This window comes from Haliotis cracherodii, unplaced genomic scaffold (assembly GCF_022045235.1).
Source record: "Haliotis cracherodii isolate W230 unplaced genomic scaffold, xgHalCrac1.p SCAF_6, whole genome shotgun sequence".
Classification (NCBI taxonomy): Eukaryota; Metazoa; Mollusca; class Gastropoda; order Lepetellida; family Haliotidae; genus Haliotis; species Haliotis cracherodii.
Genome location: NW_027266319.1, coordinates 56,383,762 through 56,455,850, shown reverse-complemented (window position 1 = coordinate 56,455,850; position 72,089 = coordinate 56,383,762). Strand labels below are relative to the sequence as shown.

The 72,089-nt window shown below is 40.4% G+C and overlaps 3 protein-coding genes across 4 annotated transcripts; 2 read left to right on the top strand and 1 right to left on the bottom strand.

Moving 5' to 3' along the window:
• Nucleotides 1-32,147: 32,147 nt before the first annotated feature.
• LOC139445780 (kelch-like protein 12) lies at nucleotides 32,148-48,957 on the top strand. Its single transcript, XM_071226995.1, has 10 exons — nucleotides 32,148-32,248; nucleotides 32,756-32,888; nucleotides 33,440-33,617; nucleotides 35,017-35,133; nucleotides 37,344-37,505; nucleotides 39,519-39,689; nucleotides 41,093-41,204; nucleotides 43,614-44,239; nucleotides 47,352-47,513; nucleotides 48,337-48,957. The coding sequence occupies exons 1-10, from the start codon at nucleotides 32,238-32,240 to the stop codon at nucleotides 48,474-48,476; spliced, it is 1,812 nt and encodes a 603-aa protein (XP_071083096.1). The 5' UTR covers nucleotides 32,148-32,237; the 3' UTR covers nucleotides 48,477-48,957.
• On the top strand, nucleotides 41,801-43,455 carry LOC139445312 (splicing factor 3A subunit 2-like; the record flags this gene model as incomplete). The annotated part of the gene is made up of 3 exons (XM_071226435.1): nucleotides 41,801-42,088; nucleotides 42,439-42,651; nucleotides 43,441-43,455. Coding segments are annotated over 3 exons (516 nt in total), but the record flags the coding sequence as incomplete, so codon positions are not given.
• A 7,916-nt stretch (nucleotides 48,958-56,873) lies between the features above and the next one.
• On the bottom strand, nucleotides 56,874-71,764 carry LOC139445628 (monoacylglycerol lipase abhd6-A-like). Of its 2 annotated transcripts, none has more exons than XM_071226799.1 (9): nucleotides 71,657-71,764; nucleotides 66,765-66,967; nucleotides 63,560-63,722; nucleotides 62,491-62,604; nucleotides 61,368-61,500; nucleotides 60,786-60,949; nucleotides 60,138-60,192; nucleotides 58,743-58,837; nucleotides 56,874-57,843 (listed from the first exon to the last, which is right to left on the bottom strand). In XM_071226799.1, exons 2-9 carry the CDS (start codon nucleotides 66,950-66,952, stop codon nucleotides 57,679-57,681), a joined length of 1,077 nt encoding a protein of 358 aa, XP_071082900.1. In that variant the 5' UTR covers nucleotides 66,953-66,967; nucleotides 71,657-71,764; the 3' UTR covers nucleotides 56,874-57,678. The 2 variants fall into 2 exon arrangements, with proteins under 2 accessions (XP_071082900.1, XP_071082901.1); XM_071226800.1 differs by lacking the exon at nucleotides 71,657-71,764 and adding an exon at nucleotides 71,210-71,295.
• Nucleotides 71,765-72,089: the final 325 nt, after the last annotated feature.

Here is a 72,089-nt window from a genome sequence, read left to right as displayed (position 1 = left end):
GTACTGTAAGTAAATGCTTACTAACAAACCACAAGGCTCTCGTGGGATTGTATTTCTGGCCATGCTCGGTTAGATGCGCAGGTGCTTGAGAATGGAGTAAATTCTGTAAACCCGTGGGATTCTGTCCTTAAGTTTAAGCCAGTAGAGATGATTCAAACCGTAGTGATATGTTCTGATTTCCAAGTTCTCTTTATTATTCTGGGATCCGAATTTGTTACTTTTTGGAGTTAGTAAATCAAGTGTTGTGGAAGACCGAGAAGACGAGAATTAAAGTTGTCGGGATGAGTAATATACGGAAGCCTTTAAGGGCCGTTTGTTTTTTACTTTTTTTCATATTAAGATGAAATTTCAACTTAGTATCTAGAAATTTCAACTTAGTATCTTGAAATCTCAACTTAGTTTCTTGAAATTTCAAGATAGTATCTTGAGGTTTCAACTTCTGTATCTTGAAATTTCAAGATATTGTCGTAAAAAAATGGCCCTAAAAGGTTTCCGTAGTAATACCACAGCCTTGCACAAGAATAGATGGACCTTTGGCTTTGATGAATTGTCCAACCTGAGTGATCATGGTGTTCCGTAAGTTCATATAGGCACTTTCGCAGACCCTGCTTCATATAAGATCGGGGACATTGATGGCACATTCGTCTCAGGTGCCGCAATGCGCTGTGCAGATTTGCGTCCACTGGGCATGCCAGAAACCTATGATCTTGTGTTAGAATCCCCGTACGCCTTGATTATTTTTGTAGGTTTGTCAGCACCATACCCGTGCTCATGGGTTTCCCTAGAGGGGTAACGTCTAAAACCTGCATCATTTCGGGCTTTCCTCCCACATCAAGCTGACAAGCGATGTTAACCCCAACTCACTAACTCATGTAAGAGCCGGTTTTAATTGCAATCATTGGCGACAATGACTACTGAGTATGCAACGACAAAGGAGATGCATGTACCCTTGTATGCTCACTGCAGATGTAACAGCTCCAAATTATTGTTAAACGGGTTGTCGGGGGGTACGGGTGGCCCAGTCGTCTAAGGCGCCGCGATTCGCTGTGCAGAGTTGCGTCCACTGGACACGCCAGAAACCTATGATTGTGGGTTCGAATCCCGGTTCGCCCCAATTATGTTTCTAGGTTTGTCAGCACCATACCCGTGCTCGTGGGTTTCACCGAAGTGGTAAACGTCTGAGACCTGCAACATTTCGGGCTTTCCTCCCACATCAAGCTGACAAGCGATGTTAACCCCAACTCACTAACTCATGTAAGAGCCGGTTTTAATTGCAATCATTGGCGACACTGACTACTGAGTATGCAACGACAAAGGAGATGCATGTACCCTTGTATGCTCACTGCAGATGTAACAGCTCCAAATTATTGTTAAACGGGTTGTCAAATGTGGTTGTGGTATGTTTTAACAATGATTGCAGTTGTCTGTATTCCTAAAATCGCTTATCTAAAGGTAACATGTTGTGCCATCCGGACATCTACCACTAAATATATTGTATTAGCTGGAATAGAATCTCTTTGAGACAAGAAAGCTAAAACATAAATTGCGTGAGATAGTTCGTCTGTTGCTCAACGCTGCACTCAACATATGACGGCAGCCTGACTAATGAACCTGACTACCCCGCTGGCGGCTCTGCAGTGGTACGCACAACCACCTACAAACCACTTTTTTCAGACACCGCACCTGTAAAATGCGCCCTTGGACAAATCATTTTTGTGACTACGGTATTATGTGCACCCTCTTCTAACAAAATCACGTATGTCCCCAAACCATTGAGTAGCATTTTAAGAATAAACATAGGTAGCTGGAAAGAACAACAACTCTAACCTGGTAACGACAGACACGTTGTAGTGGGATTGGCGGTGCTTAACCCCATCATCGTCGCTCACATTGACAAACTTCATTCACTTTACTCGTAATTAGGAATTACAGTGATGCTTTCATATAATTGGTATTACTAGTTTGCCTTTTTCGCCCTACAGAAAGTATGTCGGTCCACATTCGAGGCTGATAATTCTTCCGGCGCGGATGTTTGATTTTTTTCACTCTATAATTTGCAAATACGTGGTGAATTGCAGAATACAGACTTTATAGACGGACCACTCCTCTCAATCACGAGAAATCTCATCATACTCAGGGCAGATTAATATTGAAGTGGTCTAATCAGCTGTTATAACCAGAGATGAAATCATTTTCAAATGTGTCTTCTCGCGTTCGCACCCTGAAGATGCTAATAACGCTGTTGATTGTATGTTATTTGGTGTTTAACGCCACATGAAGCAATAATCCAGCTTTACGGCGGCCGTCTGAAAATAATCGAGTCTAAGACAAGACACTCCAGTGATTGATATCGTGAGCATCGATCCACGCAATTGGGATACGATGAGTGAGTGAGTGTGTTGGGTTTAACGCCGCTTTTAACAGTATTCCAGTTATATCACGGCGTGTCAGCTTAATGAGGGAGGAAAGCCCGAAGTGATGCAGGTCTCAGACGTTTACCATTTCGGTGAAACCCACGAGCACGGGTATGGTGCTGACAAACCTAGAAACGTAATTGGGGCGAACCGGGATTCGAACCCACAATCATAGGTTTCTGGCATGTTCACGTGATGCAACTCTGCACAGCAAATCGCGGCGCCTTAGACGACTGGGCCACCCGTGCCCCCGGGGTACGATGAGATGCATTATACTGCAATGCTGTGTAACGTTAAAATACCATTGCAAATGTTTTCAATTAATAAAATGTCTAAACCTTAAATGTACATCACCTCCACCTGGTCAAAAGTCTGGAGGCTGTAGCCGTGTGTGATTCGTATTTGTATCGCTGCAATACATTGTTTGTTTGTGTTTGTTTGTTTGTTTTTTTGTGGATGTTTTTGTTTGTTTGTTAAACGCCTCAATCAGCAATATTCCAGTTATCTGACAGCTGCCTGTAGATTATCCAGTATGAACCAGAGAAGCCAGTGGTTGTAACGTGGTGGTGTTTGTGGTGGTAACGACCACGCCGTCGGGGTATGATGACACGCCACCAGCCACGTCACAGAGCCTGACCACCTAATCCATTAAGACGCCTGTTACGACCACGTCGTCGGGGTATGATGACACGCCATCAGCTACGTCACAGAGCCTGACCACCCAGTCCATTAAGACGCCTGTTACGACCACGCCGTCGGGGTATGACGCCACGCCACCAGCCACGTCACAGAGCCTGACCACCCAATCCATTAAGACGCCTGTTACGACCACGCCGTCGGGGTATGACGACATGCCACCAGCCACGTCACAGAGCCTGACCACCCAATCCATTAAGACGCCTGTTACGACCACGCCGTCGGGGCATGACGACATGCCACCAGCCACGTCACAGAGCCTGACCACCCAAACCATTAAGACGCCTGTTACGACCAGCAACGTTTGCTGGGAAACTACTCTAATCCAGATTATCCATTTGTGATTGCATTTCCCCTCGTCTCTGACTATCTATCATCAAACGTGTGTCCATGTTGCCTCGCAAAGTGTTCTCCTTTAGCCTTGTGATCGTGGGTTTAAACCCCATGTTCACCTGATATTGATCATGAATTCCGAATAAGCTGGTCGTCCTGGGTTTACATGAAAGGCGATTTTGCGAGTCTTTGTACCCGACGACGTGGCTCTTGTCTCATTGCTCATGACACCAATCACTGTTCAGACACGAATATGCACAGACTGGCATCGTATAGGTTGAACATTGCCAAGTGCAGCTTTGCACAACACAATGTGTTTAAACACATACGTCTTTTATGCAAATTGTGTGACGGGTGCTACGACAGAACATGCTTATTCTTCCCGAGAACACCTGTTGTCATCACTGATTTACAGTGATCCATTCATATATGGTGTCACCGCTATTTTGCCGGTTAATCGAGACTGGTTATTCTCTGGCATTGAATCTTTTTTACCACAGGGCTTGTAACTGAAACATTAGCAGCAATATTAGCAGCTACATCAGCAGCTATATATTGTCACTACCATTGTCATTGTGCTATAAAAATGGTACGAGGTCAACGCATAAAGTTGGTTGGGGGACGAATTCAACAATGATATTGAAAAGGTTTAAACCGAACTCAGATATTGTCGTGATCGAGCTTCAAATAGTTTCAACAGTCCCCTTGTAATTCCATCTCTTCTCTGAGTTAATTATCCCTGTTTTCGTAGGGTGAGTGAGTGAGTTGGGTTTACGCCTGTTTCAACAGTATTCCAGTTATATCGAGGTATGCCAGCTAAATATGGGAGTTTCCGAAAGCCCGATATGATGCAGGTCTCAGACGTTTACCACTTAAGTAAAACCCACGAGCACGGTTTTGGTGCTGACAAACCTTGAAACATAATCGGGGCGAACCGGGATTAGAACCCGCAATCATAGGTTTCTGGCGTGCGCAAGGGACGCAACTCGGTAGAGCGACTCGCGGCGCCTTAGACGACTGGGCCACCCGTGCCCCCTGTTCTCGTAGAAGTGTCTTTTTCACAAATTTAAAGACATGTGACAAACACAAGAGGGCCAGACAAGAAAATAAGGTGAAAGTTTATGCCCACATTCCCGTACAGCAGCGTGATGTGAAGTGGAGCACTGTCCTCATGAAGAACACTACTTCGAAGTTTGTCTCGACGTTCCTCTTTGTGGTAAATCTTTCAATCATTTGGCACAATATTCACAATTCATAGCTGTTCACCGTGGTAAATCGTCCACGTGTATTATGCCTGTGTTGCCCCAAAACAAGGTGACCAATATCTTTCAACGTGGGTTAGGTTGCTTTAAACCAGTATTTTTACTCGGTGGATTATTGTTTTTGGGACATATTGATTGATCATGGTGTCCTCGCCTGTCACAAGCCTGAAATTAAAATCTGTTGGATTGTGATCATATCTGGTTGACAAGGCATTCGAGGTGTTTAGCGGGTAGCATTTTGTAGCCATCCCATAGCATTCTGGGAACACATCGTGTATAAATCTTTTTATTAGACCCGTGAAGATTCCGGGGTAGAATAGGTCTTCAGCAACCCATGTTTGCCGTTTGACTCTATTATTTACAGGCCGCCGTCATATAGCTGGAATACTGCTGAGTGTGGCCTTAAACAACAAACCAACCAACCAACTAATCATGACAGATTACAGAACCATACGAGAAGTCTGTGGTCCCCTCTAGAGCATGGAGTTTAATGTACCTGTTGTTCAGTACATGGTTGTGGACAGCAATGTCTTCTGTCATAGGTGGGTCGACCAGTGGGTCGACAAGGTAGGGCAGCACCAACTTTCACCCATGAAGATCCGGGGTAGAATAAGTCTTCAGCAACCCTTGCTTGCCGTAAAAGGCGACTATGCTTGTCATTAGAGGCGACTAACGGGATCGGGTGATCAGGCTCGCTGACTTGGTTGATGCATGTCATCGTATCCCAATTGCGTGGATCGATGCTCATGGTGTCAATCACTGGATTGTCTGGTCAGACTCGATTATTTACAGACCGCCGTCATATAGCTGGGATATTGCTAGTGCGGCGTTAAACAACAACAAAAACAAAACAAACAAAGCACTTATTTCCACACAAGTCTCCCAAACAGCGGCTACACAATGCCGCCATTCACAGTCAATCTTTGATTTTGTTTGGGTTTTGTTTAACGCCATGGTAACCAAACGTCCAGCTATATGACGGTTAATTGAGTCAATAATAAAAATAATCGAGTCTGTACAAGAAAATCTATTGATTGTCATCATGAACATCGCTCTACGCAGTTGGAGACGGTAACATGCATCAACTAAGTCAGCGAGCCTGATCACCAAAACCCGTTGGACTAACGGGTTTCAATGGATCGTCAATGGTAGATTTTGTGCCTTGGTTTGTCAGTACCATATCCGTGCTCGTGGATTTCACTAAGGTGGTAAAACGTCTAAGACCTGCATCACTCCGGATACCCCCACCCCACCCCCAATCACACACACACACTCACACTCTCTCACACACACACACACACACACACACACACACACACACACACACACACACACACACACACACACACACACACACACACACACGCACCACCAAGCTGACACGCCGTGATATGACTTAAGTAAAGTTTAAATCGGCGCTACACAAAATTTGTAGTTGCTGCGTAAACTCGACCAATAATATCTCGTTAATTTCGAATGAAGAGGCCGAGGTCGTCGTCTATGGCGAACAGGACCCGACAAAGGGCCAGTTGAGATGAAGGTAAACTGATTATACAATGTACCATTAAGTTTACGTGTCGCGAACAGAATGATGACGAGTGAGCTGATGATTGCCATCGATTTTGCGCGGCGTTTATGTAAACTATTCTATGTACAATAAAGTGGGTAATTGAGCGGTACACATTCTTGGCATGGGTTTTAGCTCGGAATCGGAAAATCATGATATTTAGAGTTTCGGAAGACGCCAGCTCCCAGAGTAGGAATTCGCTTTTTTTCATCTATGTGTCATTATGTAGTTAACTGTATTGGCTTGAGATGAGTGTATAGTGTTATTGGACCCGTGAAGATTCCAGGGTAGAATAGGTCTTCAGCAACCTATGCTTGCCGTAAAAGGTGACTATGCTTGTCCGAAAAGGCGGCTAACGGGATCGGGTGGTCAGGTTCGCTGACTTGGTTAATGCATATCATCGATCCCAGTTGCGTGGATCGATGATCATGATACTAATCACTGGATTGTCTGGTCCAGACTCGATTATTTACAGACCGCCGTCATATAGCTGGAATATTGCTGAGTGTGGCGTTAAACAACAAACTTAACCAAACCAAACTATTGCACTTTTTAACAATGAATGTTTTTAAATTTGTCTTGGAAAGAACTTTGTGTGTTGGCAGCGTAATATGCCTTCCTATCATATTGTACATTGGTCCTGGTAGTGGCCAAACACCTTGTTGTAGCTGCTAATATTTGACTCACATCGACAATATTTCTGCCATATCCTGTCTGGAACAAGTTATGCATTAATATTATATGTTTAAAAAAACTGTCGGCGAAGGGTTGTATAACAAATAGTAATATACATGTATCAGACTTTTTACTTAGTTTTAGAACATTAAAAAGACCAAACTATTTCAGACGAATAAATATAAAAACGGGCTGGAGAGTAGTAGATTGCTAATGCCTCGTCAATCAAATGTCTGTTAATTTAGATCATTTCCCCATAGCACGACCCTCATTCTGATGCAGTACATCAACCAAGCAAGGCCGCCATTTGTAAATGAACTATCAGCTTACTCGGTCAATCGAAATAGAGTATGTATCTACATACGACGTCACTAATGATTTGATTTAGGTGTTTATTTGACCCGGTGTTTCCAGATAGATATAAATATTGACAGTGGCATTTCAATCTAATCGCATTATTTAGGAGAAACTGACTAATGTGGATGCATGTGTATATATTATAATCCTGACAAAACAGAAATCCTGTAATAATTAGGCATTTGCAATTGATAAGGGGATCCACAACGTATGAATGTAGTTAAAGAAAATATAGCACAATGTTTTAGCGCACCTGAGTGATTGACGTAAAATCTAAGGTCGCATCGGCATTATTTCAGCCATATAGCTTACTTGAATGTCGTTGAAAAGGTACAATAGTATATAAAACCGTGATGCGAGAACTGATAAAGTACTGTAACTACGTTTATAACGAACACGCTTATAACGAACTGACTTATATAGCGAACTTACTTTTTGGGCCCGACTATTTGCTGTAGTTATGCTGTATATAGGCTTATAACTACGGTTATAACGAACTAAACATAGTGGTCCCTTTGAGTTCGTCATATCCGTAGTTTACTCTAGAAAAGGAGATACTTTGACAAACAATATCCTGTATCAGCCAAATGCATTCATAAGCTGTTTCTGAGAGTGGACATTAACTTTATGAAACTTTAAAATATACAAATATATACAGGGCAACTCCATATTGAGGCATGATAGTCTACACAGTACATCAATTACGTCTAGATAATAGAGAGTCTGCCTGGAGAACTGAAGAGCTGGGGTTCGATCCCCAGCCGTGTCATACAAAAGACGTTTAAAGATGATACTTTATGTTACCCTGCCTGGCGCTCGGCGTTAAGGGACAAGGACTGGTCGTCTCGGAGTCAGTATACTGTTTTGGGGGCATTCACGTTAAACTGCGGCATGGTATCTCAGTGGGCTAGCACTATAAAATCGGCATTAGTCCGGACTAATAGAAGCGCGTCCGGACTAATAGAAGCGCGCGCGCACACACACACGCACGCGCGCCCACACACACACACACACACACACACACACAGGTGCATGCACGTCGCTTTATAAATTCAATAATCTAAATAATCTAGAACGCGACGTTAAACCCCTTTTCACCTTTCGAATCCTACTACAACTTTTATCTTCCTCCAAAATCCTCTACTATCACTCTCAGACAGTTTTTCCAGTATCTGGCAAGACTTACAGACATGTTACTTTTGCGCTTTCATTTGTCTGTCAATCTGGTTACGTTTCTTGTCATATATCTGCCCTTTCAACCTTTCTCTGGATATAAACACTTATCCGACCGACCATTTGACCCTGTTGAGGGTAGGAAATTGCTTCAATAAAATAAATATGCTTCAGATTGTTGAAACAAGATGAAATTATCTGCCACATAACTTGAAAATGATAATTGAGCAACGTTTCCCATGGCGCCAGGTGAACATGTGAAGACAAGACCTTGTTTGTATGTCAGGATCGTACGAACGTTTACAGCACATGATTTGCTGGGCTCATAATTTTTGATTAAATACAAATCTGGTTTGGCAGATGTAGCAGATTCACAGTATTCCGTCCCCGTACAAAAAAACCCAACACCACTACCGGAAGGCATCACCAGTCGCCGCATCAGACCATTGTTCCTCATCCATACTTCATCCCAGAGAATCGGCAATTACTTGGATTCATTTCTTCCACACGCCCAGACCTATTTACAACAACGCCCCGAAACTGGTCTAGACTCTCATGTGGACATACACAGTAGTCCAACACGGACCTACTGTGAATAGATACCAAAGTGTGGATTTATCGAGTTGTGCCTGCAACGCACGCCGAAGTTTCCACTGTTCTATAAATCAAGTGCAGCCATATTAAACGCCCCTAGGCTATCATTATTGTAGATATATGTCTAGTATTACCGATTGAATCATGGCATCTTCAAAATAAGCCTGAATTTCTTTTAGAAACTGACAGCACGTGTACATGTTTTTTGGTGTTTTGTGCAACGCCACACTTAGCAATATTACATCTATATGTTTGTAAATAATGCGAGTCTGGACCAGACAATCCAGTGACTGACTGTCACGTATTGAATCAACCACAAACACAAATGAGATTGTAATACAGATTTATTCCCTCCCTTAAAGTAATTTTAAATCCCAATAACAATATCTAAATTCAAACTAATACCAAATTAACTAACACAACTAACTAAACTAGCTTCTCCTACCAATAACAATACTACCACCTACTACTAATACTAATATCTTAATACTAACAGTACAAATGTCTACTACTAATAATACAACTATCACGATACACTATCCTAATACTAATTGTCTACTTCTAACAATACTAACACTAATACAAATGTTCTAAGAATAACACAACTAATACACAGTAAAACTTTGTGTGTGTGTATATATATATATACAACAACAACACACAACCACAAAAAAAAAAAAAAAAAGATACAAAGCCACTCCACTGTCACTGTCACAACAGTTCTATACAGAACTTTAGAATCTCTGATGTTATTGAGCAGTTCATACGAGAATTCTTCCTCGTAATAACGAATGGTGATCTTTCCACCCAGGCGATGTTGTCCCCACGGAGTTAGGGGTGCCTGTTTACATGGATGCCACGGCTGTGTTCATCCTACGATGTGCCACGGAGACGAAGATACTTCTCTCCTTACGTTGGGTCGGAGAACTTCTCTCCTTACGTGATGTTGGAGGTTGTTACTTCCTCCTACGTAATATCGGAGGTTCTTCCCTCCTACGCACTCTAAGGTTAACCGGCCAGTTCCGGGACACTACAATGTAATATACGCAATTACAGTCACTGAGGTATGTGTCACTACCTCACAATACATACAGCCATGCACCAATACTCCGATTTACATATTACTGAGTTGAACTGTTTATACTTTGATCATGTTGTGGTTATTTGTTACAGTGGCTTTACGCTATTACCATCAATATGTGTATATAATTACGTTTGGAAAAAATACATAACTCAAAATTCTATCCTCTAAAATACAATTCAACATGAAACAATAAATGTAAAAACTTACGCCAACCAGAGTAGAAGTCTCCCACAATATTAGTCCATGCCTTACATGACCATGCTGATTCTGGCTGACTGTACAAATTATTACCCTGCCCCGCTATTTAAACTGACCCCAAAGCCCAAGCTACCCCTGACCTCCCTATTGTTACACCAATTAACTCCCCAGCTATCACCCGTACCCAGTCACGCTTCCCTGAACCTAACCCGTTCCCATAGTATTACCTGACAATATCTAAAAACAACTCACTAAGCTTAATATACTAATGTAACCGTACCGTAATACATCTATCTGAAGTACTAACATATAATTAAAATATACAAGATTATCTGTGATCTTGACACTGACAAGCACATCGATCACAACAATTGGGATACGATGACATGCATCAACCAAGTCAGAAGGCCTGATCCCCCGATGTCGTTAACGTTAGTCATCTCTTAAAAGCATGGGTTGCTGAAGGTCATCTCTGACCCGCATCTTTACGGGTACAGCAACAGGTGTAAATAAACTGACAGTGCATACATTTCCAATTCGCAAACAAAATACAAATATGGTGCTAACCTGTGCAATTAACTTGAAAATAAAATTATTTATCAATAAGTGAGCGTTGTTAAATTTAAAGTTGAAATTTCAGTAAGTGTCTTAGTTGTTAGACCAAATTTCAACATGCCCCCAAGGAGGGAATATTATCGCTGAAAATCAGTGATGACACCAGGTGTTCACGACATTGGTGAGCATGTCCTGTCCTTCCGCTAGCACCCGCAACTCACATAATTTGCATAAAAGTAAGTGTTTGTTTATTGCCTGACGTCCAGTTGTTTCACTTAAGATTTAAAAAATACTGCTGAACATTTTTATCGCAGAATCAATATTAATCAAATCAACTTATAGACCTCAGGCAGTATACCGCCTGTCTGTTAATGATCAACTCTTGACCCTTGGTCCGTGGTCTAGTGGTAGAGGGTCCGCCCGGACAGCGGAAGGTACGGGGTTCGATCCCCGGCCGCGTCATACCAAAAGACGTTAGTAGATGGTACTTGTTGGTACCCTGTCTGGCGCTCGGCATTCAGGGACTTAAACAAGTTTTGGGCGGCTCAGAGTCAGTGTACTGTGTCTGAGTGGGATATTCATGTTAAATTGCGGCATGGTATCTCAGTGAGCTAGCACTATAAATCGGCATCAGTCCGGACTAGTACAAGCAGACACACACACACGCGCGTGTGCATGTAAGTTGCTATATAAGTGCAATAACCGTGGACGCGACATTAAACCCAGTTTCACCACACCTCACCTTGACCCTTGGCCAGGCAAACCAGTGATTGATAAAATAAACAACGACCCACGTTTTGGGCTTGTTATATGGTTGATTTAAGTCGAGATACAATTACTCCGAGTCAACAAGTCCCCATGTCTGATGATGCTATACGGTCGCACACCTCTTAGACGACAAACATAGGTTGCTTGCGATAGATTCCAGCCCTCAAATCCCAATGGTATCAACGTTATAAGAGAGACGATGGATTTGGGTCAGAGACTTCTCTGAAGATAATGCATGATTTTACGGGCGCTCTACCGTCTACACAGATTTAAGACAGTCCGAAACAAGAAGACAAATTAAAGTCATTGATTTCTTCGGCCGTGAAGATTCCGGGGTAGAATAGGTCTTCAGCTTCCCATGCTTGCCGTAAAGGGTGACTATGCTTGTCGTAAAAGGCGACTAACGGGATCGGGTGGTCTGGCTCGCTGACTTGGTTGATGCATGCCATCGATCCCAATTGCGAGGATCGATGCTCATGATATTAATCACTGGATTGTCTGGTCCAGACTCGATTATTTACAGACCGCCGTCATATAGCTGGAATATTGCTGAGTGCGGCGTTAAACAACAATACTATAGAGAATCTACGAAGGAGTTCCTATTATATTTATTAATTTATAAACATTATTTCAGGCGGACCCACCAACCCAGTGAAACACACTTCCATCTGGTTGATACCATAGTCAAATTTCTCATTATTTCGATTTCGAATTTCTTTTCAATACTTCGATTGTTTTTCGTATCTCGTTACAAATTATATTGAGACTAATGTTGCGACGTTGGTAGTATAATTATATTCCTTTGTGTCGAAATTATGATTTTTTTCAGGTAATTTCAATTGTTGAATTTTCTCTCGACATTTTGTGTTGTTTCGATTATTTTCTCGTTAATTTCGATTATTTTTTCGAAATTTCGATTTTTTTCTCGTTAATTCGATTATATTTTCGTAATTGCAATTCCATTTAAATTGCGAAAACGTATTCGCCATTTCGAGTTTCTAAAATAAAATTCAAATAAGAAACTAATCGAAATTACGCGAAACTATTCGAAGTATCGAGAGACAGAAATTGAATAAAGTCTTTCAAATAAAATTGAAATAACGAGAAACTTATCAAAATGACAAGAAAATAGTCGAAACGAGAAAATAATCGAAATAACAAAAACAACACAAAATGTCGAGAGAAAATTCAACAATTGAAATTACACAAAATCATAATTTCGACATAAAAGAATATAATTATACTACCAACGCCGCAACGTTAGTCTCAATATAATTTGTTATATATTAATAGATCCCCTTCAAGATTGTCTTCAGAGGCGACTAAATGAATCGGGTGGTAACGCTCGGTAACTTGGTAGATTGCGAGCCCAAGTGTATGGACTGATAATGATGATTGATAATCACTGGTCCATAACTTGTCGCTATCAGTGACAATTCTAATTGAATGGGTTGCTTTTAGGCCAGTGTAAGGAACCTCAACCGTATAAATCTTGGTTCGAATCGAAGACTCGCCTAGGTTATTATGCTAGACTTGTTGACTACAAATAGGAGTGAACGTCGATCGGTGTCTCACATATCAAGCTGACAGACCATTATATAAATGAAATACTGTTCAAAAGAGAACATGGACTGCTCAGTGACCGTATCCATTTATTGAATCCACGCTAGTTAACTAGATACATTTACTATAGAACAATTTAAGGTACCGACCAACAATATTGTTATTGAATTTTCTGATATTATACAGTCGACGAGACTTTTGAGAAATTAGTGAAATAAACTTTCCGGTTCGCCCCGATTATGTTTCTAGGTTTGTCAACACCACAACCGTGTTCGTGGGTTTCACCGACGTCTGAGCTCTGAATCACTAAGGGCTGTCCTCCCACATGAAGTTGCCACACCGTAAGCGAGTATGGTTTTACGCCACTTTTAGCAATATCCCAGTAATATCACGGCGGGGGACACCAGAAATGGGCTCCACACATTGTACCCATGTGGGGAATCGAACCTTATCGACCCCTCGCTTCTCACACCGTGATATAACTGCAATACTGTTCAAAGCGGCTTTACACCAATATCACTCATTACTCATGTATGTAAATATATGTCCCACACAAAACATTAAATTTCCCAACCCCGTACCTGCATGCCCAACCCAACTTTCCGTTATTTATTTTATTTATTTACTTACTCTACCTCAAATTTTGCCTTACACAGTAAAATGAGACACCCAACTAGTCCCTCTCCCAACCGCATGCCAGTCATTCTTTATCTACCTGTCGCTAATGTATTTCCATTTCTTGGATATACATCTGTCTTTAAAGTTTTAGAACAGCTGGATGAAAAAATATTGTTTCAATTTTCAGTTTATTGGTTGTGACCAAAATGTGTCCTCTTGAAATGTCCCCCTTGTGACATTACGATTAGACCAGGCGTTTGACCGATGTTGCACATAATGTGTATGTGGAAAAACCTCAAAATTCTAAATCCAAAAGGCGAATTTCATACAATTTTCCATCCCAGTCCACCTGGTATAGCTTCTCCTTCCAACCTGCTGCTATATTTGTGCTGTTGCCCAGACTATCAACCTGGAACGTCTCCCTTGACGTGCTGTTGACCACAACATTGTGACCCAGCACCGCAAGAGGCCACCGAATGATAACATTCTGGACAAGTAAGAACAGGTAGTTCTGTGAACAAAAGACTTTGAAGTTGCCAGAGCTGATGTTCTCGTATTCTGTCTCGAGTGAGGCCAGTGACTGCAGTGCGATAGACTTATAGCCGAGTAAAACGATGCTAATGTCCAGCTGACCCGGGCTGCCCCCGTGTGAGGACGCATGGAGGCAGAAACTCTTTCGGAAGAAGAGGATGTGATGGTTGGGAGCCTTGGCTTGTAATCTATAAGGCAAAGGAAGTATATGTTTTGGTTTGGTTTAAATATTTTGGGGTGTTGTTTAACAAACTCACCAACATTCACTCGATCATTACATCTTCTTATAAACCTATTCGTTGGGATCGCTATTAAGTCAGAGACATTTAAACCTATTGTGAGGTTTTACTTTCCAGTCGGGTTAAATCTCATAAACAGGGACGTTGTAATGTCCCTGGGATTTTATATAATGTCCTGGGTATTTTAATAATATAACTTCCATTCAGATTGTAATATGTAATGAAATGTAAAATCAAATGTCAAATGTTTTCTTTATATTCCCGAGGATCGAGCTCGCAATCTTCATATCTGTAGCCCAGTGAGTGTACCACGAGGCTACAGAGGTGTTGACAAGCCTCAGTGGTTTTTAGAATGTCCTTTTCAAGATCCGTACGCCAGCAACAGATATTTTACGCGCGTTTCCTAAGGTTCATGGAAAGTATGTTCGAAATATAAAAATGTTGATAAATGTTGTTTTAAGTTTCGTTTTTTCGGTTTATAAGTATGGAAAAACAATTTCCCTCTGTTTTGATAGACAGAGCATGCCCTGGGGAGAGGACCCTTTGGTTTTTCCCTCTCCCCAGGGCATGCTCTGTCTACCAAAACCTCGTGAGCGTGTTTTCTCCAATACGTATTCCCTGCACAGCCAAGATTGGAGTTACAAATCCAGAGCGAGAAAACAATCCCACGCGGATGGAGACCGGAAACATCAAACATAAGCATTGGCATTGAAGGTACATGGACACAATGAACGATCATCTGAAGAATGTTTCCTAACAACCTTGGATAGGATTGTAATTAATGCTTTAGATATGCCAAGCCGTACCTAACATAAACGTGCCCTCTGTACCCCCAACGACATCATTAAGGAAAAGTAAGAGTGTATCCTGATGCTTGGGTATCCAGACAAAGCTGTCTCCGTGCCCAAATGATAACTTCACCACAACACTGTTCAGTCTCATGGACAGTAATCTCCTTGCCTTGTATTATGTCATATTAATAGTACACCTGACAAGGCATTGTCACAAGTAGCACACACCCCCCCCCCCCCCTCTCTCTCTCCCCTCCCCCTCTCTCTCTCCCCTCCCCTCTCCCTACTCCGCCTTTTTTCTACCTTCCTCCTCTCCATCCTATCCCTTTCCTCTCCAGTTCCCTCCAGCCCTCCTTTTCCTGACCCTCCCCCCACCCCCCTTTCCTATGTTGTTATACATAAACATTAAAATATACCTACCGCAGAGGTATGTATTTTTCAAGAGAGAGGGTGGTGTCATGGAAGTCGATAATGGTTTCGTCGAAAGAAAACAGCCACACATCTCCACCCTTCCAACTCTCGGTGAATGTTGCCATGATGAACATGCAATCTCCATATTGGGTCCAGCACTTTCCACACGCATAGCCTGTCATTTCGAATTTCCTCCCATGTGTTATTTCAACTGTTCCCCGAACGCTGGCATTACCATTGTCAATGGCGGAGAGTTTCTTTTGCGAATCCAGAAGAAAGAGCCGGTTTCTGTGGGCTATACTTGCAAACATTCCGACATAATTGCGGTCATTGATTGCTACTGACCCTCGCAGTTTTCGTTCCAGATCGTATTTGGGAACACGTGTCTCTGGAAATGATAGTTAAAATTGAATGATGAGATGGTGCAGCATTGTGTGTAAAATAAAAGCTATATGTGACCTGTACCAACTAAACAGTGTCAGACAGGGTCCAGTTTCACAAGTCAGTTGTGAGTATCATGACGATTGTATTATGCTGATTAATAAAACAAATGCCAGTGGCCCATCCCTTGTTTAAACGAGGTGGATAGGACCCATTCTGTGCCCGAGTCCGCACGAAGGGAGAGTGAAAAAGGGTTTAGCACCGCTTTGAACAGTATTCCAGTTATATCACGGAGTGTCAGCTTCATCTGGGAGGAAAGCCAAAAGTAATGCAGGTCTCAGACGTTTACTACTTCGGTGAAACCCACGAGCACGTCATGGTGCTGACAAACGCAGAACACATAAACGCGAACCGCGATTCGAACCCGCAATCATAGGCTTCTGGCGTGCCCAAAAGACGCAACGCTGCACAGCGAATTACTGCCCCTCAGAAGATAGGTCCTCCCGCACTCCCTGTTTGAGGAATAGTGTCTGACTGGCTTGCATAGCATAAACGTGTAGTTGTGTTTAAGTTATTATGTTTTTAGAATGCCAGGAAAGGTTCATTAGGAAAACGCTTTGGTCTGCAATTTTACAGGTACATAGCTGTTCTCTTTGAAATAATAGCTTCAGGGTTTTTTTTATCGGGCTCGCTTTAGTCAGAGATGCATGTCCAAAGGCGACTAACGGGATCGGGTGGTCAGGTTCGCTGACTTGGATGATGCATGTCATCGCTCCCAATTGCGAGGATCGATGCTCATGATATCAATCACTGGATTGTCTGGTCCAGACTCGATTATTTACAGACCGCCGTCATATAGCTGGAATATTGCTGAGTGTGGCGTTAAACAACAAACCAACCAAACCAACGAAGAACAGTGTAGAACTACAGACTACGACGGTTTGATATTCGAGCATACAGACACAGCCGTGGCGTAACGTTGTCACGTCAACATCGACGTCTGAGCCTGCGGTGGGCACGGACGTACACCAGTTGAAACGAGTATTTATTTACAGTTGAGAACAGAGTCCTACTCCTCATGGCTGATGGTCGAGTCCGTGGCCATTGTTGGAGGGAAAACGAGGGACACATTGTTGCGTTCAAGAGGTTGAACCAGTTTGCGGTAGCAACGTCATGGTTTGGGGCGGGATGTTTAGACAGGTGAAGCCAGATCTGGTTGTGCTTGAAGGTAATCTGACTGCCCAAGGTAACATTGACCAGGTAATGCGCCCAGTTGTCCTGCCATATCTCCAGCAGATGCAAAGAACATTGTTTCAACAGAACAACGCCAAACCTTGCACAGCACGTATTGTTACGTACATAAGGCAGGCCAGAAACGTCAACGTTCTTCCTTGGTGAGCACGCTCACCTGACCTATCACCTATCCAACATTTTTGGGACCCTTTGTGCGTCACCTGCGGTTATGACCGATACTTCCACAGAATTTAGAAGTATGGCTTAGAATTCTCCTCTCGTCATCGGGCGTTTGACGTCATCAGCACGACACGTGATCTGGAGCGAGAGCATCGATGCCTGTGGATATCACACACAGTACAGACCAACACTGTGGATCTTTGGACACTGTGAATGAAACTTTAGATGTATGATCTAATCGAACACGAAAACTGACTCTAGTCTCCTGATTTTGCCCATAAATCGATACTCATTTGTTCCTGTATGAACACAACTTACAATGTTGTTGCATTGCAATTTCTGATGAGATACACATGTGACATTAATTTATTTTCTTTGAACGCGACATACCAGTCTCTTTAATCCACCAAAATAAATTTTGTTGGCCGGAAAAGGCAAAATTGTGTTGAAAAAAATATGAATGGATACCTGGTGTCATGTGCAGAAAAGGAATCCATTGTGGCGTATTTTTTACGTCACGTGCACTTAGGCCATGTAGCCATTGGGTATAGCTTAATGGATTCTTTATCCTCATTTTTCAAAGAAACTAGGGAAAGAGTGAAAATAAGTCGTGCCAACCTTTCAGCCATGACACGCATGTCTGTTTGGACCTCCTGTTTGAGATACACACCTCTCCACGCTGACACCGGAACTCGCCACATTGTTGCTGGGATACGTTCAGCTGGAAAAGCAGTTAGGAGTCAGTTAATAGGATATGAAGAGATATTGTATTTTCCCTCCTGGGGGAGGGGAGGGGGAGGGGGAGGACGTGATTATCCCAAGTTGCCCGAATGTTTGGAAAATCAAAAAGTGTACGTTCTTGAAAAAAATTGTGAAGTTGCATTGAGACCTGCCGTGACAGGCCTAAAAAGCGACACGGAGGCAAGATCGTCTCATTACATTAATTTCAATTAGCAATAGATTAACACCTGCTCCTGCTATCAACAGAATTCCATACAATAAATGGAAGGCGAATTTCAACATCTAATTGCTCTATAGAGCCTACCTGAAAGCAAGACGTGTTGTGAAGGGTGCATCTTCCCGAAGCAAGGGAGTAAACTGACTTTAAAAGTCCAGTTTCCACCCTTGTCGAACTAGGCTATAATTCCTGGGCCAGTGGTTATTACGAGTCATGTCCCTTCTGAGCCTCTCCTATGGACCAATCAGATTTACAACTCTCGTATGGCTTGCATTTGTATCAAACAAAATGGCGGCGCCCAGTCAAGACGATCTGATCGATAATCAAGTTCTATAGTGTGATAAAACATCGCGAAGTGCATCAACTTGTGTGAGCACCTTTATAAAAACAAAACAGGAAAAGATTTGGAAAATATTTGTTGACAACGAGTTGGCGGTGTACAAGCTTTGCAAATCATTCAATCGACCGAAATCTACACGACAGTTTACTAACCGGATTTCGATTTCGTTGAGCGATTTTGATTGGACTGTGCATAGACTCGTTAGTCCAGCAAAAAGGTAACTCCATGATACCTGCCTAGTTCGGCAAGTGTGGAAACTTGATTTTTATAGTCAGTTAACCCTCTTGCATCGGGAAGATGTGAAGGGTATGACCCTCACAGTTTACCATAGGCGACAAAGATTACAGTGAGCTAGGCAACACCAGCGACGGGCGATCACACCATGTTTACTGGCGAATCAAGGATTAGCCTCCGATTCACAGATGGCAGAAAACGTTGTTGGCGACGTAATGGCGAGCTGTATGCCAGAGCAACAATTCATAACCATGATCGGTATTGGGGAGGTAGTGTCATGGTGTGGGAGGGTATCACACATGACGGACGAATTCATTTGGTTATTGTGAATGGACATTTGACTGGTCAGCGATATTGTTTACCAAATGTTGCGTCCTGTCGTTGTTTCATTCACTAGACTTAATTATTTGAATCGTGTAATGTTTCTGTCAAACACACTTACTTCATGTATCAGTATGACAAACTTACTGAGAAATGGTAAGGTATGAGCTCGAAGCTACATCTATATCAAGTTATCAGCAACATCACATCTTACTGTCTCAGCCTCCTGTGCAGAATTGACTACAATCATGCCTCCTTCGTCAAGTCGCAAAGAACACATCAGACTTGAAACATCGTAACGAACACCCTGGCAGTGTCCTGTTAGTAAACAGGATTCAACACACATCCTGATGCCCTGGTAGTGCCGATCCGTACCCTCCATCTCTGGCCGTGGGGGGATTACGGCGAAGTGATGAAGGAACAGATTTCCGAGAACCAACAAGTGCATGATTCTTTGTTCCATGTTATACACGTTGGCTCTAATGACACATTTGTGAAAGAAAGAAAACATAAAATGTCTTTACTTTTTGCTGATAGCTCAATACACATCCATTATTAATAATCTAATAGCTGCCCACATTTTTTCTATTGACCTTTCACGCGGTCTTTCTGCTGTATTTCCTATAAGAAGCGCTCATATCACATTCTTCAATTCATTCTAGTGGGACTACCAGTGTTATTATAAAGATATAGCAAAATAACTAATACACAAATATTTCATCCATATTCCTAATCCTCTACGTGTGACGTTAAATCTGAACTCACTAATTTCTCACGATCGTTCTCAGTACAGCAAACGAATGCATACCAAAGGATTACAAGAGACTAATATTAACATTGGCTTATGTAACAAGGGAATTGTCGTGAGTTTCTGGCGTTCATACACTTCCGCCATCTTATGATGAAGATACCTGCGCACACAATTCTGCACTAATAGAAAGTCATTTTTTTATGTTCATGTAACTGGCAGTTGGAAATCGGAGAAATAGAGGTTATCACGCGAGTGTGTTTGGGGATGGTAAATATCCTGCATTAGGAATAAACATTGTATTTAAATGCATAGTGTTTATTCCTAATACAGGATATTTACCATCCCCAAACACACAAGCGTGATAACCTCTTTGTCATATAATGTCATTCTTTAATTCTGTGCTTCAAAATCGCTTTCCCTCTCTCACAAACATTACCGAAACATTGCGAGTTTTCCTGGAATGCGCGCATTAATATTTATTACGTCACAGGGTAAGTGATGTGTCAGTCGGACAGTGACTGTAGCCAATATAGTTCCAACTGAAATGTGTTTCTTATACAGTGGTGAAGCGACATATACGCAAAACAACAGTTGTTTTTAATTGCCTTTCGCGGCAATCCATCGGTCTGTCCGCTATCTAGAGTAACTGCCCTTTGTCAAAGGGAAGCTACTCTAACCCTAGTCTATGAGACGTCATGGCCACGGTCAGACGTTGTTGACAGTCGGTTTGACCTGTCATTACGTTAAGAAGTGTAGTCAGATGTACACACAGCGACAAAACGAAACAAGGTAACAATTCAAACAGGATTCGGCCCAATCCAACTTTTTTAATTTGTTGAGAAAGGTTCAAGCAGAGGTCTACAAGCACAGATATGGCTACTGATCCCGCTTGGCCAAAACTTATAAAATGCCTTAGCTACGTCACAGTTAGACACTGATTCTCAGTATATTAGACTGTTCTTTTGATAATGACAGCAATTATCCCTGTAGTTTATCCAGATTCCCGATGGTTACTTCGCCGAATGACGAGGGCGACGCCATGTTTGTTTATAAACAGTGAAAGTAGTCCTACTTGACCTTTGATATTTGCATCTCTGTCCGCATATGACCCCAACGGATATCGTTTTTATCCGTTGGCTTTATCCTGCCGAGAAACCTACCCATTATATGATAAATATTGATACTGTATGTTTCGCGAACACCTGGTATCATTACTATTTGATAGTAACTCATAAACAACTGTTCATGATACAGTCGGAATCGTACTATCTGCTTTATGCAGATATGTCTATTGGATATGGTAAGGGTTCTGTCGCTTTAATTAATTATTATTAAGATAATGGAAAGGGCTGTGCCAATCATATTTGTTAAACCAATATTCCCCATAGTCTGAGTGAGTGAGTGAGTGAGTATGGTTTTACGCCGCTTTTAGCAATATTCCAGCAATATCACGGCGGGGGACATCAATACGGACTTCACACATTGTATACCCACGTCTGGACTCGAACCGGTAAATCCTTTGTAGACTATTATAGACATTCTATCATCCAGAATATGACATTTCTAAGTTAATAAGTTCATATGAAGAAATATGGTACGCTCAGTTTGACTGCAATACAAGTGTATAACACAAATTTACAACTTTGATATTGAGTTTCATCCTGATGACCTGTAAAAACCTTATCTGGATGTATGTTGTCATTTGTTATTCTCATATTTACAGAAATAAGGTGGAAACACCGGAAATGAGGCAAAATATCTTTATCTCATCTATTCCTTATCTGACTCTCGCAAGGACATGTTGGATGTTTCCGATAATTCACTCCTGATGAAGGAGTAAGTATATACTCTAAAACGTTGTGTTCCTGATAATAAACATGTTGACATCCATAGATTCTCTTCCTTAATCACGCTTGTATGACAAGTAATATCTACAAGCTTACTATCGCACAATTGTATGGGCCATGTATTTTTAATGCATTGGTATTTCTATCATTAGCTTGCTCATTGACAGTATGAGGTTCATGGCCTGAACATATTAAATTGTTATCTTCCCGATTATCTGAGATGTAGATAATGTGTTTTGGGGTAGATAGTTCGATGGGTAAATTATTTAGCCAAAGTTTTCACAAAGCGGTATCTTATTTATCTGTTAATAATAAATATCCATATTTTTAAGATTGTGGGTGCTATATTTTTAACTCGTACCTTTTATATTTGGGATCATGTTCCATACCTCGACATAGGAGTACATAGGAGTACAGGAATCGGTTTTCGAAACATGATCTTGTCTAAGGCGCCGCGAGTTGCTGTGCAGAGTTGCGTCCCTTGGGCACGCCAGAAACCTATGATTGTGGGTTCGAATCCCAGTTCGCCCCGATTATGTTTCTAGGTTTGTCAGCACCATACCCGTGCGCGTGGGTTTCACCGAAGTGGTAAACGTCTGACATCTGCATCACTTCGGGCTCTCCTCCCACATTAAGCTGACACACCGCGATATTACGGGAATACTGTTAAAAGCGGCGTTAAACCCAACTCACTCACTCTCTCACTACCCCAATGCGTGTTATGGTCATTCATATCGCCCATTATGATACTCGGCTTTGGGAGCTCATCATAGAGAACATACAAGAAGTAGGAATGAAAAGCAGAAAGTGAAAACGGTGTGTATCGTCATACGAACAGTTGAAGAGGGGAACTGAGGGAAACTGAGAAGAACAGGACAATGGATGATGCCCTGCCTCAGCGAGCTTGAAGATGCTCCAGCCTGTCTTGAACCATGGGGAGAAAAGAGTGACTGAGTTAAAATTTTCATCGCATCGGCAGTATTGCAGCCATAACGCGATGAGAACAAGTTAATTATCATCAAATACCCGCCCACAAAGGACAGTAAAACAATGAGGTCAGTATCACAGTTTTAGTATAAAACAATCCAGATCAATATTGAAACAAATCATTTTAGAAGAATAGTCGGTATAAATCAAAACGAGGTTGTAGGCCACTAGCAACCAAAGCTAGAACACCTTCATCGAGATCATGGGGACTTACAGTGCTTGATTCTAAGGGTGTCACGATAAATCGAAATATCGATATATTGCTATTGGTGTCAATAAATCGATTGTTAAATCAGTTTCCGATCAATAGTATCCATTTCAGTTAGGAATATCGATAGTTTCGATTGCATGACCATATCAATATGTACATGAAATGCTGTTCAAATTTGTTTTGTTTTTTTTATCATGAGTGGTAGTTATTTACACATGGTAATGTGGAAGTGTTTTTTTCTTAAATGATTAGGGTAAAGCTAAACCAAATCAGTCATATCTAAAACTTTACATTTTATTGGTTGTCATGGTTATCACATGCAAAGGAAACTTCAGTTCCAAGGTTTAATTCAACTCTAAAATCCATCGAAAATGATACACTGAAAACTATCGATATGTATCGCAATAGTTGCTTGCAATATTAATAGTTATCGCAATAGTTTCTTTCAATATCAATAGTTATCGCAAAAGTGATTTCCAGACCATAGTCACCCCTACTTGATTCCCAGCAGGATTTATACCATCACTTTGGTCACCAGTGGTTGTATCCAATGCCTACCAATACTTAAAAAAACACTGCAATTCAAGGACTTAAAACACTTTTCGATGTTATATACTGCCATTTAGATCGACTCGCATGCCACTGTCAGGGGGACCATGATTCTAAACAACTTTAACACACACATCCCAAGTGGCACCGTCAATAATCTCAGTTGGTGATGACAAAAAACAAAACAATTTAAAACAATTCAAGTATCAAAATGTATCAAATAATTTTGTTTCTTTTCAAAAGCCAATAATTAAATGGGCACTGACATCATTAAAAATCTTATACTTTTTGATAGATGGTTTTAATCAGAGTGAGGTATCAGGAGTAGAGAGACAGACTTACTAAGGACTGTTGTAGCTGCAGCATCAGCCCTTGTGTTACCCACTATGCTGACATGACCTGATAACCAACAAAAGACGATGTCAAACTGGCTAATAGAGAGCTCCTGGTACGATTCCAAAATGTCAAGTATGAATGGATACTTTGGAGATAATCTTTAAGTGCCTGAAGACAGGAAATGAATTAGGGGAGATTATGAATTATTTATATTTGAATTGTTCTGTATGTACATCAAAGCTATTTGGATCGCCTTTGCTTCAGCTGTTAAACGATTGAAATATTTTCAGGTATCTCAGAAGAAATTATTTGAGATTCAACGCAAATGACACTTGAAACCTTGCAAACACCTTTGGATCCATCTGTATAGATGCTGTGTCAGATTTTTAAACTTAAAACTTTTAAAGAGAGAGGACCTGACTCATTGCCAAGGAGATGTAGACTGAAGCCGGTATGGACATTATATCTAAGTTGATATTAGCATCTGTAATATGGGACTTGATCCAAATCCCAAGTGGGGGTACAAGCTTGAGTTAGTTTCGAAACAGCTCCTCGCGAAGAGGGTGAAAGATGAAATTATAAGTTTTAATTGGATGAGTTTGAATACAATTTAATTAGATACTGAAGTGACAACTTTAATCAGCGTTGCTTGAACGAAGACTCTTCAGCCTCCACATACTAACTCAAACTATCTACTAAAGATTTTCTAAAAGCTCCAAGACAGAGACACAGTCCATAATGGTGCATTCTATCAATTTTTTTTAAATTACTTTTAGAAGCTCCACCATACACAATTGAACCATAATCTAGTTTAGATCCTATAAGGGATCTATACAGGTGAAGTAGGGTTGTCTGTTCCCCCGCCCCTCTTAGAATTGGTAACAACTTTCAGGGGAAAAAGAGCCTTCAAGCACTTTTTAAGGTATTTAACATGAGGTAAAAATGCCAGGTGGCGGTCAAACATAAGACCTAATAGCTTGGTCTCCTCTACAACCTTGATAGAGGTACCGTTTAACAGCGACCATTTTTTTATTTTATTGAGGCAAAGTTGTAGTTGCCTTTCTATTGTGTGCATATTTTTTTAACGACAAGATATGTAATGTAATGTTCAAATTAACTGAAAATAGTGATCACCCATTAAATGAGTCATTCCATACCTTTGAGAGACTGTCAATTTTAATGCTGAATAATGTAACAGACAAACTACTGCCTTGGCGGACACCTTGATCCGGATTATAATGCTCAGTGAGTGAGTGAGTTGGATTTAACGCCGCTTTTAACAGTATTCCAGTTACATCACGGCGTGTCAGCTTTTCTTAATGTGGGAGGAAAGCCCGAAGTGATGCAGGTCTCAGACGTTTACCACTTCGGTGAAACCCACGAGCACGGGTATGGTGCTGACAAACATAATCGGGGCGAACCGGGATTCGAACCCACAATCATAGGTTTCTGGCGTGCCCAAGGGACGCAACTCTGCACAGCGACTCGCGGCGCCTTGGACGACTGGGCCACCTGTGCCCCCTATAATGCTCAGACAGGATTGTACCCACAACGACTTGAAACTGTCTGTCGGTTAAAACACTGAGGCAAATGGTCCCTAAATCCGATATCATAAAGATCCGTAAATGCCATGCTTCCAAGCTGTATCTTAAGCTTTTACCAAATCGAAAAAGAAGGATATAGTGTACTGTTTATTATCCCCCGCCATGAAGTGGGAGGGGGGTATAGGAATGGGTGCTGTCTGTGCGTCTGTCTGCCACGTTTTGTTTCCGAAGCATAACTCGGAAACAGTTTTATATTTTATTATGATACTTTGCATATGTATTAAAAACATGCTGAACTGGTGCCTTTGATGTCTTGGTATTTCTAAAAAAAATATTTTTTTGTGTGTTTTCCTTGGCAACCAGCAGGACTTAGACATAAATACTCGTAGCATTAGTTTCCGGGGCATAACTCGGAAACATTTTAATATTATATTATTAAACTTTGCATATGTATCAACCACATGCTGAACTGGTGCCTTTTGCTGTTTCCTTAGCAACAAGTTGGACTTAACCCGTTAACGTTCCCTTTATGAGAAGCAATATTCCTGCAGCTCCAGCCCCGAGTGTCCACATTTTACAACTTTTAAAGTTCTAATCGAGCATGCTCTTTTCTACTACGATTTCCAAGAGCGTCGTTGATCAACTCCTGCTCAGAAGTTGCTTTATCAAGGTTATAACATTCAAGGTCTCAGTAAAGCTTTCAAAACGTTTTGTGGTAGACATGCGGAGGATATTTCCACATTTCATGCATCCTTGACCCAAATGATGTCCGATGCAATTCCTATTTTAACCAAATGTTCCCGTGTTTTTTTCAGTTGAACAATTGACTTGCCTTTGAATGTATTTGCGACATGTGCTACCGGTGGGGTAGTATACACTTGCCTTTTTGCGAACACCTGGTATTTAATATCAATATTTGATAGTGATTCATAAACACATGCTCATGATATTGTCGGAATCGTACAATCGACTGTTTTTGGCAGAGATTTTCGCAAAGTCTCATAGATGATAGGTGAAAAGATATCTACCAAGGAGCGGAAATAGATGTACATAAATATCTTAAGATTACAAAAAAAAGTGTAAAAGATCTAAAAAGATCACGTAAGCAAGATTGTATAAAAAAAATCATACAAGTGGTAAATCAGAAAGTATTTGCAATTCCTATACTAAATATTTCAAAGATATATCTATACCTAGCATGGAAAGTAGCTTTGATAATTGTTTTGCTGAAGAAATCAAACGCTCAGTATTAAATATTTAATGTTTTGAGAAAAGTTAAAATATACTACTCAAAAGAAGTTAAGGATCATCCGATTCTTTCATAATGGTAAAGTTAATCTGTCATGACATGAGAGATTAACTATAGTAATATGAAAGAATCAGGTGATCCTTAACTTCTTTTGAGTAGTATATATGTGAATTAGGCTCTTATTCAGCTTAGCACGGACTGTTCACTTTTAGAGAGATACTAGCCGTCGTCCAAGGGTTACAAAATCGCTTGGGCCAGATTGACTCGGTAACGGGCATATTAAGTTTAAAGTTAGATTCGTATTTAAGCATATTACGTTATTATTCAATTGTCTGATCAAATATGACTACATTCCACAAGTTTTTAACGTTGGTCAAGTTCTACCCTTTTTTGACATAAGGGTCATGGTAGAAATAAAACCGATCTCTCGAACTAAAGGGGAATAATATTAACGTCGATTTTGAGTAAACCTTTTGAAAGAATGCTGCTTGAGAGAACTGAACAATGGACAAAATGAAAATATAATATTTCCCCACCCTTTCGGGTTTGGGTTCAGAAACGATTTCTGTACCAAAACAGCAGCTCTCGCACCTGTAGAATGTATTGTATCAATCAATCAATCAATCAGTTTATTCGATAATAAGGCCTCAGGCCCACGTACAGATATATACAATTTAGTTTCACATCAAGTGTTGTGTGACATAATATTTACAGGTAAGAAGAACGAAGACAGATAACATCTTTAACATAAGTTCTCAAGACGGTTTACATCAGAAGAGTTTAACATTCTAACCAGTGTGTCTTTACGATTCCTACCAGTAATATAGTCTAAATAAGGAAAATATTTTGTGCGAATATCTTCATGAATAGGGCAAACAAGAATTAAATTAATTTCATTTTCAACTGCCCTTAAATTGCACAGTTGACAAAACCGGAGTGTCTTATCGATGCCATCCCTCCTTCCTGTGTTATGCATAATTCCCAGTTCTCCAATACATAAAAGGATAAGTATACGTCGCTTTTCTTTTGATAATACATTTAGATACGGTTCAAGTGATAATGATGTCTTAAATATTGAATACAATTCTAATTTCGAGCACCCAGACACATCAGAATACCATGTTTATGCATGACAGTCCTTAACCCTCAGCATAAACTCACTTATAAAATATTCAGGATCACCAGCACCTTGAAATTCCCACACATGTCCGAAGCCATGAGAATATAACATATTCTTAATAGCCGAAACCCATGTATTCCTACCAACGGCATCAAACCTAACTAACATATCGTAAACCCGTTTTGGAAATCTCTCTTGAGACATATTAAGAAGCTTAAACATCTTGTGTAAGAATCAATATAAAAACCATATCGACCACATTCTCCGAGCAGTGATTTGTAGATTTGGAACTAATACCCAAAACAGATTTACAAAACTTCGCTTGGAAACGTTCGAGAAACAACCATTTAAGAACCCCCCAAATCTCTGAACCATATAAAATAATAGGTTTAATCTGAGGGTCAAACATTTTAAACAACACTTTAGGAGCGATATTTCGAAGTTTATAACTCAGATGTTTTATGGGAATTAAAGCTTTACTTGCTTTCAAAACTAATGTCTGAACTGTTCTCGACCAACACAGCCTGTTTGAGAATATAATACCCAAACAACTGTAATATGTAGAAACCTTGACAGGCATACGCCCCAGTTTCCATTTCTCGTGGTTCCTTAACTTGCCACCATTACGAAAAAATAAAATATCACGTTTATCCATTTTAACTTTTAGACACCATTTGTTACAAAATTTGTGTAAAACATCGATTTTCTTCTGTAGTTCAAGAACTGAATCTGCAAAAATACACAACTCATCCGCACATTAGAGAAGAACCAATTCCAGTAAATCCTCATGTACAAATATCCCTCTACCACCACACTGCTGGATGTCCTCTTCCAACTGATTTATGAATAACGAAACAAAAGAGGACTTAAATGTATTGTATAATTGATAGTAAGCCTGATCTCTTTTACGTTTGGGTGGCCCAGTCGTCTAAGGCGCCGCAATTCGTTGTGCAGAGTTGTGTCCCTTTGGCACGCCAGAAACATATGATTGTGGGTTCGAATCCCGGTTCGCCCCGATTATGTTTCTAGGTTTGTCAGCACCATACCCGTGCTCGTGGGTTTCACCGAAGTGGTAAACGTCTGAGACCTGCATCACTTCGGGCTTTCCTCCCACATTAAGCTGACACGCCGCGATGTAACTGGAATACTGTTCAGCGGCGTTAAACCCAACTCACCCACTCGCTATTTTACATTAGACATGGTGTGGGCCAAGGACGTGTCATATCTACTTGGCTATTTTCTTTGAACATTAATGATCTACCTTGTTCCTTCTGACTGTGGTCAATGTCACTAGCTACTAACAGATGACACAACATTGCTCAGGAATGATCCAACTGAACTTCAAAGACGATTGAATGTGACTGAGCAGTATACAAATAAATGGAAGCTAAAATACAATGCTCTTAAAAGCGCTGTTCTAACATTCAGACGTATCATAGTAATGCTACCAGTTCATCTATCTCTATCTATTTCATACAAATGTTTCTTGTCCGGCTCTGGGAGAACCGTTGTAAAGAGTCATTGAAATACAAGAACAGGTTGCACATGAAATCACCATTTTTTAACAGGTCACGGCTTGTTTCAAAATACAACATGATAAACGAAATGTATTATTACATATGTTGTTCTACGTTTATGGGGGAATATGCTTGGCCACAACTATACATAAAGCAATCAGTTAAGCGCCCCTGGAAATAATTAATTCTGAACTATCCCCATTTGCAACAACTGCAAATTCCGTGATGAACATGCCAAGAGTGGTGTTCCGTCGAAATGATAGGACAGTACAATAGCAACTGTGACGTCACATCGCAGCGCGACATGCACGCGCAGCATGCCACCCATGCACTGCACACCGCAATTCGGAGTATTTGACGTGACTGTCTTGCATTTTTGAGGTGAGGTGAGGTGAGGTGAAATGGGGTTTAACGTCGCGTCCAATATCATTGCACTTAAATAGCGACGTGCATGTACGTGTGTGTGTTTGTGTGGCTGCTTGTACTAGTCTGGACTGATGCCAATTTATAGTGATAGCTCACTGAGATACCATGCCGCAGTTTAACATGAATACCCCACTCAGACACAGTATACTGACTCCGAGCCGACCAGTCCTTGTTTTAGCCCCTTAATGCCGAGCGCCAGACAGGATAACAACAAGTACCATCCTTTAACGTCTTTTGGTATGACGCGGCCGGGGATCGAACCCCGGACCTTCCGCTCTCCGGGCGGACGCTCTACCATTAGACCACGGAGGCGGTTTAAACTAACGAAGTAACAAGGCCAGCATTGCCAGACACAACGTTTCACAAAGAGCAATCTTCTTGTTGACACGACACTGAGAAGAGTTCAGACAAGCTAGTCACTGGGGACCTGTCGCTGATGGACTACATCGACAGTGTATCACATTTTCTTGGCGAGGGGCGGTCGGGTAGCCTAGTGGTTAAAGCATTCGCTCGTCAAGCCGAAGACCCGGGTTCAAATCCCGACATGGGTACAATGTGTGAAGCCCATTTCTGGTGTCCCCCGCCGTGATATTGCTGGAACATTATATTGCTAAAAGCGGCGTAAAACCAAACTCACTCACTCACTCTTCTTGGCAAATAGAACATGCAATCGAGTTCACCAGTGCTTGGTGATTTCTTTGCTTTACATATATACAACAGAAAATTCATTTCTGGACTATAAATAATGACCATTCCTTTATCAGTGGGCAAAAGGGGAAGAACTGCAGTTGGTCTTACGAAAGCCGTGACATCAGGCCGTTCCCTGTAAGCTACCTGGGCCCACTTGCACAAAGCGATCTTAGCACTAAGATGTTCGTAACTCCCATACTTTAGCATAGGCTTACAATAGTCTTAGCGCTAAGATCGCTTTGTGCAAGTGGGCCCTGGAGCCCCTCCGGCTGTTCTTCTCCATATAAACTGTCAAGTGGGAAAAGATACCAAACGTGCATGGTGATTGAAGTCAGTCAAACTATACTTTCTTAGCTCAGTTAGCCTACTATTAACAGACTGTGCTTGTCGTAAAATGCGACTAACGGGATCGGGTGGTCAGGCTCGCTGACTTGGTCAAAGCATGTCATCGTACCCCTATTGCGTAGGTCGATGCTCATGATGTCAATTACTGTATTGTCTGGTTCAAACTCGATTATTTACAGACCGCCGTCATATAGCTGAATATTGCTGAGTGCGACGTTAAACAATAAACAAACAAAACTTAGCACAGTTAGGAGTTAATCCTATGAAGAGATAACCTGAAAATTAAACCGCGCAAAATTAAATCTGGACCCTAACGCTCAACGTTGTCTAACGCTCAAAGAATACAGAAATTTTATTCCATATAGCTTGAGTGTCTGTACAATGAAATACCATCTTCTAGACACTTACAAAAACACTTTACAGTAGAACTTGCAGTAGGCGGAGTCAGCTTTTCAACCTGTTGCCTTAATATTGAGACGCAGTGATTATATATGTATCAAAACTTATAACATCCATCTCCGAAGTCGTAGAAATACAACTGACCACCTCACAGATGAAAAATCAAGCTTACTGGGGACGCTTACTGTATTTGTTTAACAATGCTAAAAATATAAACTAATATGAGAGATTTGGTTTAGGAATAATTAATTTACTTGATTTACTTGAATTAACTTGACTTGTGTACCATAAGAGATGTATGGAGTGATATTATGTGTGTTGTGGCGATATAAATTGTGGGAAGAGAGCGACCGGACGCTTCCAACAAAAACAAAATGGGTTTGAAACGAGTCTGAACGAACTGTGATCATATTGGAACCGAACCACGGTCTCTGCTGTGAAAGCGAGCCAACACTTATATATTAACAGTACATCCTGGAGCGACAACCATTCGTCACCACACACATGTTTCCGTAACCTACAACAAGCTACATTCCACTTGTCCCGGAATATTGGACGAGTTGGTCACGATGGAGTAGAAATCGTTACTCAGCTAAATCGCGCTTAGCTTGCGTCGCGAACCAATAGTGGAGCCAGTTTAGGCAATTAGTACGAGAGTTATCAGCCCCTGGCGTGCATCTTATAACCGATAGGTGTCGTCTTGAAACCATCAACAAAGAAGTGAGATGACGCTAAGATAACACCACTACGTTTATTTTAGTGTTACGGTAACAATCATCATATCGCCACGATGCCACCGGGGTAAGCACTTTTCGATCATATTCCCATTAACATAAGGTGATCTGATGAGTCTTGTACAGATTATTGAAATAACGATGTGGATCCAAGAAAAGATAACTCTTCATTGGCGTACATACCGCTAAGAAAATAAGGATAGGACGTTAAAAGTTCTCGGGTTTCGATATTTATGATCATGATGATATGTGGGTTGTGCTAACTATCACAGGCACTGAAATAATATTTGTGTTTCAGTTTGTAGTCATTTTCCAAATAATTCTAAAAGTTATTGACTTAATAATTGATGATTGCAGTTTTTTCATATGAATATTAAACACACAATGTCATTTAGAAAGTTGTCAAATGTAACAAATGTTATGTTCGTCCCATCCGAACCAGAGTGGGTTTGAATCCCGGACGGGACTCAACCCCCTCAAAAGTACGAGAATCTGTACTTTACTGAGAAAGTGTTATCACAAATGTAACATTTGTTAGATGAATATTAAACACTATTATTTTGTTCTTTTCCAGGAAACACAACAACTTTCTAATTAAAGAAATGAATGATGGTCATAAAATTACAAACAAGACGATAAGCCAGAAAACATTAACCGGTTTGGCAGAGCTGTGGAAGAGCCAGGAGCTATGTGATGTCACTATTAGTGTAAGTAGTGCATGCATCTTGCACAATGTTTGTTGTGGTCTTTAATGTTATTTGTATGATCAACTGCTTATTATCATCAGCAAAGAGAGAAGAACATCACCAGCATGGCCGTGATGGCTGGATCCTGATTGTTTAAAGGGGGACTACTCTTTGTTGTCTCTTACAACTATGGTTCGTTTCAAGGCATCAATAACATTATTCTATGGATTTCTTATAAGTTCCCCTGGTAGACAAACTGAGAAAAAATGTTATTGTGTTCAAATTTGGGATTTTTGAAAATTTCATATTTTCTTAAATTCAGAGGTATTTTGAGATTGCATTTAATGCAATGATATAAAAATGAAGCATTAAAACATGTTCCTATTTAATTGGTCTTGTTTTAAGTGAAAACAGGTTACTTTTTCAAAGCCTGTGGTAGAATTTCCCTTTGTAATTGGTGACACTACTTATGGCCATTCAAATCTCCCATGATAACACATAGCTTAGGGCGTTGGTCATATAGTGATATGGGGTTCACTTTAATGATGATAAGAAGTCTTTTGAAATTCCAGATCAATCATGAGGAGTTCTCTGCTCATCGTCTGGTTTTGGCGCTGAACAGTGACTATTTCCGAGCCATGTTCTCAGCAGGCTTCCAGGAATCCCAGACCGGCCGTATCACCATGGACAACCTCAGGATTGATGCTGTGCGCCGACTCGTGGAATACATGTACACTGGTGTCCTTACAGGTACAGGATAGTGTTAGTCTGTACAGATTCCAATAAGTCTTTAAAATACCATGTTCCCTTTAAGAGCCATGGCCCTTTTTATCTTCAGCCTACTATTAAGTCAAAAGAAAAGTATTGTGTTTCTGGGCCCCGTTCCTCAAAGCGATCTTAGCGGTAAGATGATCGTAAGTCCTCTACTATAACATAGGCTTACGATCATCTAGCGCTAAGATTGCTTTGAGGAACATGGCCCAGGACCTACTTGCACAAAGCGATCTTAGCACTACGACTATTGTCAGCCTATGTTAAAGTATGGGGGTTACGATCATCTTAGCGCTAAGATCCCTTTGTGCAAGGTTTTGGTTTGGCCCAAAATGTTGTGACTACGCAGCTTGCTTTTTTTCACTACATTTACAATCTTTGTGTTTTGGAGGAAAAAAAGTAGTTTTCCCTGGTGTTAAAATATGCTTTTTTTGCAACTCATAAATGTTAAGTTGGATGGTGTCTAAATTGCATTCAACAAGCCCCAAAGTCTTATACAGTAAACTTGGCTATAGCCAACTCAAAGGGACTGCTAATTTTAGTTTGTTAGAACCGTAGTTCTTTATAAGCATATGTACAGCATATATACAGCAAATAGTCAGAACCAAAAAGGTTAGTTCATTATATCCGTCAGTTTACTGTTATCTTACATTCACACAACAGGCACAGACACAAGAGCATTGTGGGTCATGTGAAGTTTGTACATTAGTTTTTAGGAATTTTGGTTAGAGTTACCTGCCCTTGGTTAAAAATTAGGAAAATAAAAAAAGGTAAAAAATGAAAATGTCACAGGTGGGGTCAAGAAACATGATACTTCGTGAAATACATAGATATACATGATGATTTAGAGGCTGAAATTATTTCTTCAGAAGGAATGGCTTAATTAAGTAAACTGTATGGTATTGAAATGTAATGGGGAGAAATCATTTACTGCGCTATGACTATCATAAACTTATGTTACGATCACCATAGTGCTAAGATTGGTTTGAGGAACAGGGCTCGGCACGTTTGTAGAAGCCATCTCTGATTAGAAATTCATACTAGTTCAGAGGACTAGTGTAAACCATATTCACTAGTCCACAGAGTTTGTAGCTTGTACTGCTTGAAAAAGAGAAAAATGATTGCTATGTTTTAATTTTCTGTCAGTTTTGTTCAGTTCCAATTGTAGCCAAATTGAATCATTGAGCATTGGTACAGAGCTATAGCCCTCAAATGCTACTTTGTCAATGATGACGACCATCATTAGATTTTCACTTGCCCTTAGCATTGCTTAGCACAAGTTAGTAGTCTCTGGCTAGTGGACCAGCGTGAATTTCAAGACTGCTCCTAAGAATTGCCTTACATGAACTGGCACTCATGACACATCCGTCTGTTTCAGTGACCAAAGACAACGTACAGGATCTGCTGGTGTCTGCAGACATTTTACAGATGTCTGATATCAAGAAGATCTGCTGTGGGTTTATTGAGAAGGAAATTGATGCTTCCAATTGTCTAGGTACTATTGTTTACTGTACAGAATACCTAATGCCAAAAGATATTGCTGTTTAAATATGATTTCTAAACATGCTCAGAGCTCCAGATAAGCTTTCGTGGTTTCTGCTCACAACCTGAAATGTTTATGTATGACAGATACGTTTTTACAGAATTTAATTGCCAATGATTAAGGGTACATATAAGCTTTTGGTGTTGTGGGTATTTTACCCATGCATTTTAAAATCATTGGGTATCAGTAATTCTATCTGGGTATTCAATTTTCTGTTACCCACTAGTTTTTACACATGTGGGTATTTAAGTTAAATATTTAAAAAACACTATTCATCTAGTCCCTGCAAACTGGTGTCGTGTGGGTTCGAGAGCTTTATAGGACTCAAAAATACCACGATACTTCCACAAGAAAGTGTGATGGCAAATGATCATGATGTAACTGTCATCGTGGAGTTTGGCAAGGTTGACGGAATGCCCGTTTATAATTTCAAAATAAGTTGCTGGTTTGCTAATTGAATACGCAGGGTTACTTCACAATATCTTGATGATACGCACAAGTTTTATTTTTGTAGCAAATCTGTAATGTTCATTGCGTATTTGATACGCTTGGATTTTATTTTACTGCGTATTTCTGCATTTTTAAAGTGTATTTTACGCAGATACGCAGCTTATCTGGAGCTCTGCATGCTAAATTTGACCATAAGGCACAAAGCATTTGTTTTAACCGTGTCATTATGAATTTAGCTGTGCCATCATCACTAAAATATACAGAATTGTGAACCCTAATCACAATCAGAGCATCGCTTACCAGATTATGAAAATGACAGTCGGAATGTGATTTCTAATCATGCAACCTCGAAAACTTGAACTCCGAACGATAGTTACGGGTTTAACGACTGAATCCATACAATCTAGAACATTCCAGAATGTTCTTTTGTTCAGGTTTCAAATTTATAATCGAGAATTTGTGAAAATATGTTTCGAACAGTAGTCACCAATTTGTAATTAGTGCCGTAAAGCACAAGAAAGCTGCCTTCTGATTGGTCATTCCATTGGTCAGACGTGACCCGTAATTGGATGTCCTCAGATCTTTGTTTAGCAGTAGCGAAAACTAAGATCTGATTTTAATGAGATTGGTCCTGAGTAGGACCTGGGTACCAACAAGACTACCCAGACCCATGGTTAGTCACGTGATTATATTGTTTAATGGCAAAAATTATCCAGAACTCTATGGCCTCTCTATAAGCGACAAACATTCACAAATCTTTCTGACCATGCACACATTCCATCCGACTTTTTATGTTTGCATAAATATAAAACTTCAGTCAACTTCAGTGTATACATAACCAGATCGTTTTATACGTGTATCTAAGTACATTTTGCCAGGAGTATGATCAAACATTTCCGAAGTGGACATTTTGTACCTGTCTCTTGAGACCCACACTGGGAACCCGGGTAGGGTCAGGTAATAGGGGGGTGGGAACCCGGGTAGGGTCGGGTAATAGGGGGAGGGGTAGCCTGGTAGGGTCGGGTAATAGGGGGGTGGGTACCCGGGTAGGGGCAGGTAATAGGGGGGTGGGTACCTGGGTAGGGGTGGGTAATAGAGGGGTGGGGGTACCCAGGTAGGAGTGGGTAATGGGAGGGGGGGGGGGGGTACCTGGGTAGTAAATTTGGACTCGTCCGAGCCCTAATAGCAGTTGTTCTGACTCTTTGACATATATCTGTGATCATACTTTTGGTAAGATCCAATTTTTGGAAAAGATCCCAAAGGGAATTATTTGACCAAATAACTTTGGCGCCACAACTGTCATAACACACATGGGGATCTGGGATTCCATGTTTCATAATTCAAATGATTCAAATTCAAATTCTTTTGTTCTTTCAGTGCGACATTTCGGTAAAGATGCTGATACCTTTATCAAGCGAGTGAATAAAGAAAGGGGATAATTATCATATTCGGGATCACTTTTTGGAATTGGCTCACTTGTACAAAACTGTTGTAGATTATGTAAACTATGGCAGTTACGATAGTCAAAGTACTAACACCCTGGCCCTTGTTCTGAATGTGATCAGAGAACTATGTTTATCGCAAGTCCATGTTAAGTAAGATAGATTATGAAAATCTTAGCGCTAATATTTCTTTATGAAATGGGAGAGTGTCCATGTAACCCTCTCCAAGTCTTCAGCATAAAGGACTACTTTCTGGAACATTCCCCGTAGGTATCCAGGAGTTTGCGGAGAGCTTTGCGTGCACGGAGCTCCAGGTGAAGTGTATACAGCTGGTCAAGCTGAGATTCCCTGTCGTCTCCCGCACGGAGGAGTTCCTGGCTCTCAAGACCGACGCACTCATCAGGATCCTGCAGTACGAAGACTTGTGTCTAGGTTGGTCAGACTCCCTCATTTCAGTCTTCTTTCCCGCAAGGGGCTCAGGTCTTTAATAATAATAATAATAATAATAATAATTGATTTGTAAAGCGCCTAATATCCATCGACAGTTGCTCACTGGCGCTGACAAAGTTAAAAAGTAATGTTTATGTACAAATGCCAACAATCAGGAGATCTATTGAAAAGCTGGAGTAAAAAGTGGGTTTTGAGGAGAGACTTAAACGTTTCCTTAGAAGCAGAGTTTCTCAGATTCAAAGGCGAAAGGAGAAGGCACGGTCAGACATAGCAGAAGTAGACAGAGGCTGATACAGTAGAGTTCCACCAGAGGATCGGAGAGATATAAGATCTTTGAGATAGTTTGGATAGTCGCTATTGTTAAGGCAGTCGTGAGTGACTTCTTTAAATAATATACTTGGTTTACATATTTTCCTTTACAAAAACATAGGGTCAATGACAGTGGTGGTAAACTGAAATTAAAATTTCAATGTGGTCAAGATCTAGTATAGATAGTAGGGTAAACAAGTAAAATCCATTGCAAGTTTTAAAACTATTGAAGCAAAAATTTACGACAGAGATAAGACACCGGGATATCACTGAGATTATTTGAAAGTGGGATAACCCTAGGATTTCTGAGGAATCACAGTTACATCCAGCACCATATTTTGCATTCTCCTGTTATTTGATTTTTTGCTATTTTTGAGCTTATTTAAGATTAATAACGTGTGGACGAGTTTTAGAAACAACTCTCAATTATCGTAACCTAATGATACATGTTATAACATTCAGCCTATGTAACAAGGACATCTTGAACTGCCAGTGTCAAAGACAAAAATTAGCTTTTTGTAAATATACTACTCAAAAAAAGTTAAAGAACACCCACAATTGGAAGGCTGATATGAAGAATCAGGTGTTCTTTAACATCTTTTGAGCAGTATATGTAAGAAAACAAACTAGGGATGTTACTTGAGTAAGTTTTTATGAATAAATCTCAACTTACTACAAACATATGTTATAAAGTTCAATGTTATAGAGGTCTTTAGCAACCCATGCTTGCCATAAATGGCGACTATGTTTGTCATAAGAGGCAACTAACAGGATCGGGTGGTCAGACTTGCTGACTTGGTCAATGCATGCCATTGTATCCCAATTGCGTGGATCGATGTTCATGATGTCAATCACTGGATTGTTCTGGTCCAGACTCGGTTATTTACAGACCGCCGTCATATTGCTGGAATATTGCTGTGTGCGGCATTAAACAACAAGCAAACAAATGTTCTGTGATATGCTGTTGGAAATATAGAATACTAAACGAGCTCCCATGTAATACCAATTTCATGAAACAAGTGAATAGTTCGTCAGATACCACAACTATTCACAAGTGTCATAAAATTGGTTTTACACGGAACGAGTTAAGTATTTTATTTATTACTTGCCATTTATAATATTTTTAGAATTATACTGTTGAGTGTGAATAGGCTGATACCTACACGATCAACGGCATAATCCAATTGAGTTTAACACAATAATACTTCAAACACGTCAAAAGTTGAAACATTCCACAAAATTATCGAAGAGCTAAGGTTATCACAGTTCACATACTTTAACATAAACTTACGACTGTTGTTGTGCTACAGTATGATCGCCTTGTGGAACAGGGCCTTACACCTCAAAGTTTACAATCACGTCACAATACCCGATGACGTAATTTGTGAAATTTTGTTGCAAGATCCAACGGTGAAACAATGCCATGTGACGTCAGCCTAGCAACAAGGTTGCTGAGGTCATCGAGTGTACATAAGCTCCTCTCAGTGATCTATTATCTCCACACGCAATGTCGTTGAATAAGCCAAGGGATGTTGAAAGCTTTCAATAATTGTTCGTGAAACGTGTTCAGAGAGTACATAAGTATGCGTTTTGATTTTACACAATGTGTAATACAACTGTATGTTTATAAAACGGGTGATCTCTTCATGGGCAAGTAATAATAAATGAAATTTCATTTAACCCTAGGATTTTCTGGTGAGGCTGTTGTGCTTGACGCCATTGTCAGCTGGCTTGAGCATGACCCAATGTCCAGAATACCGGACTTGCCAGACATTCTCACAAACGTGAGACTACAGTGTATCCCGGACGCCCACCTGAGACAATTCAGAAACAGTGCTGTAGTTGTGGAAAACCCAGGTAGGATGTAGAGACAATTCAGAAACAGTGCTGTTGTTGTGGAAAACCCAGGTAGGATGTAGAGACAATTCAGAAACAGTGCTGTAGTTGTGGAAAACCCAGGTAGGATGTAGAGACAATTCAGAAACAGTGCTGTAGTTGTGGAAAACTCAGGTAGGATGTAGAGACAATTCAGAAACAGTGCTGTAGTTGTGGAAAACTCAGGTAGGATGTAGAGACAACTCAGAAACAGTGCTGTAGTTGTGGAAAACTCAGGTAGGATGTAGAGACAATTCAGAAACAGTGCTGTAGTTGTGGAAAACCCAGGTAGGATGTAGAGACAATTCAGAAACAGTGCTGTAGTTGTGGAAAACCCAGGTAGGATGTAGAGACAATTCAGAAACAGTGCTGTAGTTGTGGAAAACTCAGGTAGGATGTAGAGACAATTCAGAAACAGTGCTGTAGTTGTGGAAAACTCAGGTAGGATGTAGAGACAATTCAGAAACAGTGCTGTAGTTGTGGAAAACCCAGGTAGGATGTAGAGACAATTCAGAAACAGTGCTGTAGTTGTGGAAAACCCAGGTAGGATGTAGAGACAATTCAGAAACAGTGCTGTAGTTGTGGAAAACCCAGGTAGGATGTAGAGACAATTCAGAAACAGTGCTGTAGTTGTGGAAAACCCAGGTAGGATGTAGTCAACATTTTCATTATCATCATAATCAAAACTGTTTCAAAATTAAAGTAAAGGGGTCACTGATGTTTAAAAGGGAAAGATTGGCTGTGCACATGCTTTGCAAATCCTGCAATTGACCGAAATCTGCACAACAGTTTACGAACCAGATTTCGATTTCGTTGAGCGATTTTGATTGGACTATGCATAGACTCGTTAGTCCAGCCAAGATGTAACTCCATGATACCAGCCTAGTTCGGCAAGGGTGGAAACTGGACTTTTGTAGTCAGTTAACTCCCTTGCCTCGGGAAGATGCATTATGATTATCGTGATTATAGTAATCATCATCAGAGCTCCAGATAAGCTGCATATTTTTGTAAAATATGCAAGATAGATTAACTTTGAGTTGCTTTCATACAAATATGCATGAACAAATTCAAACACACTTTTGATACCACTGCGTAATTACTCGATATGGATTTTTCAACTCATGTACCTGTTTTTCTTCACAAATGTCTTTTTCATACCTCCATGTCCGAATGATAAGATCTCATTGGTCCATGTGATCTTGATAAAATACATAAATTTCTCTAATCTTTAATTATCACAATCGTGATTATCAGTATCTTAATGATAACAATTTTCATTATCATAATGTTGATATGGTTACTACTACTATAACATGTATTACGATGTCAGATGTTGGCAGCATGTTTCTCTGTATGCTTCTTATTCTGTTATGTTTCTACCTCAGCTGTCAGGAGAGTTATCGAGAACCAGCTCAGCTCCACCGGGCGTATCCAGGACAAGCGCAAGGCTGTCACGTTCATCTACTCTATTGGGGGATATCTGCAGTCCCGCACAGGGCAAGTTGCACTGTGTGACTTCCACAGCTTTTTATCTCTATATACAGGGTTTATCTAGATCTGCCAGGGGTTTATCTACACCTGTCAGGTATATCTAGACCTGCCAGGGGTTTATCTAGACCTGCCTGGGGCTTATCTAGATCTGCCAGGGATTTATCTAGACCTGCCAGGGGTTGATCTCGACCCGCCTGAGGTTTATCTAGACCTGCCAGGAGTTTATCTGGACCTGCCAGGGGTTTATCTACACCTGCCACGGATATATCTACACCTGCCAGGGGTTTATCTACACCTGTCGGTGATTCATCTACACCTGCCAGGGGTTTATCTACACCTGCCGGTGATTCATCTACACCTGCCAGGGATTTATCTACACCTGCCAGGGGTTTATCTACACCTGCCTGGGGTTTATGTAGACCTGCCAGGGGTTTATCTACACCTGCCAGGGGTTTATCTAGACCCACCAGGGGTTTATCTACACCTGCCAGGGGTTTATCTACACCTGCCAGGAGTTTATCTAGACCTGCCAGGAGTTTATCTAAACCTGTCAAGTTTATCTAGACCTGGCTGGAGTTTATCTAGACCTGGCAGGAGTTTATCTAGACCTGGCAGGGATGTATCTGGACCTACCTGGGGTTTGTCTAGACCTGCCTGGGGTTTATCTACACCTGCCAGGGGTTGATCTAGACCCGCCTGGGGTTTATCTAGACCTGCCAGGGGTTTATCTAGGCCTGTCAGGGGTTTATCTAGACCTACCAGGGATTTATCTAGACCTGCCAGGGGTTTATCTTCACCTGCCAGGGGTTTATCTAGACCTGCCTGGGGTTTATCTAGACCTACCAGGGATTTATCTAGACCTGCCAGGGGTTTATCTAGACCCGCCAGGGGTTTATCTAGGCCTGTCAGGGGTTTATCTAGACTGCCTGGGGTTTATCTAGACCTACCAGGGATTTATCTAGACCTGCCAGGGGTTTATCTTCACCTGCCAGGGGTTTATCTAGACCTGCCAGGGGTTTATCTAGACCTACCAGGGATTTATCTAGACCTGCCAGGGGTTTATCTAGACCTGCCGGGGTTTATCTAAACCTGTCAAGTTTATGTACATCTGTCAGAGGGTGTATCTAGATCTGTCTGGGGTTTACCTACACCTACCTGGGGTTTATCTACACCTGCCAGTGGTTTATCTACACCTGCCAGGAGTTTATCTAAACCTGTCAAGTTTATGTACACCTGCCAGGGGGATTATCTAGACCCGCCTGGGGTTTATCTAGACCTGCCAGGGGTTTATCTAGACCCGCCTGGGGTTTATCTAGACCTGTCAGCGGTTTATCTAGACCCGCCTGGGGTTTATCTAGACCTGCCAGGGGTTTATCTAGGCCTGTCAGGGGTTTATCTAGACCTGCCAGGGATATATCTAGACCTGCCAGGTGTTTATCTAGACCTGTCAGGGGTTTATCTAGACCTGCCAGGGGTTTATCAAGACCTGCCAGGGGTTTATCTACACCTGTCAGGGGTTTATCTAGACCTGCCAGGGATATATCTTGACCTGCCTGGGGTTTATCTAGGCCTGTCAGGGGTTTATCTAGACCTTCCAGGGGTTTATCAAGACCTGCCTGGGGTTTATCTACACCTGTCATGAGTTTATCTACACCTGCCATGAGTTTATCTACACCTGCCGGGGGTTTATCTACACCTGCCGGGGGTTTATCTACACCTGCCAGGGATTTATCCACACCTGCCAGGGATTTTTCTACACCTGCCAGGGGTTTATCTACACCTGCCAGGGGTTTATCTACACCTGCCAGGGGTTTATCTTGACCTGCCGCTGATTCATCTACACCTGCTAGGGATTTATCTACACCTGCCGGGGGTTTATCTACACCTGCCGGGGGTTTATCTACACCTGCCTTGGGTTTATCTACACCTGTCGGGTGTATCTACACCTGCCAGGGGTTTATCACACCTGCCTGGGGTTTATCTACACCTGCCAGGGGTTGATCTACACCTGCCAGGGGTTTATCTACACCTGCCTGGGGTTTATCTACACCTGCCAGGGGTTTATCTACACCTGCCTTGGGTTTATCTAGACCTGCTGGTGATTTATCTAAACCTGCCAGGGGTTTACTTGATCAAAATAACAATTGTTTCCCCGTTTGCTTGCTGCACACACTTAGTTTGGAGTCCCAGATAAATCTCTGGTAAAAGGTCTGCTTAAGTCTTGTTCTCCTATGTGTTACAGGATTTTAAGATATAATTATTCCATAATGTTTTGGGTTTTTTCAACATGATTACAAAGTTGTAACGAAACAGTCGTAACGAAATATGCATTTCAATTTTCACAAGGTTGTGTTTGGTAAGTACCATTGCTGCATTCAGTTACTGTTAGAAATATAAAATCATAAAATATTTCAGCCCCCTGTGTCCAAGACTGAGGTCAGTTGAACGTTACGACCTTCGCCAGAATAGCTGGGACAATGTGGAGAATATCCCAATACTTGCATCCAGTGTTCAAGCTTTCAACATCTATGGTCGACTTTTCTGTACAGCATTTGAGTTGACGAACTCTCCACAAATAAACCCCGAAACGGAACATGCCGGTTTCTATGAATATGACACTCTTCAGAACAAATGGCACGACGCAACAGAGTGTTTCTCCCCCGAGGCAGTGAACGTCCTCCATGACTGTCTCAGGAAATCAGGGGCAATAACTCTCTGTCCTTCTTCCAACAAACTGTACACAGTGACAGAAGCAGACGTCAAGTGTGTTCACATTGAGTTGGAGGATGGAGACCTGGCTTGCAGGAGGGTGGAGACGATGCCTCAAATTGACTTCTTCCAAAGTGAGTCGGACTGTCGGTCGAACTATGCTGCTGTGGTTTGCTTGGGGAACCTGTATGTGCTCGGCGGGGACGAGCGCTTCTCACAGATGGAGATATTCCCCACGGCTATAATGTGTATGTTTGATCCGACGGAGAACAAGTGGGTGACCAGAGCCAGCATGATGGAACCCCGAGCCAGATTTGATGCAGTGGAGATGAGTAAGTCAGAGCAGCTGCCCAACTTGTAGAAGCTACAAATGTTTGTTTGGTTGGTTGGTTGTTGGGTTGGGTTGGGTTGGGTTGGGCTGGGCTGGGCTGGGCTGGGCTGGGCTGGGCTGGGCTGGGCTGGGCTGGGCTGGGCTGGGCTGTTAATTATCAAGCCTAAAACAGACAATCCAGTGATTGACATCATGAGCATCGGTTCATGCATTTGGGACATACATCAATCAAGTCAGCGAGCCTGACCAACTGATCCCATTAGTCGCCTCGTATAACAAGTATAGGTGAAGACCAATCTAACCCAGATCTTCATGAGGACTATATATGAAATATCATTTTTTTTTAGCAAAAGCATTCATGTAAATGAATTTAAACATATGAAACATGAAACTGACATATAACAAACTAAACACATATTTGAAAACGCAGGATACATTAGAGACATTTGAGATAACTACAACAGTACCCATAATTCTTTCTTATTTTAGAAGAACATTATAAAGGAGTGAATTGTAGCTATGTATCAGTGACAAGTGGATGTCTGATAGATTTTGCAGGTTCCTTGAATGTAAATAGTTTAGAAATCATTTTTGTTTTAAAGATGTTACCAGGAATGACTGGTCAAAAGATATTACCGAGACTGGTGACTTCTATTATGTACTGATGGTCCCAGAGTATTACCGAGACTGGTGACTTCTATTTTGTACTGATGGTCCCAAGGTATCACCGACACTGGTGACCTCTTTTTTGTACTGATGGTCCCAAGGTATTAATAAAACTGGTAACTTCTATTTTGTACTGATGGTCCCTAGGTATTATCGATACTGGTGTTTTCTATTTTGTACTGATGGTCCTAAGGTATTACTAAAACTGGTGACTTCTATTTTGTGCTGATGGTCCCAAGGTATTATCGAGACTGGTGACTTCTATTTTGCTCTGATTGTTCCGAGGTATAATCGATACTGGTGACTTTTATTTTGTACTGATGGTCCTAAGGTATTACTAAAACTTGTGACTTTTATTTTGTACTGATGGTCCAAAGGTATTACTAAAACTGGTGACTTTTATTTTGTACTGATGGTCCTAAGGTATTACTAAAACTGGTGACTTCTATTTTGTACTGATGGTCCTAAGGTATTACTAAAACTGGTGACTTCTATTTTGTACTGATGGTCCCAAGGTATTACCGAGACTGGTGACTTCTATTTTGTACTGATGGTCCTAAGGTATTACTAAACCTGGTGACTTTTATTTTGTACTGATGGTCCTAAGGTATTACTAAAACTGGTGACTTCTATTTTGTACTGATGGTCCTGAGGTATTATCGATACTGGTGACTTCTATTTTGTACTGATGGTCCTAAGGTATTACTAGAACTGGTGACTTCTATTTTGTACTGATGGTCCCAAGGTATTATCGAGACTGGTGACTTCTATTTTGCACTGATTGTTCCGAGGTATTATCGATACTGGTGACTTTTATTTTGTACTGATGGTCCTAAGGTATTACTAAAACTGGTGACTTTTATTTTGTACTGATGGTCCTAAGGTATTACTAAAACTGGTGACTTCTATTTTGTAGCGAAATCCCATAGATATTACCGATACTGCATGGTGCTTGGTTCATTTTGTACTGGTGATGTTACCGATACTGGTGACTTCTATTTGGTAGCAGGGGCAGTTATGAAAGCATTCCCTCTTAACGAAGACCTGGTTCGATTCCCCACATGGGTACAATGTGTGAAGCCCATTTCTGGTGTCCCCTGCCATGATATTGCTGGAATATTGCTAAAAGTGGCGTAAAACCATACTCACTCACTATTTTGTAGAAGTGACCCCAAAGACACTGTTTATGTAATACAGATCAAACATTCACAGAGCATTTCATCAAAAGTCATAATACCAATTCAGCATGTTTTAGATATATCTGTATTAATTCATTCATAACAAAATCAAAAGGGGGGGCACGGGTGGCCCAGTCGTCTAAGGCGCCGCGATTCGCTGTGCAGAGTTGCGTCCCCTGGACATGCCAGAAACCTATGATTGTGGGTTCGAATCCCGGTTCGCCCCGATTATGTTTCTTGGTTTGTCAGCACCATACCCGTGCTCGTGGGTTTCACCGAAGTGGTAAACGTCTGAGACCTGCATCACTTCGGGCTTTCCTCCCACATTAAGCTGACACGCCGTGATATAACTGGAATAATGTTAAAAGCGGCGTTAAACCCAACTCACTCACTCACTAACAAAATCAACTGATAGAGATCTGTCACACTGGATGGGTAAACACAACTCTGCATGAATTTGGGGGCTGGCAGGTCAATGATAGCCCAGTAGTCGGAGGCACAACGATTCACTGTTGCATCCCTTACCCATGGCAGGATCTGCTAATCATAGGTTTATTATCATTGACCCGTGAAGATCCGGGGTAAAATAGGTCTTCAGCAACCCATGCTTGTCGTAAGAGGCGACTTTGCTTGTCGTATGAGGCGACTAACAGGATTGGGTGGTCAGGCCCGCTGTCTTGATTGATGCATGTCATCCTATCCCGATTGCGTGGATCGATGCTCATGATGTCAATCACTGGATTGTCTGGTCCAGACTCGATTATTTACAGACCACCATCATATTACTGGAATATTGCTGAGTACGGCATTAAACAACAAAAAACAAAAGAATTATTATCATGATTTGACCAATGAACGTAGTTCGACCAGAATCGTAAACTCCTAATAACATTTTTACTTTGGTATATTCTCACACATAAAGCTGACATTAAGCTGGCACGTCATCAAATACGCGCATTAAACACTTTGCTTAAAAAACATCATCTGACCATCTGATAAACAAATCTGTAACATGACAGTTCATATTTTATTGTGTATGTTACAGGTTTTAGTTTTTGAGGGGAAAGAAAGAGCAGAAGGGCTATACAATTGCTGTGAAACTGTTATAGAAACAGTTACAGTTTCATTGAAGTTTGAACAACGTTGTACACCGCTCGAAATTTTCTAAGCACCTGGGGTGCTCATTATGGTGAATACAATAACTGAAATATTAAATTAAATAAATCCAACTCACCGACACTATTTTGATTTGGTTCTGCCGTTCCTCAGATGGGTACATCTATGCTGTGGGTGGCTTTAACAACCGACGTCTGCGCAGCGTCGAGCGCTACGATCCCCGCTCCAACTCCTGGTCATATGTAACAGCCATGAACAAGGAACGAAGTCATCTGAGAGCAGTGGTGCATGATGGGAAGATCTTTGCCATGGGAGGTAAGTCTAGACGTTTTTTCTTGAATGAGTCATGGAAACTTGTAGTTTTTTAGCTGTCCCAGCATGGGGTCAGAGCGTGACCCACATGTGAGTTATGTGCCATGGCAGCCATATTGAAAATGCATTTATGAACCTTAGTTTTATCAAAATGTAATCAAATTTGGTTTGTTTTTATGTTTGTTGTTTAATGCGGCAATCAGTAATATTCCAGGTATATGACAGCAGGGATTTGGTACATATTTAGTTAGTTAGGGCTGAACATATATATGTTCCATTTTGTTTAAATGTTTTACATTTTGACCTTAATGTGACCTTCGTACTTGACCATATTATAAGCTGAAACTTTTTATGGACGTATTTTGTACTTAATGTATTTGTTTGGTTTGGTGTCTGATTCAACACATATGTCCTGTTTTCACAAAATTTAAACCTTTGAACTTGTTTTGACCATGCTCTGGCTGTCTTTGTAGACATTTTAAAGTATTGGCTACATGACCAGGTAAGCTATAGCGTGGTGTCACAATTTTTATAGAGGCACTAAAGGGTATCAAGAGGTTCCTAAAGAACATGACAGGTGTCATCATGAGAAAATATGTACATTTGTGGGGAGATGATGAACACACTAGATGGTTAAGCATGACAGACTAGAGTATATTTGTCATGGTCATGGTCAAAATAGTTTTCGGCATCATGGGGACCGTTCTAAAAACTGAAAAAACATATTAGTTATATTGAAAGGGTTGCTAATACATATGACCTTATGAGAAAGGTCATGTTGCCTTTTAACTCCTACTCATCATTAAAAACAATTTTTGTTTTGTAGGAAAGTCGTACTCATTCCGGTTGGGCGGGGCACGCAAGGTGCTGAACAGTTGTGAAGTATATGACCCCACAGCCGATGCCTGGACCTTCACACAGCCCATGAAGCAGGCTAGGTGTATGTTTGGTGCAGTTGTCTTGTAGCCTCCCTGGACCTTCAAACATCCCGAGCCGTGAAGATCCCGGGTTGTGTAGATCTTCAGCAACCCATGCTTGCCGTTAAAGGCGACTACACTTGTCGTTAATGGCGACTAACAGGATCGGACGGTCAGACTCGCTGACTTGGTTGATGCATGTCATCGTAACCTACTTGCATGGATCGATGTTCATGATGTCAATCACTGGATTGTCTGGTCCAGACTCAATTATTTACAGACCGCAGTCATATAGCTGGAATATTACTATATGATTGCAGCGTTAAACAACACACAAACATCAAACAGCCTATGAAGTGGGCTAGATGTATGTTTAGTGTGTTGCCTTGGGACCTAACAAGACCTCCACAAAATGGACCTGTGTGATCTATTTGTTCTTTTATTTCTCATTGAGAAACCATTGCATATGTTATAATAGCTGAAGACTGTGATGCATTTTAGTGAGATAAATCTATTTTAATCTTAAAGCACCTGGGCCCACTTGCACAAAGCGATCATAGTGCTAAGATCATCTTAACCCCTATACATTAACATAGGCTTAAGATAGTCTTAGGGCTAAGATCGTTAGTGGGCAAGTGGGCCCAGGTCACTTCTATTCTATTGTGTAAATAATGACCATCTTAATAAATGATGAATTTACCAAACATTTTTGTCATAATATTTGGGAGATTCACCTTCTAATCTGAATGTATGGTTCTGTAGGTTTGATATCTCTTAATTTGATTTGAAAAAAATATGCAAGTAAAAGGCTTCCAGTTTCTTATTAATGTTATCAAACAGAAGATAGCATACCTCTTAATTCATTTTCCACTCTACCATGACCAAGGAAGATACTTGATTCTGACTGTCAAATCAGGGGTTTCCAATTACTGACTGGCAAATCAAGGGTTTCCAATTACTGACTGGCAAATCAAGGGTTTCAAATTACCAACTGGCAAATCAGGGGTTTCACATTACTGACTGGCAAATCAGGGGTTTCAAATTACTGACTAGCAAATCAGGGGATTCAAATTACTGACTGGCAAATCAGGGGTTTCAAGTTACAATAACCACTGACTGAGTCTACTGATTTTATAACCACATCAATATGGAAGTAGTAAAGAACCTTCTTTCGCAATTATTTTGCATTTACAAGTAATCAAATATACGATTGTATGTTATGATTGCAATATTCAAATTGATGTGTGGCAATACATATTGGCAGAATATATGACTGAAATTGACTGAGACAGCGTATTATACATTCAGAGGCAACAGAAGCAAAATATTTGTCACTTCTACCATCTCTTACTGCCCAAAGGGGATTCTGGGTTAGTTTTGTTTGTTTGATGTTAAACGCCGCACTCGACAATCTTTGAGCTATATGACTAAGTCAGCGAACCTGACCACTCGACCCATTCAGTCATCTCTTGCGACAAACATAGTCGCCTGTTACTACAAGCATGGGTTGCTGAAGACCTATTCTAACCTAGATCTTCAAGGATCGATTCCAGGATAGAATAGATCCCCAACATATGCTGATTGTAAGAGGCGACCAAAAGGATTGGGTGGTCAGACTCAATGACTTGCTCGGCTCATGTACCCCGATGGTATGGATTGTTGCTCACAATATGAATCACTGGATTGTCTGGTCCAGACTCGAATTATTCACAAAGCGCCATCATTTGGCTGGAATATTGCTGAATGTGACATTAAACAACAAACTTACTGTGCCTATCTCTTGCATCACTATGATCGTTGTGTATCAGAATAGTGGTGTGCGTATCAAAATAAACCTAACAAGGTTTGCTTCACAGGTGTGTGATGGAGTGAATGAGTAAGCTGATTTAGTTGTGCAGCTTTAGGCAATATTCCAGGCATGTTTCCAACAAGGACACTTAGAATTTGCTTCACACTTACTGACCCATGTTACCACGATTTGAGACTTTTGATTGATCCCAAGCCCTGATAAAATCGGTATATTGACTGTCACTTTGTGTGAGTTTATTGGAGTATGAACCTTCATAGAGTGAGGGCCAAACTGTATGAAAGTGGGAGCTAATCAATTATAACATAAATGAAATAATAGATTAATTACTTGGTCTACAAAATGACACACATTAACTGAAAAGATTTTCCAAAATAGTGCCTGACCACTGTAGCTCTCCTGGATGACGAGTCAAGAAATCAGCTAGTCTTTGTCTGATGAGCTAAAACAAGCAGCAATGACAATGTAATAACTAATTTGTTATTGCCTTACTGTCATCAGCTGTTGACAACTGCTGCCGTGGTGTAGTGGATAAAGCCTGGAGAGGGGTAAGTTGGTGGTTCAATCCCCTGGTCACGTCATACCAAAAGACATCAAAAGATGGTACTTGCTGTTACACTGCTTGGCACTCAGTATAAAGGGGAGAAAACAAGAACTGGCTGGATTCTGAGTGGGGTATCCAGGTTAAACTGTGGCATGGTATCTCAGTGGGCTAGCACAATCAAACTGGCATTTGTACAGACTAGTTCAAATACACATACACGTGCCATCTTCTCGAGGCAAGAGAGTTAACGGACTATAAAAGTCCAGTTTCCACCCTTGCTGAACTAAGCTGGAATTCCTAGGCTTAATCATAGAGCCAACTGTGGTTTTTACAACGTATGTCCCTTCTAAACCTCTCATATGGACCAATCAGATTCCACCTCTGTATCACTTGTATTTGTTTGAAACAAAATTGCGGCGACTAGTCAAGACGATCTGATTGATAATCAAGATCTATCTTGTGATAAAACGGGTCTTACATCGCGAAGTACATCAAATCACGCGAGCACCTGGATTAAAAACATGAAAAGATTTGGAAAATATCAGTTGACAACGAGTTGATGGTGCACATGCTTTGCAAATCCTGCAATCGACCGAAATCTGTACGACAGTTTACTAACCGGTTTTCGATTATGTTGCACGATTATGTTGGACTATGCATAGACTTGTTAGTACAGCCAAAATGTAACTCCATAATATTAGCCTAGTTCGGCAACGGTGGAAACTGGACTTAAATATTCTGTTAACTCTCTTGCCTCGGAAAGATGATGCATGTGCATTGTAACACTATTCAGTGTGGCCAGAGGCTGTATGTTGCCGCCCGCTATACTGGAGAGTTTCCTGTCCAGATGACCTAATGGTCACGATGAGACAGTTACTGGCTGACAAATTGCCTCCGGCTGATTGACGACCGTGTTGGACAAAGTGGTGCTTTGATTCTTCAGTAACCTGGTGGTCAGGAACTGTGTTAATGTGGAGGGACACCCTCCACACATCAGGGGATATATCAAGGACTGACCTGTTTTGTGACCCAATGGTCCCGAACTGTCATGTACTGACCGACAAGCTGACGAAAATCGTGGCGCAAGCGCGTGTTGGGTCACGTTCAGCCAGCCGGGCTATCCACATATAAGCCGGTCCGTCAGTAAAGTACGGAGGAGACGCAGAGGGACGCAGAGAGAGGCAAGAAGGCACAGAACCAACCAAGACCAGATCGACAGAGCAGTCCCGGAGAGCAGCCCCAGGTCTCTAACAGCCGCCACGACTAACAACCACCAGTCAACCTAGCTCCCACCAGAACAACACATAGGGACAAGCTCTTGTCGCGTCTGGTCGTGCCTGAACAATCACCACAGTCTCCTCTCACAAGTCTCTGCCACGTTCGCCCTGGTAAAAACGTATTGTACTGCAAAGTATTGTTTACTGTTATTAAAGAAACCGCTATAACTCTGAACGACTCTTCTGTTGTGCTACAGCAGGTACATCGCTACATAAGTGAAATAATCCCGATAATAAAAACCACACATGACAAGTATGTCATATAAAACATTTATTGACAAAACAATCTTTCACATTGTATATTTACATTATTGCACAGATGTGTACACGGAACGCCATTACTCATGGAACAGCAACATCTGCATGGAATATCAGCCATCATATGAACGCATATGAGATGAACACATTTGAGCATAAAAAACATCTCATGAAGTCATGACAAGGGAAGTAACTCTGAAAGACAACTGGATACTGCCAAACATATTTGTACATGAGAAGCATCAGAAACCATCCTAAATATCACAATAGCATCAACAGATTGCTGGAAAACTTGGAAACATTAAATACAATTCAGTAAAATCTGAGTAAACCAACACTACAGAAGGTAAGTATCTCACAAAAGTATCAGTCCTACTGACTTCACCCTTATACCATTCCCTCCATTACCCGACCCGTGAAGATCCAGGTTAGAATAGGTCTTCAGCAACCCATGCTTGGCGTAAAAGGCAACTAACGGGATCGGGTGGTCAGGCTCACTGACTTGGTTGATGCATGTCATCTAATCCTAATTGTGTGGATCAATGCTCATGATGTCTGGTCAAGACTCGATTATTTACATACCGCCGTCATATAGCTGTGATATTGCTGAGTGCGGTGTTAAACAACAAACCAACCAAACCTTCCATTACCCATGAATATATACTGCTGATATACAGTGCAACAGTGACATCTATTTTTTAGAATTTTTATCTCACCAGTCTATATTTCACAATATTAGTAGTTCAAAATAGTGGCCTCACAAATATTCAAAGAAAAATTATCAACTTGCAGATGTGTTTCTGTATACTTAGCTGCCAGTCAGATTCTAGGGCTGGAACGAGTCCAAATTTACTACCCGGGTACCCACCCAACTAATACCCAATCCTATCTGGGTACCCACTGTTGGTCTCAAGAGATAGGTACAAAATGTCCGATTGGGAATAGTTTGACTTTAGCCCTGGACAAAATTTATTTAGATACACTTATAAATCGATCTGGTAATGCATTTACTGACATTGACTGAAGTTTTATATTTATTCAAAAATATAAATGTCTGGGAGCATAGTCAGAAAGAAATGCAAACATTTGTGACCTATAGTGTAACCCTATAGGTCAAGATCATTTTTGTCATTAAACAATATATCACATAACCAACCACGGGTCCGGGTAGTTCTGTCAGTACCTGGGTTCTTCTCAGTACCCACCCAACCGGAGTATCCGAGTTACCCGTCCCAGCCCTATCAGGTTCATATGAATTGTTTGATAGGTATTTACTTTCTAGTTGACGGATGACAAAGTGGAAATAATTTATGGATGTTACAGTATAGATCCTAATACCAATGTCAAGCTTGACAACAGTATTAGGATATATACCAAAACGTTGCCATTTCAGTAAAATAAGTTGTTATCCATAAATTTTATCCACTTTGTCAGATTCATATGGTTCTGATTTTCTCAGATTTTACTCTACATAAATACTAAATATTCAGGAAACATGTGATAACTGAAAGACACAAAAGGGCAAATATCAAATATATACCAGAAACACTTAATACATGACTAACAGTTGTATGTCTTAAAAAGATTCAATTCAGCATTTTTCAGCCATCTTGTTTTCCAAAAGAACAGAATAATTTATTCAAGAAGTTTTCAGACAGCATCCAGAAAAAGAAAACATCAACAATATAATTGACAATTGTTTTCTTTGAGATAATTTCAAAACAGAAAACGTACTTGAAATCAAGTACAAAACTACCAACAGAAAGATAGGTGAATTTCAGGTTGTAAATGTTTATAGATAATGTCCCAAGCTTTCAGAGAAAGAATGCACAATAAACTTGGTTCCTGGGTTGTTAATAACTCTTTAATGAGAAGCCCAAGTTACTGAGGACCAGAATCCCATACTTTAGCATTGACTAACAGATCGTCTTTGCTCCCATCCTCATAGAGTTACAATAGTCTTAGTGCAAAGATCCTTTAACATAGAATTATGATAGTGTTAGTGCTAAGATCATCTCAACTCCCATCCTTTAACATAGAATTATGATAGTCTTAGTGCAAACATCATCTTAACTCCCATCCTTTAACATAGAATTATGATAGTGTTAGTGCAAAGATCATCTTAACTCCCATCTTTTAACATAGAATTATGATAGTGTTAGTGCAAAGATCATCTCAACTCCCATCCTTTAACATAGAATTATGATAGTGTTAGTGCAAAGATCATCTCAACTCCCATCCTTTAACATAGAATTATGATTCTGTTAGTGCAAAGATCATCTGAACTCCCATCCTTTAACATAGAATTATGATAGTGTTAGTGCAAAGATCATCTTAACTTCCATCCTTTACATAGAATTATGATAGTGTTAGTGCAAAGATCATCTTAACTCCCATCCTTTAACATAGAATTATGATAGTCTTAGTGCAAAGATCATCTTAACTTCCATCCTTTACATAGAATTATGATAGTGTTAGTGCAAAGATCATCTTAACTCCCATCCTTTAACATAGAATTATGATAGTCTTAGTGCAAAGATCATCTCAACTCCCATCCTTTAACATAGAATTATGATAGTCTTAGTGCAAAGATCATCTTAACTTCCATCCTTTACATAGAATTATGATAGTCTTAGTGCAAAGATCATCTTAACTCCCATTCTTTAACATAGAATCATGATAGTGTTAGTGCTAAGATCATCTCAACTCCCATCCTTTAACATAGAATTATGATAGTGTTAGTGCTAAGATCATCTCAACTCCCTTCCTTTAACATAGAATTATGATAGTCTTAGTGCAAAGGCCATCTCAACTCCCATCCTTTAACATAGAATTGTGATAGCGTTAGTGCTAAGATCATCTCAACTCCCTTCCTTTAACATAGAATTATGATAGTCTTAGTGCTAAGATCATCTCAACTCCCATCCTTTAACATAGAATTGTGATAGTCTTAGTGCTAAGATCATCTCAACTCCCATCCTTTAACATAGAATTATGATAGTCTTAGTGCTAAGATCATCTCAACTCCCATCCTTTAACATAGAATTATAAGAATCTTAGTGCAAAGGCCATCTCAACTCCCATCCTTTAACATAGAATTATGATAGTGTTAGTGCTAAGATCATCTCAACTCCCATCCTTTAACATAGAATTATGATAGTCTTAGTGCTAAGATCATCTCAACTCCCATCCTTTAACATAGAATTATGATAGTCTTAGTGCTAAGATCATCTCAACTCCCATCAACACTAGAGACTACTTCATGCAAGTGGGCCCTGAACCTATCCTGCCATTGTGTCCTCAAAACTAGTTCCAGAATTAAAGATCTGTGATAAACAAACAGATGTGCAAAGAAAACATAAAGTGTGTGGCCGGATGACAAGTCATATGTGTAGAATACACAACATACACCAAATGGATGAGAAAAGATATCAACAGCCATTGACGCAAGAGTAAGCGAGGATATTTGGTCAAATGCCACCTTGAAATGTATTTCATTTGTAGCGCAGCCAGTCAGCTTAACATTGGAACAAAACCTACAGATCGAAGATCTTTCACGCAATCCACAAACATGGTTAAGGTGCTCACAGTCCAATAGTTATAATGTACATAGCAAGTCTGCACTTCCTGATACAGGATGAGGGACAAGATTTGCAACATCTAATTTGAACTTCATTTGGCCTCTGTGACAGAAGACTAGTACATACAATGTTGTTATACATGATTTGGCTGGCAGAAATTATTTCATGCTATGGTGATGATGATGATGATGATGATGATGATGATGAATTTATTGTTCACAGATTAAAACTTTTGATTTCAAGTAAAAATATACATCATTCTACATTTCTCTGCAATTATTTTCAGTACTTTGTCAGTATTCATTCACACTGCAGCAGAACAATTACATACACATAAATAAGTTACATGCTGTCCAGTGTCATAAATGCATGCTTGAGTCAGGGACAGAAAGTACAGACACAAACGAACACACTGGATGGTCAGACCTAAGACAGTTAGCAGGAGACAGGTTGCAACAGTAATTGTTTAACTTTGAATAATTTCATATGGCAAGTGTTTATATCAGCAGATAAAAATGATCTCAAATTACTGCTTTTTTTAGAGAATACAACAGGCATGACATGAATTTAGTTAAAAGTAAACATGACCTTGATGATGTAGATTGATTCCAAACAAAATCAAAACTTAACACAAAATTACAGTTGGCTTTTGGGCCTTTTCTTATTTTACTGGTTGTTTTAGAACAGGAAAATCATTCTGCAATGTCTGTAGTTGAATAAAGGTGAAAATCAACATCACATTGTTGTTTCCAGTTCATAAAAACCATGGCCCCTATGGCTAGGACAGTGTACTTTGTATACAGTGTACATTTACTGCTTGTAAGTAACTCCTAGTGTGATGTCCCAGACTAGTTATATTTCAGGCAGACCAACAATGATAAGAGTCTTCTTTCCCATCTCCTAGTTTTACAAAATAAGGCTTTAAAAAATAAAAGAATTGGTTCTCAGGCAATGTTTTTTGAAAATATATAGTGCGGGGGCAGTTGGTGTCTTATTTTTATTTTTTTTAGGGGGGGAGGGTGCTCAAACTAGTAAGTAACCATATAAACGGTTATTTACAATCAACCTGGGATAGGGCCTCCCTACATAAATGTATGCCTCGATTAGTAAAATACTGGATAACAGTGTTGGACTTTTGTTAGACTTGGAACATTTGAGGATATTTATTTTTTTAAATGGACATAAAAAGGAAACGTCAACTAACTTTGTGATGATGCGGACGGTGCTTGAGAACCAAGTCTATTTTTATTGTTAGCCTAAATGACAAAACTACTTTAAACATCAATTATTCAATTTTCAAGAAAGCATTCATACTTCAAGGTACCATTCCCTTTGGCTAAGTAAATCACTAAATATTTGAGATACTTTGATTGCTGATGCCAGCAGATTTCTGTCATACTGCCTGCAGCTTGTGACAATCAAAATATATTGTTGACCATCACATTTATCAACAATTTTGGAAGAGGACTTTTTGGTGAAAGAAAACTCATAATATGTGCCCCCACAGACCACAGCAAAGAAGCTCGAGGATATTTTCATAGTGCCGTCATAGCAAAGCCTGCTAAATCCCTTCCATAAACAGACATATACCCTTCACTCAGCAACACAGTTTCCTAAACACAAATTACTACTTCTACAATTTGACTGCCAATATACATTCGGATAGATAATGTACTGGAGATAAAAATAAACAAAATTTCCAACAAAAAGTTGAACTAAAATCGATCATCAAGACTAGAAAACTACCCTGAGCAAACAATTGTGTAGATCCTCAAGAGTATGTTTCACGTGTGAGTTGTCTCCCTTCCTGCCCAATAGTCCATGATGACTTGTGTGTAGGTCCCTGGTTGGTCGAGGGTAATGGCGTGTCCACACTCTGGAATTATGTCAACACGATCTACCTTCGGCAGTCCAGTCTTCAAGGCATCTATGCCAGACAAATCTATGATCTGGAAATAAATAAATCACAATACTAGTAGGGACGAGGGGAGGGAAAATTGGGATTAACGTTGCTTTCAAGATTATTGCACTTAAATAGCAACATGCATGTGTTTTTGTGTGGATGCTTGTTCTGGTATGCTCCAATATTCAAACTGAGATACCATGCTGCTGTTTTAAAGACCAGGGTCCACTTGCACAAAGCGATCTTAGCGATACGACCATCATTAGTCTATGTTAAAGTTACGATCGTCGTAACATTTTGTCCAGTATGACACATATCAATACAATTTTTCTGACTTGCATGGCATCAAAGTGAATTGTTCAAGCTCTCATAACTCAAATAATCTAGCTTGGGCTTAAGGAAGTCATAGCGCTATGATCACTTTGCTGAATGAAGTCGGGTACCACAAGTATGAGCTACTGGGACAGATTCTGCCCTGGAACAGATGCGCCTTGATGTTTGACATTACAAAATCTCATGAAAATCAGACCTTCTACTTCGATGTGATACCTCTCTGACAAATATCTGACGACATCTCCATTGGAGGTTGCATCTGATTAACTTTGTAATCAGCCAATCAATGTCATGAATGTTGGGCATGTAGAGGCGTCTTATGTCTTGGTATGAATGTGTCACACATTGTACCCATGTCGAGAATCGAACCCGGGTCTTCGGTGTGACGAGCGAACGCTTTAACCACAAGGCTACCCGACCGGCCCCCTTCTACATGACACAACATATACCATGCAGAGTTACCTACCTTCTCCCCTAAATGGGCTTCACTGTGACCTTCACCTACATATCCCGAGATATACTCTGCAGAGTTACCTACCTTGTCCCCCAGATAAGCTGCATTGTGACCTTCACCTACATGTCGAGTGAAATATACCCTGCAGAGTTACCTACCTTGTCCTCCTTCCCCCAGATGAGCTGCACAGGGACCTTCACCTTCTGCAGATTGTCCTCGAGAGTGTTGCGTTGATGAGTGATGCAGAGGAATACTGAAGGAGAAAATATCAACTATCACCATCAACTAATGTTATATTTGGGATAACACTTTCTTAGTAAAGTACAGATTCTAGTACTTTTTGGGGTTGAGTTCCGTCCGGGATTCGAACCCACACCTGCCAGGGTGAGGCACCTAATTGCCAGCATACAAAGTCAGCGATCTAACCCACTCGGCCACCGAGCCTTCCACAAAAATGAAAGTCCGACAACTGGTAGTCTAGATCACGTACTTTGAGTACCCCCCTGACAAGTGTAAATTGGCACGGCTCCCATGGCCGAAAGCTATGAATACACAATGCCATTTAGAAAGTGGTCAAATGTAACTAATGTTATATTTGGGATAACACTTTCTTAGTAAAGTACAGATTCTAGTACTTTTTTGGGTTGAGTCCCGTCCGGGATTCGAACCCACACCTGCCAGGGTGAGGCACCTTATCGCCAGCACACAAAGTCAGCGATATCATCAAGATATCATCATCATATGGATGCACATTCAGTTCACAGTTCAACAATCTTATGAGTGAGTGAGTGCAGAAGGTTCTACACGGGTTGTAGTCAGGTGATACATTGTAAAGTCACTTATGTTCACATGACTATGCAGGCATATCTGACTTTTATTTGTTTGAGTAAAGACACAGCTTTAGTCAACTTCAGTGTATGCATGATCTGATTGTTTAATACTTAATCAAAATAGTTTTGCCAGGACATTGTCTACCCAAGTCTTGAGACCTAAGCAGGTACCTGGTTAGGGTCAGGTAATATGGGGTTGGGTACCCTGGTATTGAATTTGTATTCGTTCCATCCCTTTTTTCTACCTATGTGGGGAAAAAAACCAGCTACTCACTGCCCCACCAAATGATAAGGAAGATCAAAGTACCAGGAATGCACACATTTAAAAGTCCAGGGCCTTAAATAGAGTCTTATCATAATTCATTCAAACTTAAGTCCTGGCTTGTGGGTCATTAAATACCACCACATTCCACACGTTCCGAAACATCCACTAGCATGGGAATCACTCTAAACTGATTTTTTAATTTAAGCCCATGGGCTAAAATACAAAACAAATTTCAAGTCCATTCATTCTGACGTCACCCGTAATGGCATGTCATCAGATCATTGTTTAGTTGCAGCAACAACTAACATCTGATTTTAATGTGATATAAATACAATACAATGAAAATACAATGATCAAGTTTCAAATGGAAAACACTTCCGAGGTAGATCAATGGTACAATCAAGTGGCATAAGACCATTTTGTAGCAGCTGCTTCTAGAACAATACAAACTGACTTACATTTCAAGTAGAAATCATTCTTCTTTATCCGTATATCAGCAGCACCTTGTAAAATCTGCAACAAAGAGCACCCCTTGTTATAAACCTCATCTATTACAGGAGCACCAAACAGTGATGGTTACATGTTGCTTCAGGCATAACTACATCAATAAGCTTGTGTTATCATACCCCGAGGGGCGGTCGGGTAGCCTAGTGGCTAAAGTGTTCGCTCGTCACGAAGAAGACCCGGGTTCCATTCCCGACATTCTGGATTTCCCCGCCCTGATATTGCTGGAATATTGCTAAAAGCGGCGTAAAACCATACTCACTCACTCATCATCCCCTGACAGCTTGGGATTGTTGATCATGTCACACACACAGCTTCATCCAAGCAGTTGCCATTACAGACTGCTCCTATGCTAACAGTGGCATAAAAGAACATTCAGTTCTTTTTCTGGGTATGGCAACGTGCATACAAGCAGTGGGTTGATTCCTTTTCATCGTACCCTGTCAGCAAGGGATGTTCCTTATGAAACAATAACTGACTTGGCAGATGCAGATGTTACTACCAGGCCGCCATGATATTGCTGACTTCTGTGTGAAAATTATAATGGGGAGACGGGACCTGTGGTGGAATCGCCCACGTGTCCCAGAAAGGGAGGTAAGTACCTGGTAAGGGAAGTAAGTCTTGTAAAATCTGCTGAAGTTGAGCATCTCCTGCACCTCGGCTCCATTCTGTGGCAGCAAGATGCAGTTTGTGACATCAAAGTCCTTGCCATCTTCGTGATGCTGTCTCAGTTCTGCTGCAAATGGACTTGGCGTTGGAGTGATCACTGAAAAGAAAATATGCACTTTTGTAAAAATAGTCAATTTGGGGATTATAGCAAAGTCTTCAAATACTTAAATTTATTTGAATTTAGAAATGTTTGATGTGTAAATAAAGATTCAGTTATAATCCATGATGGTTTCTGGATTAAGAGGGTGGTGAAATTATTGCACTTTTATAGAGGTCTTCTGGACTAAGATTTCCCTGTACAATTCGTAATAATTTTCAACATAGCTGCAATGACGGCCATGATGAAAGTTGGGATATAATTGATCATAACACACACATGGTATGTTTCCCTGAAAAAAGTGAACAAATGACCAACCAGTTTGCTCCAAAATTTAAAGGTTAAACCAAACTATAAAGCCACAATGATTTGACTACTTCTAAATGAAAATCATGATACCATCGAGATGGTTACTTACTGGATGGACATGAGAGGGTCAGTTTCTTAACCAGCTGTGGGTACTCGGCAGCAAACAATCCCCCCAAGGCTGCGCCCATTGACAGACCGACGATGTGGAACGGCTGCTTGTCTAGGCCAATCAACTCCACAAACTGGAAAATGCAAGATACAAATCTCAACAGCTGGATTCAATAGTGATAGTGTGTGTGTTTCTGTGAGTGGGTGCATGCATGCGTCTGTGCGTATCTCTGTATGTGTGTGTCTGTGTGTGTGTGTACCATGCACTTAGAAATATTCCACCTATCTGACAGCGGCCTGTAAATAATCAAGCCTGGACCACCCAAACCAGTGATTGATATTATGAGCAACAATCAGCAATATTCCAGCTGTAAAGTATCAATCTTCGCAATGGGGATACATAACATACATCAACAAGTCTGAGCACCTGATTTCACTAGTCACCTCTTCCAACAAGCATATGTTGCTGAAGACAAATTCTAACCGAAATCTTCACGGGCAACAATCCACATGGTCAGGGTACGATGACACACTATCAACGAGGTTTGTTTGTCTGTTGTTTAATGCCACATTCAGCAATATTCCAGGTACATGACAGCGGTCAGTAAATTATTGAGTCTGTAACCGACAATCCAGTGATTGACATCATGAGCATCGACCTACCCAATTTGGATATAATTACATGCATCCACCAAGTCAGTGAGTCTGACCACCTGATCCCCTTAGTCACCTCTTACAACAAGTATAGTCACCTTTTACAGCAAGTATGGGTTGCTGATGACCCTATTCTAACCTGGATCTTCACGGGTCCCAAAGCAAGGTATACACCAATTGTTAGAGCACATCATTCATAGGGGCACTGGACCAATAGTTGTCCCACTTTGGTCATGTGTAGCACAATTACATCCCCGATTATGAACTCGCCAAACAAGAGTGCCACTTGAGATGCATGTCAATCAAGACATACACATAAATCTGGGCCAAACAGCACAAAGTGAAATGTGCCGTCCACAAGCAATCCAGCAACAAAATAAAATATATGAAAACCACCACATTTCACACATTGTATCAAAAGTGATTCCCACTTTAGTGACAGATGACCCCTGCCTTGCTAGGCCACTGACCTGCCTGATCATCTTGACCTGAGAGGAGTAGTCCAGGTCGCCCTCCTCTGGTTCACTGCTGCCACCATGACCTGGACTGTCCAGGGCAATGACATGCACACTGGACGGGATTCGCTGACCAAACAAGAGATTAAAGGATTAAATTATACCAAAAATAATTTTCACAATGCTATTGAACAATATGTCAATGGCCGCATAAGGGTCCTTTATAGCCCTCTAGATTGAGTGAGAGAGTGAGTCGAGTTTACTCTGTTTTAAACAGGCCGAATTGATGTAGGTCTAAGACATTAACCACTTTGGTGAAAGTCATGAGCATGGGTGTGGTACTGACAAATCTAGAAACATTTCAGGCCTCAAAGTTTAATTTTTTACCAAGTAGCCATATGTCTACAAGTATTTTTTTCCAGGTAGCCAGTGATAAAATCAAGGAGTCAAGCTAATATTGTAGGCAGCCAAAAGCATTTGAAATTATCATTTATCAAATAACTATTACATGTATTACAATATGTACAGCACTAGTCCTGGAATAGTATATTAGTGAAAAGTGTACTTGATTTTTGTTACTTGTGACTCCAACAATGATACAATTTATGTTACTAGATCATATAGGTATATCCTTGCTTATCCAATGAGCATTGTTAACGAAAATAATGTATTAATTACATTAATATTTATGTATTTCGGTCATTGTCGACTTTAGGAGGAATTATTTGCAAGTACAATTATTGGCAGACATGTTTTCCAAGATCAGCTGTTATTTTTTTTTGTGTCTACAGATGTGTAGCAATAGATTTTAATCGCCACAAGATATTTTTCAAAGTAGTCATTTGGCAGTAGACAGTGGACAACCTGATATTTAGGTTGCATTAGTGACCATTTTAGTCGCAACTTTGAGGCCTGGTTTCAGGGCAAATTGTGGTTTTGAACCAACGATCATTGGTTCGGGCATGCCTAAGAGGAGCAACTCTGCAGTGAACTGCAGTCCCTTAGATAACAAGGCCACACTAGTCCCGTGGCCCTCTAGAACTAAGGCAGTGTGTGATGACAGAGGGTAAGAAGCGGTCCTCACCTTCACTACTGGTGTCCACATGAAGTGGTCTGCCGTGAAGCCGTGAAGCAACAGGAGGCTGACACTGCCCTCACGCTGATGGCCCTTCTCTCCGTAGCAGAAGTGGAACTTGCCGTCAGGAGACGCGAACTTCACCTTCATGCCACTCCATAGCACGGCAAATCTGACAGAGACAAACAAAACCAGTCAATAACACACCCAACATGTAGACACGTAGTGATTCCATGGTGAGGGATTTACCTCATTCTAACTATCTATCCCGGGGAAATTCCAGTAACAAGATCATAATAATCATCGGCTTCTTTTTTCATGAGTGGGGTGTGAGCCTTTTTATTGATTATTTCTAAGAATGTCATCAAGTTTAAGACTGGACACCTTGGTATGAACAATAGATGACTGAAATAACAAAGATTACAAACACCTGTGTCCAACTTATTTTCATTTTCGTTCAGTGTTCATTTTCCTGACCCAACTTGGACTTGTGCGTCAATGAATTTATCCTTAATTGATGTTAACTTCCCTAAGAGTCAAGCAGCAGTGGGGGGGGGGGTGTCAGCTGTGAGTAGGGCGGGGATGTTAATCTGGTTATTTATTATGGCCGTAATGTTTCACTGTTTGCGCTGGTTAGTAGTGTTGGGTATTGGCCTGAATTTCGTATCACAATCTATTGAAAACATTATTCATGTGTTGCGATATGTACTACATTATATTGCATGCATTCTGTCATCTGTAATTGGTTATGAAACTGTACATGCATACTTTGTTGGATGGTCACAATGGACGAAGTAATAGACACATTATATACAGGAATCTGGTTGCAAATATACTCATCGCCAAAAGAAACATGAACATCATACATGTTGGTTAACATATGAAGACTTACTTATACGCAAGGGATATTAGATGGGTTTGTTGCATAAACCAAAATACTGGCGTGTTGTCTGAACCAATGCTCATGAATGCATCACATGTGACGTCATAGAGCCATGACTCGAGATGCACCATTTGTCTCGTGCAAGATTAGTTTGTAAAGTATGGAAAACGTGCAGCATATCATAAGAATAAAGACTCTGTGGAAACACTTGACTGATTGTAAGTTTTGTCATTAATTGGTACACATTGGAAACATCTCTTCTTCATGTTCTTAACGTAAATACTTCTCTATATGCTTCTATTGTTCGCATTTCTTTTGGCGATGAGTATGGCTTCACTATTTTTTTATCACAGGAAACAGTTTTCATAATTTCAATTTGGTTTGTCCATTGTTGTCATGTATGTAAACTTTTCCAACAAGATGAAGATATGAATGACTTAGAAAATCGGAATATACCGATATTGTGATTCGTATTTATTAGTATTCGTGGTATACCGGTTACGCTGTGCACCTCTACCTATTAGAGATTGAGATTTTGTTATATTGGAGATAGTCACCCACTGACATGTTGAAATTTGAGTGTATTTCTTACCAGAACGTAATGTTAGTTACATGCAACATGCAATTAATACTTCTGACAAATTACAATGCTTCATACCCTTCTGCATCCACAAGACTCCTTTTCTTTACTAAAGTCTTAATCATGTTAATATTCAAAACATTTCAGAGGTCATTTTGCAAGCAACTCGTACATTCAGATATATAGTACCCAGTCTGAAACATGTAGCTAAAATCATGGAGATTGTTTGTTTGTTTGTCTGCTTGTTGTATAACGCCTCTCTCAGCAATATTCCATCTATAAGACGGTGGTCTGTAAATAATCTAATCTTGACCAGTCAATCCAGTGATTGACATCATGAGCATTGATCCACGCAATTGGGATACGCTGACATGCATCAACTATGTCAGTGAGCCTGACCACCCGATCCCGTTAGTCGCCTCTTCAACAAGCAAAGTCGCCTTATACGGCAAGCTTTGGTTGCTGAAGGCCTATTCTACGCCGGATCTTCACGGGTCAGGCTGTTTAAAGGTCCAGGGAGGCTACAAGACAAGGGCTTCATTAGCTAGATTAGAGATTAGGGCTTCAAAGAGTACTCGAGTACTCGGGTACGGGCCGAGTTTAATGGGCCTCAAGTCCAGTCTGAAAGACTCGACTACTTGACCAAGGGAGACAACTCTAATTCGGTCGACTTTCAATAAGTTAATAGAAACATGTCTTTATGTAACTTTCTTTTTTATGAGTAATCAAATAAAAGTGTAAATAGCTTTTCTTTTAGTTATTTTTCGAAACAATACACTTATTTACAACCATTTCATAAGGATATTTCCTGGTTTAAAAAGTACTTTATTTTTTGTTTGAAAGGGATGTTTTATAAAACTATTTAACTGTCGCAAGCAGTAGACCTATCCATTCTAAATTAGCATTGTAATCTTAATCATTATTAATTCAATATTTTCATAAGATATTTATAACCATGATAACTGGACATCACTTTATTGAATATTAAGATTGTGTTACTGTATTGCATTCTAATTATCTCTTCAACATGTTCAAATGTCGGGAAAACGTCTTGAAGAAGTCAACTGTAAATTTGCAAGACCAGTTATCTTTCAATGTTTTGTTTTCAATTATGAAAAAGGTAAATACTGACTTGTGAATTTGTGATAACATTGAAAATGTTACTTTTAACTTATTATCTATATTTTGTCTTTAATTGACAATTTCCTTTGGCGCTGGCATCAAATGATCTTATTTATCATATAAGGTATACCTAAGAAGCCAGCCCGACAAAATCTAGCCAATCAGCAATCGCAACATACATAACATGAGCAATATTTTTTTCACCCTGAACATAGCATGTGTAACCAGAGATAGTAACATAGAGATGGAAACGATTCCTTTTCCCAAGTTGACGATTCTTTTTTCAATGAAACTTCAGCAAATCAGCATACAAATTTCAAAGGTATTCTATTTGATACGCGATCACATTGGTTTTCTTAGTGATCTACGATGTCATTGTGACTCTTTCATTTTGTATACGATAGGATAATTGCCAGTTTTATTGAACAGATGTATAATTGCAGGTACTCGAGCACGAGCCGAGTATTACCCCTCGGGTACTCGAGTCCATATTTTTGAGCCTGTTGAAGCCCTAATCATGCTAATGGAGATAGTGGTAGATTACTTGCTGCTCTACAAGCTCACAGTATAGAGCGTATATATATTCTAATATACCTATATTCTTCTGTCACTAACCAAAATGGACTTACTTGAAATACACCTGGAGGATGAGGCTGGGACACATGAGGTACACCCCCACACCCATCATCAGGTACAGACTGACAGTTGCCACGGTGATCGTCATGGCAACATCGGAGACATTGGTCACCCCCAGAACTCCGATAAAGTCACTGTCGGACATCTTGTTAGTGAGGTCCCTGTGGTTCTCGTTCAGCATAGCAGAAGACAAATCCTGGAAGGGAATGTTACAATGTTATTTTTGTTTATATATACCATGCATTCATGATGCTGCCAATATGCATTATTAGTTGAAAAGGGGGCACGGGTGGCCCAGTCGTCTAAGGAGCTGCGATTCGCTGTGCAGATTTACGTCCTTTGGGCACGCCAGAAACCTATGATTAAGGGTTTCAATCCCAGTTCCCCTGATTATGTTTCTAGGTTTGTCAGCACCATACCCGTGCTCGTGGGTTTCACCAAAATGGTAAACATCTGAGGACGGCATCACTTCGGGATTTCCTCCCACATTAAGCTGACATGCCATGATATAACAGGAATATTGTTAAAAGCGGCGTTAAACCCAACTCACTCACTCACTATAAGTTGAAATATATCTCACTTTTATCCATTGTTATCATGCATAAATCGATGAGTGATAAAATACAATTTCAGTAAACATCTGCATCCATCTGACTGAACTAAGTGTTTATAAGTATCTCTTAGATAAGCTAACTTCAGTTGTTTTTTTAGAAAACTTATCCCCATCATGCCCATTGCACAAATAACATGGATCGAAGGCCATAACTCTGCAAACAATGAATTGAAAGGACCAATTTTCGAACTCAGTCTTGACAAATATCTCTTAGATATGCATGCAAACTTTCATTCATTTAACTTCAACAGTTTTTGAGAAAACTTGTCCCCATTGAGAAGAAGCGGACGGACGAACTCCGTTCCAATATCTCCCGCCCCACTTCGTGGCGGGGAATAAAAACTCACATTTGCCACTAAACCAGTCATCCACTCATCATCCATTGTCGATGGAGAAACCTGATCACCACAATTTTCAACAGAATGACATATGATAGCGTAAATTATCTCATTTGTTTTGTACTATCAATGATATGAGACATTACGATATGCCGACATACTGATGGTCATAATTATCACTAGGGTGTAATAACCAGACCATTATTATACCCCCTGCTGGTGTGATATGGCTTATCAATGCATTTTATATGGGCGTGCGATATCATGGATATCATCCCCGGCGAAATTAGAGTAACACCCCTTAGTGTGTCATTTGCTCGGCTAGCTTTCCCAGGACAATGTCTTCCAAACAAAAGTGAAAGTGATGTTAAGGTATATGATAAAAAGCTTACTATATGACCCCATGTCAGTCCTCAGACTGGCCTTCAGTCCTCGGACTGATATGGGGGTCTTGGGTTGATGTGGGATATGAAAACTGCTCAATCTCATTAAAATCAGACCTCAGTTCTGAGTTCTAAGGACATCCCATTAGGGGTCACGTCAGAACGACCTTTCATCCGACCAATCAGAGCATCGCTTACCAGATCATGGAAGTGACAGTCGGAATGTGATTTCTAATCATGCAGCCTCGAAAACTTAACTCCGAACGTTAGTTACGGGTTTAATGACTGAATCGATACAATCTAGACATCTATTAGCCATTCCAGAATGTTCTTTTGTTCAGGTTTCAAATTTGTAACCGAGAATTTGTCAGAATATGTTTCGAAGGGTAGTCGCCAATTTGAAATTAGTGCCGTAAAGCACGAGAGAGCTGCCTTCGGATTGGTCATTCCATTGGTCGGTCAAAGTTCATGCAAGGTCGGTCTGACGTGACCCGTAATGGGATGTCCTCAGATCTTTGTTTAGCGGTAGCGAGAACTAAGATCTGATTTTAATGAGATTGGAAAACTGCTATGATTATAACCTCAAAGCGTGGACTTGAGAAGTTGAGTTACTAAAAATAGAATGGGAATTACCAGGAAATGAAGTGGTATTCCCCAAACTTAATATTGTAAGCTGTCTCCGTTTGTTTGAACCTCCAAAAGTTATTGTAACTAAAATAGTTTGGGATGTTGATTCTGTTTTTGTTTCCTTATTAAATAATAAAAAAAATACAGACTCTACATGAGGTCAATATAGACTTGACAAAATAACATCGGCCTTGAGTCTCGGCTAACCGAGATTTGAACACTTGATCATAGGTTTCTAGCATGCCCAAGGAAGGCAACTCTGCACAGCAAATTGTGGTGCCTTGAGACGACTGGGCCACCCATGGCCCCTACATGAAATAAGAGATAATACAGGGTTAGAAACTAACAGTTTTTGTCCACTAGTCCTCATAATGATAACATATCGCAAAACCCTTAAAATTGGCCAATTTCTACTAGTCCTTAGGATACCTTAGATACCTTTACCATTGGGCAGTTTGGTAAGGACTACAGGACTAGTGCCAATTTCTAACGCTGTAATATATGTACTAAACATGGTACAACCAGCTGGATGCTACTGAATTAAGGTTAACAGGTTTCAGATGCTAATGTTAGCCATAATGTAAAGTGATGTAGATTATTGATTTGTCGAAAAACATGGTCTATTATCATGATTATGTTGACAAAATTGATCAGTTGACAAAGAGTCTTCGTAGGTATTTAGAAGTTGAATATATATATATGACAAGGAATATAATACATAAGAACTTCTTTATAATATATACACAATGCTTCATAGCTACTTCTTGTCTATTTATAAGCTGAATGACAGGATGAGAGCAGTGTTTGAAATAGACACCGGCCTGCAGGCCTGAGGTTGACAGATTTGTTCTCGGACCGATAAGTCTGAAATTTCAGCAGGCACTTACGGCCTGCAATTTATTTAATTTTAAGCAATTATTTATTAAGCATTATTGAAGTAATGTGATAAACATTACTATCATATTTTCAATCAGTAGGATCAGACCCTTCAAAAGACATGAAGTCGCAAAGATGTTTTACAAGATGATAATTTCCTGATAAATACATGCTTCATTTATCATCAGCGAGTCTCTGGGAACTCGGTGTGATAACGGTAAAAGCTTCTGGTTGACTGGTTGAGTTTTGTAATTTATCATGTTTATACTGGAATAGTATGTCTCCATGCTTTTCGTGGTAGAGCGTCAGCCCAGTGAGCAGAAGGTCCGGGGTTCCCATCCGCGTCATACCAAAAGATGTTAAAAGATGGTACTTGTTGTTACCCTGTCTGGTGCGCGGCATTAAGGGGTTAAAACAAGGACTGGTCGGCTCGTAGTCAGTATACTGTGTCTGAGTGAAGTTTTCATGTTAAACTGCGGCATGGTATCTCAGTGGGCTAGCACTATAAATCGGCATCAGTCCGGACTAGTACAAGCAGCCACACACACAGGTGCAGCAACTTTAACAGATGAAAACTTTTTTTTATATTCGTCATATTCATGATTTCTATGACATTTCAGAGTACAGTATCAGCAGTATTAAATCTGAGTTAGACCCTGATGTATTGTGTTGATGACCTAGGCCAAATCATCACACACCTCTGCATGGTAACCACAGCACAAGTTTTGTGTTAGACAGCACTTAATCGAAACACACTGTAGGTCATACTGACCCTGAAACAAAAATGCCCAATACCACCCATGAAAGCATAGATTACTGAAGTTTCATCAAAATGAATACCGTATTTGGTGTAATGAGCGCTCAGCTCTAATAAGCTCCCACGGCGATATTTGCTAATACATTGGCTAGTGTATAATACACACTTAAGTCTTATATACACCCTTAATTATGGGCAATTAAATTCTCGAAAATATATTTGTTGTGTATAATACATACAGACTTTTCTTTTGTATCATTTCAGGCTATCACCATAAACCACGAAATTTACAATCTTTACAATCTATTTTTTTTTTCACCAAAATTATATTCTAATAAGAGCCCCCTAATTCTAATTTTGAGAGCGTCTTAGGTGCTTTTTGCATGGCATACGGTATAGTTTCTGCATGGGCTCTGTCATATTATACCTTATTGAGATAATTTAACAACTAGCTGTTTCTTATCTGTAAAATATTTTCATGTCAGAGACTAGATTTTAGACCTAGTCTCATGTATCTCCTAATTATCTAGATACAGTAGCTGTACTAACTAAAAATACAATGATTATTACTTTGACCAAATTCTCACATACTGTATCAATTTATATATTCATCAATATAACAGGTTTAGCCTATGCGTCTCCCATTAGAACCTGAAGCTATTGACATAATAAATACAGAGTGGAATATTACATGATTGGATCCGTTTCGAAATGTCAAAACAAAAACAATAGTCTAAAATCGTGTTTGCAAACGCCCTTTGGATTTATCGCCGTTTCACAATTCACATATAAACAAATAGATCCAACTGATTTTACTGACCCGTGTTATTTAATTAAAACTTACCTGTCAAAGTTTTGTGAAGACTAGATCTAAATAAACCGGCCAGTGTGAGTGTCATTCACCGTACTGCTGACCGCTTGTCCCTCCCGAAGCCACAACCCATTTGGTGATTACAGATTAGTAAGCAGCGAGTCTATTTGTGGAGTCACCTCGCCTGACTGTACGTTGGGTTCAAAGTCCATTTGTCGGACCACGCTTGTTTATAACTCGCGTTATGTGGTTGAATAACACTCCTATTAGATCTAGATAATCGTTTATGCGTCAGTGATAAGAATATTTGTCTACCATGTTAACGATTCAATATTCATTTGTAAACACCACGACTGAGCTGACAATGATCGCCGCTACCTGCAGACCTATGACAGAAAGTCGCGACGACTGACTGAAACAGGAAATGAACTAAAGTGTGCTACCTGAAGGCTGTATTCTCCATCAGTGAATGAAACTTACCAATTGATACGCTACGCTAACACACCAAGTGAACCCTCATAGTTCACGGCTTTTCTTCACATCGTATGACTTATCAGCTTGCGGTAATCCATGGTGTCGTCCGCCCCGTTTTTCAACAGGTGCTGATATGGGTTATCTCCCCTGATCACAGCAAATCGATTTCCATTTCGTCAGTGGTTTCAGATGTGTGCTTAAAGTAAACAAACGTCAATCGAAATATTAAAAGTGTATGCCACATAAACAGTTACGCCAATGCATTATTTTGTTTGAAAATATATATATATATATAATTACTTTTGTAAACACACTAATTGTATAACAATGGAGTTATATATATGTGACTCCCTGTTTAGCTATTATGTCATGGCATGGAAATAAAATACTCTCGATAATGGGGAATGTTTGAACAAGGGCAGTCTTTTTTATTAGGCAT

Excerpts from the sequence above, each read along its gene's own strand:
- LOC139445628 (XM_071226799.1), bottom strand. The coding sequence starts at position 66,952 with ATGCTGAACGAGAACCACAGGGACCTCACTAACAAGATGTCCGACAGT. Across the intron at positions 61,501-62,490 it reads AGGTCAAGATGATCAGGCAG|TTTGTGGAGTTGATTGGCCT; the intron begins GTCAGTGGCCTA and ends TGCATTTTCCAG. Across the intron at positions 60,193-60,785 it reads AGACTTACTTCCCTTACCAG|ATTTTACAAGGTGCTGCTGA; the intron begins GTACTTACCTCC and ends TCTTTGTTGCAG.
- LOC139445780 (XM_071226995.1), top strand. Across the intron at positions 32,889-33,439 it reads TATGTGATGTCACTATTAGT|ATCAATCATGAGGAGTTCTC; the intron begins GTAAGTAGTGCA and ends TTGAAATTCCAG. Across the intron at positions 41,205-43,613 it reads TATCTGCAGTCCCGCACAGG|CCCCCTGTGTCCAAGACTGA; the intron begins GCAAGTTGCACT and ends AAAATATTTCAG.